Source organism: Crassostrea angulata, chromosome 8 (assembly GCF_025612915.1).
Source record: "Crassostrea angulata isolate pt1a10 chromosome 8, ASM2561291v2, whole genome shotgun sequence".
Classification (NCBI taxonomy): domain Eukaryota; kingdom Metazoa; phylum Mollusca; class Bivalvia; order Ostreida; family Ostreidae; genus Magallana; species Magallana angulata.
Window position 1 is genome coordinate 6,837,871 of NC_069118.1, and position 72,089 is coordinate 6,909,959.

The 72,089-nt window shown below is 32.3% G+C and overlaps 3 protein-coding genes, 1 long non-coding RNA gene and 1 pseudogene across 4 annotated transcripts; 1 reads left to right on the forward strand and 4 right to left on the reverse strand.

Moving 5' to 3' along the window:
* Positions 1 to 10,022: 10,022 nt before the first annotated feature.
* Positions 10,023 to 13,498, reverse strand: LOC128159226 (G-protein coupled receptor 87-like). The gene is made up of 2 exons (XM_052822294.1): positions 12,589 to 13,498; positions 10,023 to 10,033 (listed from the first exon to the last, which is right to left on the reverse strand). The coding sequence occupies exons 1-2, from the start codon at positions 13,475 to 13,477 to the stop codon at positions 10,023 to 10,025; spliced, it is 900 nt and encodes a 299-aa protein (XP_052678254.1). The 5' UTR covers positions 13,478 to 13,498.
* A 3,038-nt stretch (positions 13,499 to 16,536) lies between these two features.
* LOC128161497 (neuropeptide Y receptor type 6-like) lies at positions 16,537 to 18,389 on the reverse strand. Its single transcript, XM_052824785.1, has one exon. The coding sequence runs from the start codon at positions 18,373 to 18,375 to the stop codon at positions 17,152 to 17,154; it is 1,224 nt and encodes a 407-aa protein (XP_052680745.1). The 5' UTR covers positions 18,376 to 18,389; the 3' UTR covers positions 16,537 to 17,151.
* A 5,650-nt stretch (positions 18,390 to 24,039) lies between these two features.
* Positions 24,040 to 25,205, reverse strand: LOC128161498 (neurotensin receptor type 1-like; annotated as a pseudogene).
* Positions 25,206 to 52,027: 26,822 nt separating this feature from the next.
* Positions 52,028 to 54,126, forward strand: LOC128161499 (uncharacterized). The gene is made up of 2 exons (XR_008240379.1): positions 52,028 to 52,057; positions 53,502 to 54,126. It is a non-coding gene; the product is annotated as an uncharacterized LOC128161499 (long non-coding RNA).
* Positions 54,127 to 60,829: 6,703 nt separating this feature from the next.
* On the reverse strand, positions 60,830 to 62,477 carry LOC128161194 (uncharacterized). Its single transcript, XM_052824421.1, has one exon. It carries the CDS (start codon positions 62,390 to 62,392, stop codon positions 61,139 to 61,141), a length of 1,254 nt encoding a protein of 417 aa, XP_052680381.1. The 5' UTR covers positions 62,393 to 62,477; the 3' UTR covers positions 60,830 to 61,138.
* Positions 62,478 to 72,089: the final 9,612 nt, after the last annotated feature.

The window sequence follows — 72,089 nt, forward strand, 5'->3', positions numbered from 1 at the left end:
TAAATAATGTTTGTTACGATTACATAAACTGTGTGCAACAAATAGTTTCCCTAAAACATTTTCTTATTTTCTTTTTCAAAACACGTTTTATATGCAGGCTTTCAATCACAACACGTTTTTATAAAAAAAGCAGAACTAAAAGTTTAGTAATTATAATCGTTTGACACCATATCACATATATTTTCAACTCGCAGCAACAACGGAAGACCTACTCGTGGCTTTGCCACGAGCTCTGCTCTAGTTCTTATTTTTTTTTTTTTTTTTTTCTTCCTAGACGCGAACTTTGAGGCTTCATATCGTGCTCATTTCTGAACGGTTTTTGCTAAAATTTTCAGGGCTAATGGACTTTACAAAACACTATCTTCATCAGTTCATAAAAGTTAGAATTCCTTTTCCGTTAACGAGTTATTCCCCTTTTAAAAATTTTTGGGGCCTTTGGTTTCCAGACAAAGGCTCCGAGACTATGATAGCAGGGAATAAGAATCCAACGAATTTGAATAACAAAGACATTGAAGTTGTATACATCGGTTTTTGTTTTTTGATTACGTTCCTTATTTAGGAAAAGGTAGGGGGTTAAAAAACAGGATTCGGAAGAGTGCGAAAATTTAGTCATATTTTCCTTTGTATCTTTTAAACAAAAAATAATTTGTTAAAACATGTAGAATAAAAGTTGTGCAGAATATCAAGGGCTCTCATTTGACACCAATAAAAAAGGGCTGGCCCCTTAAATTAAGGACCAATGGCCCCTAAAAAAGTTTGCTTAATAACTCAAAAACGGTTAGGATTTTGATATGGCTGTCGCTGGAAAAGTTGTTTGTTGGGATCTCATAAAGGTCGTTACAATGTTATTTTGTAAGTGATTTGTGTAGTATGAGTGTAACAAGCTTTACATGTTAACATGTACCTGTTTTCATTTGACAAGTTAACGAAAGTCTTTGCGCGTACAACTGGCATAAAGTTACTGCAGAAAGTATGCTGGTTTATACAAACGGCATTAATTCATAAGAATTTTTTTTTTTTTAGAATACGTGCTTTTTTTTAGGAGTTTAAGTCATTGTTGTTAAGTTTTTATAATGCACAATCCTTAAAAACGGGATTTGGAAAACAAATCATTGTTAACTTTTTCTTTTCTAGTAAACCACAAAATATGGAATTAAAAACATCTATATATGCATTACATTTTAGTTATAAACTCCATGCATTTAAAATCTACCTTGAATCAGAGCTGTGTGTGTGTACCATTACGTCAGCTCTCCCTCGCCCGCGGCCGAGAAAATCGGTCACCATGGTCGCGGCTGGACTACCTAGCGGTCAGCGGTTATCTAATACACGAGAGTTGCGTCTCTCATATATGTGTTTATTTATCAGCAAACTCAAGAATTGTTTTCGTTTTGATTACACATATTTATGGATTAAACGATTGGGTGTCAATTAAGAAATCGTTCAGTTAATTAATAAAAGCAATGGCATTCTCAATCTAAAGCAATAATAGACATAGATCAATTGTGGGTTTTAAGTTTAAAATAAATAACTTCTATTTGATAGAGTAAGGTCATTATACTGCAATCTTTTCAAAGCTTCCTGGGTTATGAGCTGTGCGGGTCTGTGCGTTGTACCTTTACGTAATCTATCGTTCGCCCACGGCCGAGGATCTCAGCCACGGCTGCACTACATAGCGGTTATTTAATACACAAGATTCGCACACCGAGACGCACACTTTCATGCATATGAACGTGTTTGAGTAAATATAGCCGTAAACACAAGAACTGTTTTAATTTTATGTTATAAAAGTTTGTCCATTTTGTATTTAATTAAATTTGAGTGTAAATGAATATTAATGAACGATATTACTCCAAATCGGAAATATCGTCAGACATAAATTAATGGTTGGTTTGTTTATGTAAAATATCTTATAAACTGTTCAAATAATGTTTTAAATCAACAACAACAACAACAACCCCACCCCCCCCCAAATATTAAACATTTAAATGATGATCATCCATCGCACATGGCTGAGGAGATCCGGCGCGAGTGGACAAGTGATCCGCTGTCGGTTCGTGATCTTCTACATGTACCTTATCACGCGTTCATGTTTCATATTTTGCAAGGATTATTATGTTTTCAACTATTATATTGGTTTAAGATGAAAAGATAAATTTATTTTACTTGTACAGTTGATTAAGCATTGATGTATACGAGAGCGTACAAGGTGGTTTAAAAATCAAATCAAATTATAATCAAAGTTCCATGTTACATGTTTGCGGTATGTGCTAGCACGATAAAAGAATGTCCAGAGTTGAGGCATTCGATGAATATTTAAAAGAATATTCACATGAGTTTTAAACAACTTTGGATTAGATTCTATCGGTCACATATTAATCACTTCTGTAGTTTTTCTACATGTATACGTTTCATTGTGGAAGCGAACTCATTGCTGCCCCCCCCCCTCCTCCCGGCCCGCTGACAGGAGCTCGCGCTGGTATTTTTTTTTTTTTTTGATTGGCGATACGATATCAAGATCTGTCGAAAATCATTTTTAGTGGCTTCTTCTTATGTGTAACATTTTGTTTCACTTTCCCACCCGTTTGTTCATTCGGTCAGTCTGTGTTTAAAATTGAATCGCCACGTGCGACCGAGAATCTTGTGTCGCTACAGCTCAGAACATATATAGCCCCGGGTCATCAATTCTTATGTAATTGAGTAACAGTTGGAATGGTGCTTTTACTACATAAAATAATAAATAAAAAAAAATCATCCACAAAAAATGTTACCGTAACTCAATAGTCAATACCAAAAATAAAATCCGTATGATTACAAACTGAAATCGGTTTTTCAGTATTCGGCGGGATTTGATTTTTCTTCTAACATTAGTATTTTTATTGGTTTTAGAGGTAACGATGTAAAAATACAAACAGTAAATAAATCTGATATTATTAACATTCATAATGTTAAAAAATATTTAAAATTAAATTAGTCACATTCGTTAGGAAACAATGTTATACAAACATCCGATAATTTTTTTTCTATGTCGTATCATTCGCGTAAATAAATATGTCCTTTACATATTGTACCTCAGAAAAAATTCAAATGATTAAACAAAAAAAAAGTTGTAATTACTATTTCGGATTTTTTTTCAAAGTAATTTAACATTGTATTGAAAAGAACAAGAAATAAAAATGATTTAAATTTTTGACTCAATCTTCGTATATATTACCGGCGCTCCTTACATGTATAACGGCGTACAGTGTATAGATTATCATGATCTATTTGAATTAAGTACCATACGTAAAGATTCCCATAATAATTAATTGCATGACTGTGTACATTGTAGGCAAATCCCTGTGCGTTAATTACTTTTAAGACCTCTTGTTTTCCGTCAACAGTGGTTTAAATAATTAAAATGATTACTTGTAAAAATATCTATAATCGGGATTCCAAAGAACTTACTTCCCGCAATTCATAGAAATGATCAGTATGTTAATTCTATGTTTACATTTAATTTTGTTCAAATAATTAATAAATTTACTATCATTTAAATTGTGTGCTTCATCAAATGCTGATTCCGAATACCTTGAAGTCATAAATTTTCCATTGGCTATTGACAAAAAAAGAGACGCTTGACCATCCAATGAAAACAAATACACAGATTTTGATTGACAGGTTCAGCCAGGTGCAGGTCTCACCCGATGTCCGAGGTTATGTGTGCCGCTTGCGCAAAGCCGAATGGTCTCAGTAAGAGTTATCGATGTCAATAAATAAAAAAAAATACATGCTTATCAAACCATGCTCGTGTAAGTTAAAGTTGATTACGGCTTGTTCCAACAGAAATCATGTTTTGCTAACCGTATTTAATATTTTTTAATATAGCGAATTTTAATATTGTACAGTCATTTTACCGGTAACGAATCAGCATGCGGTTTCGTCGTGCATGCAACTATAATTATCGGAATTACAAATGTTTTTATTTAAATCGCGTTTCTTTGTCCTTCTAAATTGTAGTATAAAACTTCCGAAAATATAGAGGATGAATTACGGAGACAGTAATTTCAACACCCCCTCCATTTTCCTAGTTTCGAATTCGTTTCCCAGTATCGAATTAAGCGCCCTTTATCACTTCTGGCCGAATATTTTGAGGCGAATTAATTTCCAAAATATACTAGAGGTACATGTTAATGGACTTATAAATGAAGAAGGAAAACAATTGTGGGAATATGTCATTTAAACAAATAACATGATCGTTATTTTCATCATACCGTTTTCCCGTCAAATTGAAACTGGACTTGAACAGTTTTCATTTGCGTTACTTTATAATATTGAATTTTCATAAAAACACTTTATAATAGTAATTGATGATAAGTAGTTGCCATTTTCCTTTGTTTTTCCCGTATATCAATCAATATATGCAGCCAAATAATACTTCTGTCGCAAAGAACCGAAACTATATAGGAAAACTACACGTGGTTCTATTTGAAGTCGTAATTTCATTCAAAGATCCATTATAATTTGATATGATGCATTATCTTTTTAAATGAATTATATTTACTAATTATCCACTAAATAGGGATCAATAACAAACTTATTTTCATAGTAAGGCTTAATTGTTTTCACACTTTTGTTTTTTCTGCTTTGAACTTCCGGCAGCCCATATGTGGGTCACATTTTTAATTTGTAAACAATTCGGTAAATAATCGTACACATGGCAAACAACTTCACGCACTGATAGAATATTTATTTCTGTTTTATAATTACCTAGCTAGGATTTTTTAAAACCTCAACTTCGTCTTCAACCAATAATTTTTCTAAAAATTATTCGATATTGGCAAATATTCGTTACCGGTAAAACGACTGTACATGTACCAGTACTGAAACATCGTATAAAAACGTTATATATACATGTACTCTGTAACTAGTCGTCTTTTAATACATATACCTTTCTTTTGTTTGTTAAAAATAAATTAAATTTTGTAAAATGAAAAGTATATCATTTCTTCTAGATTTTTTTTCATGAAAATACCTACAAAAGAGTTTTGCCAATCACAAACAGTTTAAAGTACATGTAATGTAAAACACGGGCGCCATTTTGAAACAAATTGTCAGAGAGTTCCGAATAAAATCTGATGAACGTTTCACATGGTTCTCGCACGCTTTGCTCGAAACGATTTACACGCTTTGACCGAAACTCTGCACGCTTTGTCCGAAACGCTAAACGGTTTACACGAAACGCTTCACGATTCACACGAAACGCTAAACGGTTAACACGAAACGTTTCTCGCACGTAAGTCGCACGCTTTTTTGGTGTAGTAGTACGTTTCAGGGTCTGTAAATTTTGTCAGCACGCAACAATTCTAAATTGCACATTGTCTTCATAAATTTAGAAATATTTAAATATAGAAGTTATCTTAGAGTAAAGGTTACGTGTTTTGTAAACGGGCTCGGTTTAAAAAAAACCCCACAATTCCTGACATGACACATGAGTACATACTGTTTATAACAATGCTTGCTATTCTCTGAAAATGTAACTCGCCATTAAATATCTCATTTTTTAAATAATGTTTGTTACGATTACATAAACTGTGTGCGACAAATAGTTTTCCTAAAACATTTTCTTTTTCAAAACACGTTTTATATGCAGGCTTTCAATCACAACACGTTTTTATAACAAAAGCAGAACTGAAAGTTAAGTAATTATAATCGTTTGACACCATATCACATATATTTTCAACTCACAGCAACAACGGAAGACCTACTCGTGGCTTTGCCACGAGCTCTGCTCTAGTTTCTTCACGTTATTGCAAGAGCGACGCGGGAAAAAATAACGTCATCCAACGGCAAATGACGTAAAGCTGCTACAATGTCACAATCAGCGTAAGGGGGAAAAGTTAAAATAACTCGTTTTAAAATTAAGAAAAAAAAAATATTGCTTGACTTTATGCATCAATTGTTTATTCTTTATAGTTTATTATGTCAGATCCAAAATAGTGCGACTTTTTGAAAATTTATTTCAAGCTCCGTAATCTACCGAGCTCATCCCGGAAAATCCCGAGCTCTCTGGCTCAATTGTACATCGGATACCTTAATGTCAATTTTCACTACATATTATTTCCTTTTCCTTTTTGTTATAAGTAAAGTATTTCCGTATCATCTTTTGTTGTCATATGAGAATAAATTGACAGAATTTAATATGTTTGTAGTTTCAATAATTATTATCTTAAAAAAATATATAGCGTAGTTTTTGTACAAGTGAGTTTCGGAGAATTGCACAACTCATTTTATTGCTTTAAAGCTTTACTTACATTGCATTATTGCTTTTTTATTAGTAACTTAAAGCAAAAAAGTTTAAAAGTAAATATCTTAAAGAACTTGACATCTTTATTGAAAATATTAGGATTTTTTTAGTTTGTAATTACCCTGTACGTCATAACATGGAACTAACAAATAGCAAAATATATGACAATACATAGCCATCTAAACAAATGTAGTTTGACTCATTTTGATCATCTGTAAATCACGTCATGGTTACTAGGTATAGAAATACCTGAACTTTAATATAATGAATAAGATATCATTGACAATTCATATTATGCTTAGATTTTTGAATATATTTTTGTCAATCATGATTTATGCCTATATTTGAAAACAATAATTTCTTAAGTCTTTTATCATTAGAATAATAGCGAGCGCAGCTCGCCGGCGCGCAGCGCCGGCGCGAAGCGAGCTCTACCGGCAAGGCGTGTGTGAATAGAAAATTCGGACTAGTTGCACATTCATTCAACGGATTTTTTTGGCGTCAGTAAATCGGACCAGTAATGCCTTGTTTTAATCGTCCCAGTAATTCCCTGTAAATATGGTTTCCCATTTCACACTCTCACGAGAACAAGATAAAAGACTATGTACATCATGCATTGTAAATAAAATAATTCCATTACATAAGACTTACAGAGTTGTCGTTCCTTCGAGTGACGTCACAATGGATTTCTTGCACATTGATCCCACAGAATTTTTCGGAGTCAGTAAATTTCGACCCACAATGCAATTTATCAATGTCGGACGATCTCACTAAACTTGATTCCTTCTCGCGAGAATCAAAGTAAAACTTTTGAGAAACAGATAAATTGTGTAATTTCATGAATATCATGCTTTTTAAGTAAACAAAACAGTATATTTCACTTAGTTTTTTTTCCAGGGTTTTTCAAAGGACAGATGACACTTGACCGACGTCAACTTTGATGTCACAATAAGGGGAAATTACTCTAAGTAGTTATTGTAAATCTGCTGGAATATAAATACCAAAATCTTCTCAAAATCTTGCAAAGCTAAAGAATTGGGACATCTTTTTTTTTTTAATAGGAAACAGTTGTAACTTGCTCTCATTTGGATGAATGCTCACATTTATTTTATTCACTATATATTTACAGTAATTAATTTCCAGGAACGTTTCTTAAAAGGGGGCGCGGCAGCATCATTCAAAAAATATTTACAAGTAAAATGAAATTCTAATCCGGGTGAGGAATGGTGAGTGCGTAGTATGCATTTAGCTCTTTAACTGCTCAATGGTATCTTTATTTTCACATTTATTACATCCTCCCGGGGGGGAGGGGGGGGGGTCCAAAACCGATTTTTTTTATATGATCAGCAATTATTTTTTTTAATACGTAAATTATGTTTTTTTTAAAACGGGGGGGGGGGGCTTTATGATAAGTCAATTTTTTATATGTAAGTTTAAGAAAAATGTCTGCTGCAAGAAAAGAGGAAATAAACTGCAATAAACATTATGTTAAAATCGTTATTATTCAACAACATTGTAAAAACTGAGATAAATTCTATTTAAATAAATAAACAATCTTATAAATTATGAATTATGAAAATTTACAAGAAAAAATAGGCATGTTTATATCTTATTTTGCATTCAAATTCATTTACGTTACGTTGATACTTTTATTTTTATTGATGTATCATAATTCATTATTTGATCAAATGCTCCGCTCGCCCCAACGGTCGCACCGTAAAACATATTACAAGACATCAAAAGTTCGGAATTCTCATAACCTAGACATATAAACAATTTTTTTCTGTTTTGAATAAAACAGAATTTTAATAGACAAATATCGAACATTTAATATATAGAGCTTTGTTCAAGCAACAGATACTTTCTACTTTGGTTTACGTTATATGGTCGGTTTGTTTTCTCAAAGACAATTTGACAACGATTTTAGCTTATGACTCTTGAAACAAAACTTCTAATGACATTTCACCTGGTATAATTTTAGTAAAAGTTGAACAATTTTAAACACCCAAATATCAGGTTTTACTTGCTTAAAGAAATTACACCAGTTAACAGCTTGCGAACTACTTTATTTGCTTATAATAGAATAGGATTTAAAAATGTCAGCTGGCATGTTTGTTGAACTGAAAAAAAAACCTTTTTAAGAATTGAGGGACATTAAAATCTCGTGATTTTTGTTCAAGTTAACTCGTAATACTTCCAGAGGTTAATTGTCAAAGTGAAATACAAGACTGTAACGGGCCCTTTCTCTTGACGTCGATTATCGAGTTATATTTACATTTAGTGTATATTTCCCCGTATTTTTTCATTGGAAATCTGCGACTTTCAATTTCCTATGAATACACTTTGCTAATTCATGCGCCATTAGCACAGATACAAACGTCTTCACGTGTTTTGAGTATATTTATAAGATTAAATGAAACTTTAAATCTTCAATAAACAATTTGATATGAACTTTTGAGAAACAATCATTCATATACATCTACTCCTTAGTAAAAAAAAAAGATTTTTCTCCACAAAGTATCTGGCACTATATTGTTTGTCGCGGAAACTAACTAAACAAGGGCACCCCCTAGCGAAATGAAAATATTATGCGGGGAAGAAATGCATTATTAAAAAATAAACATGTATTTGAAGAAACTAAATATTTTTAAAAGATGTTAAAAACCATTTTGAATTAAAATATATCGTTTATTTCTATCCCCATGCATGTTGTGGGTGTATCCATGAAGAATAGTCACATTTAGTTGGTTGTACAATTCCTCCCATTACTAGCGAAAACACACCACAAACGTGTATTACGCATTTAGACAATTAGTGTAGGCAAGCTTCATATTGAAAATGAGATCTATAGATTTATAGTCTGCTCTATGAGAAAATTCGAGTTAAAATGTTGTAATTTCAACCGCGATATTTTAAAAAGAGTAACATATCTTCGGCAATTTACATGAAATGAATTCCCAGTTAATCATGTTGACGATATTCGCCAAAGTCTCTTTTGAATTAAGAACGTGTTCTGCTCTAAGTAATTCGTTAAATATAGCCCAAAATTTGGTTAGACGACTGCTTGTTTCGATTACATTAGGGTGAAATTAATCTCCTGCTTGCTCCAGTTTTTCACTTTGGACATCGTTTCAACTCATCCCCATTTCTCAAAAACGTTTGCTTCTTACCTTTAAAGGACTTACATCTAACAAAATATCAAGTTGTTGATTTGAAATGTTTACTTTCAAGAACCGGAGGTCGTACATAAAATTTCTTAGTGTTGTAATATTCTTATGACCCCCTAATAGTATGTTTGTATTAGGTTTACTTGGTCAGAGAGATTTGGTTTTGGATAAAAGAAGTGATATTACGGAAGTCAATTAAATCGGATTCTGAATCAAGCTTTCATAATGTTGAGACACTATCTCTACATTACAACTTCGTTGTATATATTAGATTATTTGAAATATGGATATATTCAAAACAGATTATAGAATTAGTGTTACTTATTCTTTAGTGGTGTATGGATTTGCATGCTTGTGCAGTAAAATAGCACATGCACAGAGGAGCATATCTTACTTTTTTAATGTTGACACTACCATGAATGAAAAATAAGGAAAATATATAAGACAAGACTTAACTTACGCATAGAGAAAATATTTACAGCAAAAAAATAATAAATAAGTACAAGTAATATTTGCGTGGAAATGATAAAATTGGTTATAACTACGACCGTTCAAAAAGGACACCATGTTTAAGCTGATCCTAAAATTGAACCAAAAGCAACACTCACTAAGTCATTTACTACCGTCTAAAATTGCTGATATTTTACACCGAAATATTTTCCGCTTTACTTTTGTAATCCTATTCAGTCACAACCGTTTGCTCACTATGCTGTTACACTGTATATCCATAGTTTTACAAAACTGAACTCATTCTGGTAGCATTAACAATTCTGTGTTTGATCATAAATAGTAAATGCTCTATCCAAACCGTTTGTTTTTTTGCCATTTTGATTCAATATCTCTCAATGATTTAAAGGCTAAAGATTTTAGCCAGAGTTTTGGAAAATATGAACAAAAGTTTTTTTTCTTTATTCACATTGATATTTTTATATTTAAAAAATTAAACGTCTTATAAACATTACAGGGCAGGATTTATTAGATATTAATATCATTTGTTTATTCACACCAAATTTTACACTCTACATTGTGTTACTTGCAACTAAAACATATTTTTCCACTTTCTCATAAAAGAAATACAAAACAAAAATCGTATTAAATAATCAAAAGCTTATGTCCTTCTTTAAACAACGGAATCATGGTCTAGAAATAGTTCTCTAACGATCCATAGGATAAAATTTTAGTGTATTGGAAGTGTAGCTTCGTATAAGCAGACATTTATTTTAGCTAAAACAATTGTATTTTGAATAGACCTGGCGTATGTTTAGCACATTGTCAATGCTCTTCCGCTTCTATCAAGTGTTTTTTGCACTTTGAGTTTTGAAATTTGGAAATAAATTCCTAGAACACCATCTTTGACTTTAAGTATAACAAATGAAACCACGCAACGTTTAACGTTTGGATTGTCAGGATCGTAAGGGTAAGAAACAATTGCATTAATATGGGCTTTACTGACGTCATCACCCATAGGAAAGTATTAAATTTTCTCGAATTCTTCCTTTTCTATAGCAAAAAGGTTATAACCAATTTAGGCTTGCTTTTATAAATGTTGCGCTATTTCAAATACTATTTGTTACCTCTTGATAAATTACTCATTGATCAAGATCTATTGAAATATAAAGCTTCCTGGTAACTGACCAACTTACAATCTAGGTCATACAGGTACACCCAGTTCATTAATAGGCATATTTCAGGTGCAAACCTCATTGAGTATGTCTATTGAATGTTAAAGAACCCCTTAATGACCAAATATTATCAACTATTTCTTTACGTGTCCATGCGATTTTTAAAAATTTTATTGACCCACATTACATATTGTAAGAAAAAAACCCTGAAATGTTAAATTTGATTATTTAATAACTTTGTCAATTCATTAAATCTATTTTATAAAGAAAAAATACTTGTTAATTTTAGATCTAGATTAAACATTTCGTCATATTTTATGTACGAATTCTTGTAAAAATACATATTTGTAAATAACTTCATAACCACTCAAATTGTTGTATAATACATTTTCACAAAATAAATTAAATCCCGTTTTTGTTTCTTTATGACATTATATTTTTATATAAAAAGAAGGGTAATGAGATGTACTTGTCCATTTTAAAATTTTATTACTCATGTTTGTCTTTAAATATTTTATTTGCAAACATCTGATTATTTACATTTTAGAATCAGCCCGTTTATTTCAGAGGTCAAGAGGTCGTTTATAACTTTACAATAATCACCGTGCGAGCATAAATATTAACTCTTGCATTGTTTTAAACATAAAGAACAAAGTTAAGTTCATAATTCCGAACGATTTGCTTTTCTCAAATGCATAAAGCAAGTTCATACCCCAGTGAATGTTTTGACTTTCTGTTTCTTTCTTACAAGAAGTAAGCAGAAACAATGACTACAAATATTTTGGGGTTTAATTAAACAATAAAATGCTTTCTTTGGTAATTCATTCGGGATATAAAGGTAGCGACATTGCAGAGAAAATGTACATAACCCGCTAACTTGTCAGTTTCAGCCGCTGTAGATTTCGACCATTCGATAAACGGGGCGTGTAGATTTCAGTCGGGCTGTTTCTATGCAGCTATGAATTAAATATAAGTTTCCGTAAGAAATAGAGGGAACAATACTTGGTAGATGTAAATATTAAGATATGATAAGCAAGCAGTTTTATTTATACAAAAATAGGAAAATCATATGCTTTTGGACATATTGTACATAATTATATGTGTACTTAATAAAAAAATTTATGTTACCTTCCTAACCTTTAGAGTACAAATCATTTCCTTCTTAGAAAAAAATTACGCAGCTGCTTTTTGAACTTGGTATCAAAATAGCCGTAAATAAAAGGATTGACAATGTGATTCAGAAAGACAAGTCGTGTCAGATAGAACCAAATTGCCATTTCTGTCCTATCTCTGGTTTCAAACGCAAAGCCGTCTTGCGTGTATATTAGAACAAGACTGATTAGTGAGGGTATATAAGACAGCACATACGCCAAAATTAGGTAGAAAAACATAACCGAAACCCGTTTTTGTGCGGACTTCATTCTTGAATTTCTTCTTCTGTCCGTTTTGGCAGATCTTTGTGGATTTGAAGCATTATCAGGAGAAGTACCAACAGTATCACATGAAGTTATACGTTCATCATTATCATGGTCTTCTGCAGCTTCTGTATATTCGTTAGAATTTTCGAATCTAACTTTCTTTGGTGAGTTTGGTATTTCAACTTTTACTTCCGCTGCCTGTAGATCAATAGAATTACTTGGCTTATCAATATCATCAGTTTCTATATCAGATGTCCGGGTGGCTTGCGAGGTTTCGGTCGTTGAAGCTGCATGGCTATCTCTGTGAATCTCGTATTTGACCGTTCTGGACCGGAATGAAATTCTAACCTGCTTTAAAACAGGAACATAGAGTCCAGCAGTAACTACAATATTTGCCACCATTACCAGGAACAAGAGAGTAGTATAAATGGTCATTAAGAGTGACTGTTCGCTGGAAAATTTACACACTTCTGTTGTAACATTGTGACTCATGTAAGAAATATTGCTCCTAACGACTCCAGCAGTGAAAAGTAGTGGTATTGCATAAACAAATGAGACCAAACACACGACTATGAATAAAACCCTTTTCCAGAAATGCGTCATTTTTGGTCCAAACGGTTTGCAGACTAGAAGATACCTTTGAATTGATATGAGGAGGAGTGTATGTGCTGATATTCCAGGAACACAAATCTGTAGAGATGATAGAGCTCGACAAGCAGCTGTACTGGGGTAGTTATACATGTACTCATTTTCCATTATGTAATAAGGTGGACTGGTAAGGCATCCTAGTAGATCTACCACACCAAGCAGAGGAATGAAGTATCGCTCGCCTCTCTCATTAATCCAGAAGAAGTAGAAAAATATGATGGCTGTGTTTCCTATGACTCCAATCACGGCACCGATAATGATGAGAATGGTGCTGCTGAGAGCAATGTCTGAAAATCTGTTCACATATTGTAACTGATAGTTTGTATCGTTGTCCATCTTCTTAAAATTTTTCTGATAAGAGGAATATGTGAAGAGGTTTTCTTTTTAAGTCGAAGAAAGGTGTTGATCAGATATTATTTCCTGTTTGTTTGTTTGAAATATATCTTCCTTTCTTATTCATATCCTTGATGTAAATAAACATTTCACGTGTCATTGATGTATATTTGTTTAGATCTTCCGACCATCCTTTTTCTTTGAATTTATTGTAAACAAGTAAAAAACTTATTTACGTCCTTTCAAGTAACGGTATATTGCTTTTTCATAGAGGGTATTCGAAACACGGTTTAACTTATTTACTTGTAGATAATTTACACACTTTCGGAGAGAGAGAGAGAGAGAGAGAGAGAGAGAGAGAGAGAGAGAGAGAGAGAGAGAGAGAGAAAGAGAGAGAGTATCGCATTTATAGCAATACTTAAGCGTACGCCTGCTGTACACGAAACTGTTCTTTGTATGAACTAAGCGTATGATATTGGAACGAAAATAGCTCAGATAATGAGATTGACCGTTGGTTAGTTCGATGGTCATCTTATAATGTAGAATAAATTATAACACTCTATTCTTTTTACTACATACACTTATTTTTGTCTTTTTTGCAATTAGAAATAAAACCACACTACTTAAACATTTATGTATGATTAAAAATGTTTTCAATTGAAATCTCCCATCTATTCATTTAATTTATAACAAATTCATATTGTATGGTATTATTTTTTATTGTATTATCACTGAATGTATGTTACAGATTTAGAAAAAGATTACTTTCAAATATTTTATTAATTCTTATAAAATAGTATTTTATGTTCATAAGGATTAGCTTTGTTAAGAATGTCAATCGATTTCAAAACCCGACAGCAAGAATACCTGTAAAAGTTGAGCTTAACACTCAGACGAAATTACCTAGCGGTAAAACAACTTTCAGTGGCAAAGGGCATTTGACTGTCGTCTATTTACTTTATAGAACGTAAGTGTTTACTATATTTTTAGTAGGATATTGGTTCCTTATCCTTTTTACTTGCTATGATTTACCTCTTTGTTCCAGTTTTTATCGTTCAGTAATTTCTCCAACTTTTAAATGTACTATTTTAAATCAATTGGAAAAAATAGTTTTAACAAGATGAACGAGATCAAATAACAAAAGAAAAAACATGTTGTAATACAATACCTTTTTGAGAGAATCAGCTTATGATAATTTTAAAAAATCTTGATTTGCAAAAGAACATGGTTTTGTTAATATTATTACTCAAGTGATAATGATAAGTGAGTTTTGTTTGCGAGTTCATTGATTCATTTTCAAATACTTTAAGCTTTGCAGGTTATCGGTGTATAATGTTACAGGTTGTTAACACAGTATAATACAGAATGGGTTGTTGTCAAGGACACTAGTACATACAAGTATATTAAAAACAATATGACACGTGAGAAAAAAAACATCAAATATTAATAACACATACAACATTTTTATTTCATATTTTGTATATTTGCCGATGTTACACATACCACTGAAGTTCACAATAATTAACAATAGCAGCAGTTTATACATTCACGCCTTTTCAAACATACTTTATTTTCTGTCTACTACGGTACAATATATATTAGTTCTTATAACTTTGCAAATAAGCTAGAGTTGGTGTAAATGACATATGCGTTGTAGATAAAGAGTTTTGCTATTGCAGTTTTTCCACAAAAAAACCCAAATCGGCCCCCTTAAATACAATTAAACCTGTTACTTTTAATATGGTCTCCTTTTTGGTGTAAAACTTATCTCCAATTTATATTGTATGGCTTGTTTGTAATACAATTCAGGTATTTTAAGATCAATCGGATGAAGTTAAATTACAATAATTGAAAGCAATATTTACATAATGTTCACCATCAAATACAAACGTGCACTTTGTTAATACGTCGAAAACTTAGATCAATTTGCATGCAATGAATTGAATATATTTAATATATAGATTTTAAATGATATGTTCAAAACATTCCCCATTAATAAGCACCCTTGAAATTGCAATTGACGGTTCGATCATTGACAACATTAAATATTTTTGAAAGTGTCACAAAAAACAGACGTAAAAATGAAGTCGGCGATTAGACATCTTTTCACTGTTTTAAGGAGTGCTTCGTGGGGTTTTAAAGCGACAGAAGCGACAGGTTGTTTATACGTGACTATGAAAGCGAAGCCGAGGGAAATAGTTGCTGTCGAGTTGGACAATAAACTCGTCCGAATAGTCAGTGAATAGGTATTTTATTATACCGAAGAAAACTTTATTTGTCTGCGATGCAGAATTTCTTGATGATAAACAAATAAGAGTAATCTGACTTTGAATTTATTGTAGCGATCGGATTAAGTCAGAGGTGTTCCAAGTTTAAAAAGGAGGGAAATTGAATGCCACCGGTGAATTCTTTCGACGACTATTCATTTTTGGCAGATAGCACGGACACTATTTCTCGGTAAGATTGAATAGCGTGTTTATTCGTCGTATTTTTACATGGAATATATTCACAGAGATTATATATATATATATATATATATATATATATATATATATATATATATATATATATATATATATATATATATATATATATATATATATATATATATATATATATATATGAATAAGTCCAATGCTCAAACAACCAAGATAACGACGTCATTGGGACGTCATAAAAACGTTAGCAAAGTCTCTGGTGTTGACGTCACTATTTTGGCGTATTTTTTTAACATTTCACATATCAAGTAAATAAAAACAATGAATTTAACACAAACATCAAAATGGTGCATGGGTGTTACAATAAACTGTTCAATTTAGGTTTATATGTTCAAATAAAATGTTTTCTTTTTCTGATCTTTCAGCGGTATTAGTATTAATTATTTGTGGTAAATTTCATTGTTTTTATTTATTTGATATATATAATATATTTTATCCGACAACTGTCGCTTTTTTCTGGATTTACCTATTTATGGTTCCCCTTATTTTTTTATGCAAACGCAATGTACTACAATATGTAGTTTTATTATTTATTTTATTGGATTAGCAAGTAAACAAGTGTCAAGCAATAGGACATACAATTTAGCAAAATAAGTTTACGTACATATCAACTCTGCCAACTCAAGTCCGTGCAATCTGAATGCTTATATAACTATTAACAGCCAGCATCAAAGAAATGGTCTTTCACCTATCAGTCTCTTAGAAATCAAAATAAGGTAGAATATAAATAACATGGAATACTGAGTGTTAAATGATCGCACATATTTTTATAACATAAGCGATGCCACAACATTTTAACTGCATCGTCAAATCAGAATCATATATGTAAACATTTTTTATAATGTGTGTAAATATTCTTGGTTTTAGTTAAAAAATATATTTGAACGTACATTAAAGGAAACATCCATAAATCTAACAGTTATAACGACTATTATCAATAAAGAAAGAAAAAGCAACTAAATGTTTTTTTAAAGAAATTGCAGAAAGAAAATTAATTAAAAATTGATTTTCAAAAGTTTAAGAATAACAAAACACTTACGGTTAAACAGATAGAAAATACATGAGCATGGAATTAAAAAAATATATCAAATATCTGGTACTTTTTTCAATGATTTCATGAAATAGATAAGAAATAACTGTTGTACAACTTAAAAAGGACTATTTTGGTGGAATTTTCTATTAGGATTGCAATTTATACTTTTTTCTTTGACACAATTTGCGGAGCTGCTCCTTGAACTTTGTGTCAAAAAATCCATAAATGAAAGGATTGATGACGTGATTCAGAAGAATTAGTTTACTTAAATAGAATAGAACAGTCCTCTCAGTTTTTGTTAATGATGAATAAATGTCATCAACTGTAAAAGAAAGAATCCAAATGATAAGCGGTGGTGTGTACGACAACACATAAGCCACAATGAGATAAAAAAACATTATCGTAACTCGTCCCTGTCCTGATGCAACTTGAGACTTTGGCTTCTTATTGTTTTTTGCTGCTTTTTGGTTAGCTGTCACAGTATCAGCAACATTGTTTCTTATACTGTCTTCAACGTCATTTTGGACTTCTATGGTGTGTGCTTGGTCGTCAGATACATCAGATGTTTCAAACATTCCCTTTTTATGAACGTTTGGTATTCTAATTGTTATTGCCGCCCCCTTCTGTTTATTTGAGTTGCATGGTATCTCGGTGTCATCGATTTCCATATTCAATTTACATGATACATTTGACATTTCTCTCTCAGATGTTACATTACTGCTCTTGTCTGTTCTGGAACTGAATAGGATTTTAATCTTCTTCAAGACGGGAACATACATACAAATTGTAATGATAAGATTAACTGCAATTATCAGAAACAAAAGGTAAGGATACATAATCTTTGAAATTGACTGTTTGTCAGAAAAGTTGCACACTTCTATTGTCAAACTGTGGTTCATATACGTAACATTTACTGTAAAGAGTCCGGCAGTAGCCAACAGTGGGGCGGAATACACTAAAGAAATCAAGCAAACAACTCCAAATAAAACGCGCTTCCAAAAACGTGTCATTTTCGGTCCAAATGGCTTACAGACTAAGTAATACCTTTGAACCGAAATAACAAGGATTGTATGTGCGGATATTCCTGGAATACAAATCTGTAGAAACGAAGAGACTTTACAAAAAACATTACTTCGGTGAATGCTTTCATCATTAAAGATGAAATAAAAAAAGAAGGTTAAGCACCCTAAAAGATCCACTATACCAAGCAGGGGTATAAAGTATCGCTCGCCTCTCTCCTTAATCCGAAAGAAGTAGAAAAATATGATGGCAGAGTTTCCAATGACTCCAATCACAGTCCCAAAAATGTTTAGAATTGTACTACTAAGGAAAATATCAGAATAACTATTCCTGTCAGTTTTGTTTTCCATGATGCTGAAGCTTTTCTAACAACAGACAAATGCGCAAACACGAATATTGAATCTGCTTAAATAATGTCAAATTTCACTACATATTATTTCCTTTTCCTTTTTGTTATAAGTCAAGTATTTCCGTATCATCTTTTGTTGTCATTTGAGAGTAAATTGACGTAATTTAATATGTTTGTAGTTTCAATAATTATTATCTTAAAAAAATATATAGCGTAGTTTTTGTACAAGTGAGTTTCGGAGAATTGCACAACTCATTTTTTTGCTTTAAAGCTTTACTTACCTTACATTATTGCTTTTTTTATTAGTAACTTAAAACAAAAAAGTTTAAAAGTAAATATCTTAAAGAACTTGACATCTTTATTGAAAATATTAGGATTTTTTTAGTTTGTAATTATACTGTACGCCATAACGTGGAACTAACAAATAGCAAAATATATGACAATACATAGCCATCTTAACAAATGTAGTTTGACTCAATTTGATCATCTGTATATCACGTCATGGTTACTCGGTATAGAAATACCTGAACTTTAATATAATGAATAAGATATCATTGACAATTCATATCATGCTTAGATTTTTGAATATATTTTTGTCAATCATGATTTATGCCTATATTTGAAAACAATAATTTCTTAAGTCTTTTATCATTAAAATAATACAAGACATCAAAAGTTCTGAATTCTCATAACCTAGACATATAAACAATTTTTCTCTGTTTTTAATAAAACAGAATTTTAATAGACAAATATCGAACATTTAATATATAGAGCTTTGTTCAAGCAACAGATACTTTCTTCTTTGGTTTACGTTATATGGTCGGTTTGTTTTCTCAAAGACAACTTGACAACGATTTTAGCTTATGACTTTTGAAAAAAACTTCTAATGACATTTCACCTGGTATAATTTTAGTAAAAGTTGAACAATTTTAAACACCCAAATATCAGGTTTTACTTGCTTAAAGAAATTACACCAGTTAACAGCTTGCGGACTACTTTATTTGCTTATCATAGAATAGGATTTAAAAATATCAGCTGGCATGATTGTTGAACTGGAAAAAAACCTTTTTAAGAATTGAGGGACATTAAAATCTCGTGATTTTCGTTCAAGTTAACTCGTATTACTTCCAGAGGTTAATTGTCAAGGTGAAATACAAGACTGTAACGGGCCCTTTCTCTTGACATCGAGTATCGAGTTATATTTACATTCAGTGTATATTTCCCCGTATTTTTTCATTGGAAATCTGCGACGTTCAATTTCCTATGAATACACTTTGCTAATTCATGCGCCATTAGCAAAAATACAAACGTCTTCACGTGTTTTGAGTATATTGATAAGATTAAATTAAACTTTAAATCTTCAATAAACAATTTGATATGAACTTTTGAGAAACAATCATTCATATACATCTACTACTTAATAAAAAAAAAATTTTTCTCCACAAAGTATCTGGCACTATATTGTTTGTCGCGGAAACTAACTAAACAAGGGCACCACAAAGCGGAGCATCCCCTCGCGAAATGAAAATATTATGCATTATTCAAAAATAAACATGTATTTGAAGAAACTAAATATTTAAGATGTTAAAAACCATTTTGAATTAAAATTTATCGTTTATTCCTATCCCCATGCACGTTCTGGGTGTATCGATGGAGAATGGTCACATTTACATGGTTGTACAATTCCTCCCATTACTAGCGAAAACACACCACAAACATGTATTACGCATTTAGACAATTAGTTAGGCAAGCTTCATATTGAAAATGAGATCTATAGATTTATAGTCTGCTCTATGAGAAAATTCGAGTTAACATGTCGTAATTTCAACCCCGATATTTTAAAAAGAGTAACATATCTTCGGCAATTTACATGAAATGAATTCCCAGTTAATCATGTTGACGATATTCGCCAAAGTCTCTTTTGAATTAAGAACTTGTTCTGTCTTCTGAATTAAGAACTTGTTCTGCTCTAAGTAATTCGTTAAATATAGCCAAAAATTTGGTTAGACGACTGCTTGTTTCGATTAAATTAGGGTGAAATTAATCTCCTGCTTGCTCCAGTGTTTCACTTTGGACATCGTTTCAACTCATCCCTATTTATCAAAAACGTTTGTTTCTTACCTTTACAGGACTTACATTTAACAAAATATCAAGTTGTTGATTTGAAATGTTTACTTTCACGAACCGGAAGTCGTACATAAAATTTCTTAGTGTTGTAATTTTCTTATGACCCCATAATAGTATGTTTGTATTAGGGTTTACTTGGTCAGTGAGATTTGGTTTTGGATAAAAGAAGTGTTATTACGGCAGTCAATTAAATCGGATTCTGAATCAAGCTTTCATAATGTTGAGACACTATCTCTACATTACAACTTCATTGTATATATTAGATTATTTGAAATATGGATATATTCAAAATCGATTATAGAATTAGTGTTACATATTCTTTAGTGGTGTATGGATTTGCATACTTGTGCAGTAAAATAGCACATGCACAGAGGAGCATATCTTACTTTTTTAATGTTGACACTACCATGAATGAAAAATATGGATGTATATAAGACAAGACTTAACTTACGCATAGAGAAAATATTTACAGCATAAAAATAATAAATAAGTGCAAGTAATATTTGCGTGGAAATGATAAAATTGGTTATAACTACGACAGTTCAAAAAGGACACCATGTGTAAGCTGATCCTAAAATTGAACCAAAAGCAACACTCACTAAGTCATTTACTACCGTCTAAAATTGCTGATATTTTACACCGAAATATTTTCCGCTTTACTTTTGTAATCCCATTCAGTCACAACCGTTTGCTCACTATGCTGTTACACTGTATATCCATAGTTTTACAAAACTGTGAACTCATTCTGGTAGCATTAACAATTCTGTGTTTGATCATAAATAGTAAATGCTCTATCCAAACCGTTTGTTTTTTTTGCCATTTTGATTCAATCTCTTTTTTAAAGATGATTGTCTTATATTCCTTCTCTATAACACACATCTCTTAAAAGATTTTAGCTAGAGTTTTGGAAAATATGAACAAAAGTTTTTTTCTTTATTCACATTGATAATTTTATATTTAAAATTAAACGTCTTATAGACATTACAGGGCAGGATTTATTAGATAATAATATCATTTGTTTATTCACACCAAATTTTAAACTCTACATTGTGTTACTTGCAACTAAAACATATTTTCCCACTTTCTCATAAAAGAAATACAAAAAAAAATCGTATAAAATACTCAAAAGCTTATGTCCTTCTTTAAACAACGGAATCATGGTCTAGAAATAGTTCTCTAACGATCCATAGGATAAAATTTTAGTGTATTGGAAGTGTAGCTTCTTATAAGCAGACATTTTTTTTTAGCTAAAACAATTGTATTTTGAACAGACCTGGCGTATGTTTAGCACATAATCAATGCTCTTCCGCTTCTATCAAGTGTTTTTTGCACTTTGAGTTTTGAAATTTGGAAATAAATTCCTAGAAAACCATCTTTGACTTTAAGTATAACAAATGAAACCACGCAACGTTTAACGTTTGGATTGTCAGGATCGTAAGGATAAGAAACAATTGCATTAATATGAGCTTTACTGACGCATCACCCATAGGAAAGTATTAAATTTTCTCGAATTCTTTCTTGTCTGTAGCAAAAAGGTTATAACCAATTTAGGCTTGCTTTTATAAATGTTGCGCTATTTCAAATAATATTTGTTACCTCTTGATAAATTACTCATTGAAAGCTTCCTGGTAACTGACCAACTTACAATCTAGGTCATACAGGTACACCCAGTTTATTAGGCATATTTCAGGTGCAAACCTCATTGAGTATGTCTATTGAATGTTAAAGAACCCCTTAATGACCAAATATTATCAACTATTTCTTTACGTGTCCATGCGATTTTTAAAAATTTTATTGACCCACATTACATATTGTAAGAAAAAAACCCTGAAATGTTAAATTTGATTATTTAATAACTTTGTCAATTCATTAAATCTATTTCATGAAGAAAAGATATTTGTTTCTTTAATTTTAGATCTAGATTAAACATTTCGTCATATTTTATGTACGAATTCTTGTAAAAATACATATTTGTAAATAACTTCATAACCACTCAAATTGTTGTATAATACATTTTCACAAAATAAATTAAATCCCGTTTTTGTTTCTTTATGACATTATATTTTTATATAAAAAGAAGGGTAATGAGATGTACTTGTCCATTTTAAAATTTCATTACTCATGTTTGTCTTTAAATATTTTATTTGCAAACATCTGATTATTTACATTTTAGAATCAGCCCGTTTATTTCAGAGGTCAAGAGGTCGTTTATAACTTTACAATAATCACCGTGCGAGCATAAATATTAACTCTTGCATTGTTTTAAACATAAAGAACAAAGTTAAGTTCATAATTCCGAACGATTTGCTTTTCTCAAATGCATAAAGCAAGTTCATACCCCAGTGAATGTTTTGACTTTCTGTTTCTTTCTTACAAGAAGTAAGCATGAAAAATGACAACAAATATTTTGGGGTTTAATTAAACAATAAAATGCTTTCTTTGGTAATTCATTCGGGATATGAAGGTAGCGACATTGCAGGAAAAATTTACATAACCCGCTAACTTGTTAGTTTCAGCCGCTGTAGATTTCGACAATTCGATTAACGGGGCGTGTAGATTTCAGTCTGGCTGTTTCTATGCAGCTATGAATTAAATATAAGTTTCCGTAAGAAATAGAGGGAACAATACTTGGTAGATGTAAATATTAAGATATGATAAGCAAGCAGTTTTATTTATACAAAAATAGGAAAATCATATGCTTTTGGACATATTGTACATAATTATATGTGTACTTAATAAAAAAAATGATGTTACCTTCCTAACCTTTAGAGTACAAGTCATTTCCTTCTTAGAAAAAAAATTACGCAGCTGCTTTTTGAACTTGGTATCAAAATAGCCGTAAATAAAAGGATTGACAATGTGATTCAGAAAGACAAGTCGTGTCAGATAGAACCAAATTGCCATCTCTGTCCTATCTCTGGTTTCAAACGCAAAGCCGTCTTGCGTGTATATTAGAATAAGAATGATTAGTGGGGGTATATAAGACAGCACATACGCCAAAATTAGGTAGAAAAACATAACCGAAACCCGTTTTTGTGCGGACTTAATTCTTGTATTTCCTCTTCTGTCCGTTTTGGCAGATCTTTGTGGATTTGAAGCATTATCAGGAGAAGTACCAACAGTATCACATGAAGTTATACGTTCATCATTATCATGTATTTGTATCATGTATTTCTGTATTTTCGTTAGATTTATCAGGATTTTCGATTCTAACTTTCTTTGGCGAGTTTGGTATTTCAACTTTTGCTTCTGCAGCCTGTAGCTCAATAGAATTACTTGGCTTAGCAATGTCATCAGTTTCTATATCAGATGTCCGGGTGGCTTGCGAGGTTTCGGTCGTTGAAGCTGCATTGCGATCTCTGTGAATCTCGTATTTGACAGTTCTGGAGCGGTATGACATTCCAACCTGCTTTAAAACAGGAACATAGAGTCCAGCAGTAATTACAATATTTGCAGCGCTTCGATGCTAGATTGCATATTACATTATACATAAGAAGGGAATTAAAAAAGGAATTCAAATATCTGGTACGTTTTTAATGATTTCAAGATATTAATAAAATAACCTTTTTGTACATGTTAAAAAGGATGTGATTCAAAAGAGCTAGTTTACCAAGAATGAATAAAACACTTTTCATAAACGATGAATAAATGTCATCAACTGTAAAATAAAGAATTTAAATGATAAGCGGTGGTGTGTACGACACACATAAGCCACAATGAGATAAAAAAAAAACATTATCGTAACTCGTTTCTGTCCTGGAGCAACTTTAGATTTTGGCTTTTTATTGTTTTTTTGCAGCTTTTTGGTTACCTGTCACAGTATCAGCAACATTGTTTCTCATACGGTCTTTAACGTCATTTTCGACTGTTAAAGTGTTTGCTTTATTGTCAGTTACAGATACATCAGACGTTTCAAACATTACGTTTTTTTGAGCGTTTGGTATTCTAATTGTTCTTGCTGCCCCCTTCTGTTTATATGAGTTGCATTGTATCTCGGTGTCATCAATTTCCATATTCAATTTACATTATAATGTGACGTTTCTGTTCCATATGTTACTTTACTACTCTTGTCCGTTCTGTAACTGAATAGAATTTCAAGACAGGAAGATGCATACAAATTGTAATGATTAGATTAACTGCAATTATCAGAAACAAAAGGTAAGAATACATAATCTTTGAAATTGACTGTTTGTCAGAAAAGTTGCACACTTCCATTGTCAAACTGTGGTTCATATACGTAACATTTTCTGTAAAGAGTCCGGCAGTAGCCAACAGTGGGACGGAATACACTATCAAACAAACAACCCAAAAAAAACGCTTTTCCAAAAACGTGTCATTTTTGGTCCAAATGGCTTACAGACTAAGTAATACCTTTGAATCGAAATAACAAGGATTTTATGTGCTGATATTCCTGAAATACATGTCTGTAGAAACAGAAAAACTTTACAAAAACAGTACTTCGGTGAATGTTTCCATCATTAAAGATAAAGTAAGAAGGTTAAGCACCCTAAAAGATCCGCTATACCAAGCAGGGGTATAAAGTATCGCTCGCCTTTCTTCTTAATCCAAAAGAAGTAGAAAAATATGATGACGAGGTTTCCAATGACTCCAATCACAGCCCCAATTATGAGGAGAATGACATTACTAAACACAATCAGAATAACTGTTCCAATGTTGCAACAGGTAGTCAGTATTGTTTTCCATGATGCTGAAGCTTTTACAACAACAGAAAAATGAGTAAACACGAATATCCAATCTGCTTAAAAAATGTAGTAAATTTTTACTACAAATAATTTCCTTTTTATTTGTTACAAGTCAAGTATTTCCGTATCAATTTTTTGTTGTCATATGAGAGTAAATTAACAGATTTTTTAATGTTTGTAGTTTCAATTATTATTACCTTAAAAAAAGTATATATAACGTATTTTTTTTTACAAGTGAGTTTCAAAGAATTCCACAACTCAATTTATTGCTTTCAAACTTTACTTACATTGCGTTACTTTTTTTTTATCAATTTTAAAAGTAAATGCTTTAAAATAATTTGAAATCTTTATAATACATAAAAATTTCTTTATATAACAAAGGTAGGTTTTTAAACATTTCAAAGTTAGCCAACTTAACAGTTTAATTTCAACATATATTCAAAATCTATGTTGTTACTTTTTAATACATGTAGATGATCCAGGTGTTCACCCAAAATACTTCTACCTTTATTTCTCAAAAATCTTGGAATCCAAGCTGCTTTTAATGCTTGGAATTTTAAAAGTACATCAACAATACCTGTCCCTCCTTCTTCTATTTTTCCAATTATTGTTTTTCGTTTAATTCTATCTTTATTATTCCATATAAAGTTAAAAATATGGCTATACAATTTTTTAATTACATCTTCATTTGGTAATGGTAAGTTTGATGCTACGTATATAAATTTACTTATACCTAGTGTGTTGATAATTTCAGTTTTACCAAAAATTGTGAGTTTTCTCCTTTTCCAAGATTCATATAGCTTTTTCATGTTTTCACATTTGTCTATCCAATTTTTCTTATAGCAATCATCTTTATTATGTCCAATATATATACCTAAACATTTAATGGATGACGTGTTTATTTTTATTCCAAAAATATCATTTTTACAACTTTTTAAACGACCTGTCAATATACATTCTGTTTTGTCAATGTTTAGTTTAGACCCTGCATGTTTAGAAATTTTTTTTATAGTCTTTATGGCCTCTTTTAGAGATTCCCTATTTCTTAAAAACAATGTCAGATCATCTGCATGTTGTATATGTTTAAGCCCTTCACTACAATTACTTGGTTTTATTCCTAGAATTTGATCATTGTTTTTCACTTTTAAAGCTAGAATATCGGCTACAAATAAGTATAATATTGCCGAAATTGGACATCCTTGTCGTATTCCTCTGGACATATAGCATGTTTTAGAAATCCATCCATTATTTTTTATTCGAAACATCGGGCTATTGTACAGAATCTTCACTCAATCAACACTCTTTGCTGAGAGTGTTTATGACGATTTCTGGGGAACAGGTCTAAACAAAGCCGGAACAGAACATACTGATCACAGAAAATGGCCTGGACAGAATGTGTTGGGGCAGATCTTTCGTAAGATCGTCAGTACGCGAAGGCCGGCGCCACCACGGAGATCTGAGTCTGTTCCTAGGAATCTACAGGCAGCCTCACAGCGTGATATCTCAGACATGTTGACATGTTGAGTTCGATTCGGATATCCGACAAAAGAGCTGATAAGCAGCCGTATACTATGCAAGACCACTCTCGGTCTCCGCGTAATTCTGTGCGGACAAACAGGCACAAAAATGCGGGCTACAAAAACTCTCTCGGAGAAAAACCACTGGGTACGGACTATGATAGTGGTTAGTGCGCGCTCTTAAACACTGTAGTCTGATGATCGACCCGGTTATGATTTTAAGGACTGCGTATTGTAGACTGTATATTGTTAAACATACTTCAATCTGTACTGTTTTTTTTTTCATTTACAACAACAGAAAAATGAGCGATAGCTTATTTCATACATAAAATTTTTAAATGGATAAGTTTGAAATTTTAACAGTTAATTCCCGAGGCCTGAACTCGGACGAAAAAAGAACTGAATTATATGCATGGTCACATGATATTCAAACAGATATAATTTTTGTGCAAGAAACCCACTATATAGAAAAAGATGTATTAAAATATGATGCTAGATGGTTAGGAAAATCGTATCATTGTTTTAGCAATTCAAAATTTAGTAGTTGACTAAACATTTGTGAGCAGAAATTTCATTTATGATTTTGAAAAAATTACATTACGGAAAATTCCCGGAACAATTAATGGGAAGAGAATGTCTGATCATAGACTTCTGAAAACTTCTTTTAAAACAAATATTAACAAAAGGGGAAACGGTTATTGGAAGCTTAACAATTCATACTTATCTGACGAAAATTATCAAAAAGGTATTCAAACTTTGATTAACGAAATAAAATATGCAGAAAACACTAATCCAATGGTAAAGTGGGAATCTTTTAAAGCAAGAGCTCGTGAATTTTCTATTAACTTTGCAAAAAACTCAAAAGAAAGTATTAAACAAAGAATATTATCATTGGAAAAAGAAATAGACGACATTGAAAAATTAGAATTTCATCATATTGATATGACTAAAAAACGCAATCTTGAGGCTGTAATTGAGGAGCATTCGAAGGTCAAGGTCTAAATGGATGTTAGAGGAAGAAAAATCTTCAAAATATTTTTTAACTTAGAAAAAAGTAGACAAAAACAAAGTATAATTAAAGAACTAAAAACTGACAACTGTACATTTAATAAAACAAATGACATTATGGGCGTAATGTGCAATTTCTATGAAAAATTATACTCCTCTAACAAAGTTTCCGATAATTGCATTGATGAATATTTATCATCTGTAGAAATTGATAATGAACTTAGCGAGTATGATGCTTTTTTTGCGAGCAATTCCCGTCTTGTGAAGAATGTACTGAGGCTGTCATGAATTTAAAACTTAACAAATCTCCGGGTTTAGATGGTCTAACTAATGAATTTTATCAATGCTTGTGGAAAGATTTAAAGCAACTATTTCAAGATACACTAAAATGCATTGTTGAAAATGATCAAATGAGTTATTCACAGAGACTGGCAGTTATTTCCCTTATTTTTAAAAAAGGCGATCAAACCAACATTAAAAATTACAGACCAATTAGTTTGACTAATACAGATTATAAAATTATAGCTTTTGTATTTGCAGAAAGACTTCAAAAAGTGATTGATAACTTAATAAACGAAAATCAATCGGCGTACATTAAAGGGAGGTATATTGGAGAAAACGCAAGAATAATTTTAGATTTATTCGATTATTGCGAGGAAACAAATAATGAGGGAATTTTCCTTTTCCTAGATTTTGAAAAGGCTCTTGATTCGATAGAATGGAACTTCTTATTAAAAACACTAGAGAAATACAAATTCAAAAATAATTTTATAAAGTGTCGTCTGACCTTAATGATGAGTTTGGCATATGTTAAAGATCCGATATATCAAAATAGATTCTTTACTTCTATCCATAGACAATATTTAGATTTTGTACAAATTGTAATCGAGTTTGGTATCCATCCCTGGAAAATTTTCATTTTAAAACATTAAGCCCTGTTCCTTTTTTATGTCGTATTTTTTTATGTTAAAATCATCTATAATTTATAAATAATGTATGGCTTGTTTGTAATGCAATTCAGGTACTCTAAAATCAATTGGACGAAGTTAAATTACAATAATTGAAAGCGATATTGACTTGAGTTTTCACAATTAAATACAGCAAATGTGTACTCTGTCAGCACGTCGTAGTCGTTGAACATTATGGATGTTATGAATAGATTGAATATACTCAATATGTAGATTTAAAATGATTTGTCCAAAAAATTTCTCTTTCAATAAGCACCTTTAAAAAAAACTAATGATGATTCGTTCACTGACATTAAAACGTTTTTGAAAATGTTGCAAAGGAGGAACGAGAGTCGAGACTTGAAAGAAGCGACAAGGCGCTTCGAAGCGACCAATATATACTGGTACTGTACCAGTTGTTGGCTATGACCAGATATCGGCTAAACTGAGAGTTCTAGATTTATATCACACGACTATTCGAGATTTTTAATTTAGTTGTCTGTTTCGAATAAAGAAAAGTAAGTTTGCTTGAAAAATTTCTTGAATATGATTTAACCATGAGCTTGAACGATCATTGTTTACCGCTGGTTTACATCCTTGCACTTTCAGCAGTGGGGGAAGTAAGTTAAAACTAGAATATGACATCTTTGTGATAATGTATTATATACCTTCTTTGATTTGACATAATATCAATACATATTACATGAAGAAAATAAAGGAATTCATTAAACTTTGAGACATTTATAGCGCAGTTGAACGCTTGATTGCACAGTATTATGTATTGAAAAGTCTTCGATTTTGTGTATTACCGTGTGATAACAAACGAACAATTTTATGAGTTTTATTTATGTATCATGACTTCTACTACCTTTAGTCTGACCCCAAAAGGGGCATAACTCAAATTACATTATTCAGAGTATGAAATCAACATGTACAGGGATTTTAATATGTCATTATCGCAAAGCCGATAACTGGTACATGAAATCGTATGACATGGCAAATTCGGGGCTTGCTAAAAACACAAAAACAAGATGTTTTGAGATCTTATTAATGATATACAATATAACAGATGGATAAACAAGGAAATCACCATTTAAAGTATGTCAAAGTTTATCTAAATATATCAAGAAACAAGGAAATACCCCAAAAAAACCACGTTAAAGTTTAGCCGATAACTGGTACAGTGTCAGTACTAAGTCTGCTAAGACCAATTTAAGTGCATCTATAATTATGTGTGTTTTGAATCAATTATTGTTAGGAAACCCGTGATTTTTAATACCTCGTCTCCCATGTTGGAATCGCCCAGCACTATCTCTGCAATATGATGCGTATACATTGGATTTTTTTTAAAGAATAAACCAAAACTTATGATATATTGATTGCAGTTCTCCTTATTTTTTTACAAACATGTTTCATATACTACAATGTATAGTTCTACCATTTGTTTTATTGAAAAAGCAAGTAGACAAGTCGCAAGCAATAGACATGTAATTTAGCAAAACAATTCCATGTACATGTCAAAACTATCATATAAATGTCCATGCAACCTGAATGCTAGGAATAAGTAGTACCCTAACTATATAAAGCGAGAAACCTTTTCATTACTGGCTTTAAAAACCCCTGTCAGTATGAAAATCCCCTGTTTTCCCTTGTCACCCCCTGTGTTTTCACTGCCATCCCCTGTACATCCCCTGTGTGCCACTGTAACCCCCTGTCAACCCCTGTACGCCACTGTCATCCCCTGTAAGCCACTGTATACCCCTGTGCATGCCCATGATATCCTCTGCACAGTTTTTGACTGTTTTGTTTTAATATTATTTTCTTAATTCATCTATTGAAATCATATTTGTTAGATTTTGAGCTATAATTCAATATTTGCACTCAACAGCGCCAAATCACAAGACACACCGTTATTGTAATTTTAGAAATCACATGTTTTAGTTGATAATTTATTGATACTTAAAAAATCATTGTAACAACGAAAGATTTTAGATTCACTGGGTGGTAAACTTGAATTGAGGGCGGGGATTATTTTTTATATTAGGTGTGAAAGCCCTATGGGCATGTAGTTCTTTTGAGCTCGGGAACCATGCTACTCCCTTTTGTTTGAAAAACAAACATAAAAAATACAACATAGAGTGACTTATTTCTGTTTTAAAATTGTCTACAGATATATGTACACTTTACTTATGAATATCTTTAACCAATGATTCATATGATTCTTGGTAATAAACAATACAAACTAACGCGGCACATGGTTTTTAATTTTGTATATATCTGAACATATATGTTCGCACTAAATCCAATAAATAAGTCAGAATATATAATTTATAATCAGCCATGTAACGATAGAGAACACTTTTTTTCTTTTTTTAATCAAGTTCTTTGTTATACCTTTTATAATTTCCCGTGAATAGCAAAATAAATCTTCTATAGCTTATATAAGTTTGCTTAGGAAGTCATAGTTGTATGTTTGTTTAATATGTTTCTGACCGGCCTATTGGACTCTTAAATTGAATTTAAACTGATGAATTATTCTCATAATCAATTTCATTAATTTCTAAAATCTATTTTTTCAGATATCGTTTTACTGCAAAGTGGAACATATCATTTAATTCATTGCCAGTGAACAGAATTCTGCTGCCAAGGTCAGAACATGTAAATGTGTTTTCTATACATGTAGGAGGTTATATAGATACTGAGAAATTTTTAAAAACCCGATTAATCATGAGAGAGAGAGAGAGAGAGAGAGAGAGAGAGAGAGAGAGAGAGAGAGAGAGAGAGAGAGGATAGTTTGCATTGATTTTGAATTAAATTTGTTAATTATATAGTTTACCCGGAAATTAATTTCCTAACAAGTAAACATGCAATCCTATTCTTAATCATTCTGCGGCCCTGGTCAGAACATACACAACATACATGTAAATGTAGAACTAGTGTTTACATATATATATATATATATATATATAGATAAATAGATAGATAGATAGAGAGAGAGAGAGAGAGAGAGAGAGCAAGAGAGAGTTTGCACTGATTTTGAATTAAAAGTTACTAATAATTTACCCGGGAATTAATTTCCTAAAGAGTTAATATGCAATCCTAATTAATTTTCATCACCAATTCTCTACACATGTATTTATTTAGATTTGCTGTCAAATTGATTTTATTTCATCAATGTTTTCTTCTACACCAAATCACTTGATCAAAAAACTTGAAGACAAATGATTAACAACTGTAGCTGATTGAGGCTACAGTTTTCAAAGGAGAAGATGTTGACATATTTTTCACTCGGTCAGTGATTATATAATAGGTACTGTACATAGCCCTTCTTGACAATTTGCAGTTCAAAGTAGCGAGATAGGGAAAAAGAGATGATAGACAAACGTGTACATCTATACTAGCAAAAAAAACCATGTGCATTATAAAATTTAGTATAATTTTTCTATATCTATGGTTTGTATATATAAAATTTCAACAATCGATAATGGTAATGTTTTTGACAATATCGGATGGTAACGGTCCATGTGAACTGACTTTTTTTTTTGGTTAGTGAGCACCTGGGGCCCGTTTCTCAAAAAGGCCTACGTCCAGGCGTAAGCTTAGTCCGGACTAAATCAGGGACTAAACCTCAAAACCAGACTAAGTTGCGTTTCACAAAAAGGCGGAAACTTAGTCGGGACTAAATTTGGGTTTAAATCTACGCCTGCTAATGGGTAGGCGTAAGTTCTTAGTCTGTGCACAAAAATGGCGAGTGTTTTGTTTCTAAGGCAAAATATACAGATAATTTTATTTTTTGTTGGTTTGTTTTATGTGTTATTAAAGAAAACATTCACATTTATTTAAATATTTGTACATGTACGTTTAACTTGAAAAAATACCTATTGTTCGATAACTGTTTCTATTTCTAAATAAATTAAGATAAAATCAATTTGATAAATAATGGGCTCACCTTATTAAACGTAAGTAATATACTTACTACTCGAAATGAAATTTACCTAAAGTGTGAAGAATGGGTGTACCCTGATAAATGATATAAACACAATAATTAAAAAGATTCTTTATTTCTTAACTAAACATGTATTGCCCAACAAGATAGATGTGTATAAGTACGAATAGATTGTTGATTTTTTTAAAATCAATACTCAGTAAGCATGAACTAGAATTTAATGTTTCTAATCAGATTTGAACCTGTGAAACGAAACTGATTTCAAAATTATGAATAGGAGCAGCTCAAAACGTTTACATTTGTAATTTGTCCTTGTGTGTGGTTGTTTGTTCTTTACCTATACATGTATTACTGAAAACTTTACAACACGTATGAATTCTCATTTTCATTTTTTTTTTACTCCTAGTATCTTTACAAAACCGTATGAAAGCTACATGTATTTTGGAATGTTTATGAACTCGCATTTAGATACAATCAATATTTGTTTGTTAAAATATTACTTAAAATATGTTTTAGAAGCGTGCGGCGTGTATTTTGGAATGTTTATGAACTCGCATTTAGATACCATCAATTTTTGTTTGTTAAAATATTACTTAAAATATGTTTTAGAAGCGTGCAGCGTGTGTATCAATTTTAGATCTGTTGACAAGCGTTTCTCAAGGTTATCGAATATTATAAAATTTCACATGCACACCTTGAATTTTTGGAAATCAAATTCACTAATCTTATTAATTCTAGGATTAAGTGATCAATTGCGTTCATATTTAACATCGATCGTAATTCTTTTAAAATATGTATGGTTTACAGGTACTATCAATGATCTTCGTGCATATTCATATGCATTGTTTATTTGTACTCATTTGATTGAATTGATCTTTAATTACTTGAATTTATGATAGTTTTGTTTGATCATATTTAATATGTACGTATATCAAGGGATTTTTTATTTATTTCGAAGTTGTCGACTTGCAATACAAAAACGTTGTTTTAGCAGTTTTACAACAGTGTGCATTATTTACAAATTTAACTAACTTGCATTTGTCATACTTAGTATATAAACAATTGTATACACCCCCACCCCAATAACCCAAAGTAGATAGGGAAAAAAGTATACATGTAACTCACATGCACTTGTTAAAACCGCACAGGTGCAAAATGTCTTATCCGGAAGTGGATACGGGATTTTTTTAGATGCCTTTTCCATTAAACTTGGAAAAACCTTTTATTTATAAAACTTTTTTTAAATAGGAAGGGTGTTCTTAGATAACTGCTTTTCTATCTTTATTTTAATCAAGATACTGTATACAGGGTTATTTTGGTCACGTGTAATTTCCGTCCTTCTACACTTGCAAACAGTTTCACTCTGTCGTGACTTCGCCCAGTCACAGCTGTTATTTAAGTTACTTAATATTAGATATTGAAAATCAACATAAATTCGCCCGCTGACAACGAGGGTGAAATGATTGAAAATTAAACAGGGCGAATTATTCCCTGTTTATGGTGTATATGACTTTCAACCCCCTCCCCGAAAAAAACCAAAACAAAACAATCGATCGATTAAACCAAAAACAGGAAAGGGAGTTGGGGAGACTCCGGCCTCAAATGTTGATAAAATCTGTCTTGTTAATTGTTGACAATTAATATCTTTCAAAACTATTATCATATGAATCGCAGAAAATCAAGAATCGTTTCCATGTCATTGTCTACATTCTTTCAATATTGAACAGAGGATGGACAAGGTTCATGTAATATTATTTAAACAGTAGACATTTTCGATTTCAGTTGGTTACTGTTATACTCATGGTCATATTTTTTTTCTATAAATAATATAGTGAATTGATAAAAAAGACTCAAGCCTTATCCCAGCATCTGAAAATGTCTAAAGATCAACAGTGTATATGAAGCATACTTCTCATTCTGCAGACGTATTGGGGCATATCCACTGTACCTCGTCCCTGTATTCTATAAATATTTGAAGTTTACACGAACATTTAAGTTAATTTCTATGTATTGTTTCGTTCAATTAATATGTAAGATTGTGCCTCAATATCATCTACAATGCACTTACTTGTCACATATTTGGTTTCTGAAACCTCTTATATATGCCGCTTTCATATCAACTGTTTTTCTCTAAAATTTCATTATGTTAAGAAGTGTATAGGCATTTGTTCAACTTTTATTATATAAAATGTCATGAACAGCTTGAACTATGCACATTCAGTGGTAAAGTATAACATGCGTACTTTCGGGTACTACATGTACTATGCATTGGAAAATTGATCCACCACATATAATCATAGCCTCAAAGCAAAACAAAATACGATATGCGCATGCTTAGTACTCAGCGAAGATGCCTAAGTTTTTCGACATTTAAACCCTAATTTATGCCTCTTTCAGATTCGCAACTTAGACCCGACTAAATATTGGCGTAACTTTGTTAGTCGGGCCCCTGTTGTTTATTGAAGAATTTGTACGCACGAGTTTTACGGGCCAATACTGTTTGGAAAAAGAACTGTAAAGGATTTGTTTAAACTTTTTTTCGTTAAGGAAATCACTTTAGTTTTAACAATATTTACCCCTATGTCATGGCACGACTCAACGAAAACCAACGTAATCGTGCTGTTGGGATGCTGCAAGCTGGAATGGCACAAAATACTGTAGCAAGACATCTGGGGCCCGTTTCTCAAAAAGGCCTACGTCCAGGCGTAAGCTTAGTCCGGACTAAATCAGGGACTAAACCTCAAAACCAGACTAAGTTGCGTTTCACAAAAAGGCGGAAACTTAGTCGGGACTAAATTTGGGTTTAAATCTACGCCTGCTATTGGGTAGGCGTAAGTCCTTAGTCTGTGCACAAAAATGGCGAGTGTTTTTTCTCTGAGGCAAAATATACAGATAATTTTAATTTTTGGTCTGTTTTACGTGTTATTAAGGAAAACATTCACATTTATTGAAATATTTGTACATGTACGTTTAACTCTGAAATATCTATTGTTCAATAACTGTTCCTATTTTAAATAAATTTAGATTAAATCCATTTGATAAATAATGGGCTTAAATGTACCTTATTAAAGGTAAGTACTATACATTACAACTCGTTAATGCATTTTTTCATATAGTATGAAGAATTAAAGATGGGTATACCCCGCGATAAATGATAAAAACACAATACTAGTAATAAAAAAGATGCTATAATTCTAAATTAAACAGGTATTCCCAGCATTCTGATATTCAGAATTCGTTTGTCAAGGTTCTTGAAGATTTTAAAATTTCACATGCACTCCTCGTTGAATTTTTGGAAATCAAATACATTAATCTTATCAATTCTAAGATTAAGTGATAAATTGCGTTCATATTTAACATCGATTGTAATTCTTTTTAAATAGTATGGTTTACATGTACTATCAATGATCTTCGTGCATGTGCATGCATGTGTTGATTATTTGTACTCATTTAACTGAATTGATCTTTAATTACTTGAATTCATGATAGTTTTTTTCATCATATTTAAGATGTATGTATATTAAGAGATTTTTATTTTATTTCGAAGTTGTCGACCTGCCATACAAAAGACGTTGTTTAAGCAGTTTCACAACAGTGTGAATTACTAGTATTTACAAATTTAACTACATGTAACTTGCATTTGTCATACTAAATATATAAAATATTGTATACACCCCAACCCAAAAACCCAAAGCAGATAGGGGGAAAAAGTAAGACTCAAATGTACTTGTTAAATCTGCATAGATGCAAAATGTCTTATCCGGAGGGGAATAGGTTTTTTTTTAGATGCCTTTTCCATTTAACAATTAGAACCCTTTTATTTATAAAACTTTCTTCAAATAAGTAGAGTCATCTTAGATCTATATTTTAATCAAGATACTGTATACAGGGTTATTTTCGTCCCGTGTAATTTCCGCCCTTCTACACTTACAAAAGTTTCGCTCTGTCGTGAATTCGCCCAGTCACAATTGTTACTTAAGTTACTTAATATTATATAAATAGTGCCTGTTTGGGAGGGTAGCAGTTGAAATTGACACCCCGAGGAAACCATTGTCAACCGACGCGAAGCGGAGGTTGACAATGGTTTTCGAGGGGTGTCAATTTCAACTGCTACCCTCCCAAACAGGCGCTATTTATTTTATTATACTAAATGTCTTAATTTTAGAGATTTTTTTTACTGCTTTTATACAAAAATGACGTGAATTCCACGGCGAACCGTACGAGCATAATTTACGCGCATGTAACATTTCTTGTGTTACCCGTTGTTAAGTGTGTTGCTAACGCTGAGGGTAATATAACAGATTATCAACAGCGTCTAAACCAATCAGATTTCAGTATTTAACATGACAGCATAATGATATATAGACATTGAAAATCAACAAGTCTTAAATTCGCCCGCTGACAACGAGTGTGAAACGGTTGAAAATTAAACGGGGGCGAATGATTCACTGTATATAATATATACTACTTTCAACCCCCCCCCCCCCGGAAAAAAACCTAAACAAAACAATCAATTGATTAAACCAAAATTAGGAAAGGGAGTTTGGGAGACCCCAGCCTCAAATATAGTTAATTCCTGTCTTGTTAATTTTTGACAATATCTTCCCAAACTTTTATTATTTGTATCGCAGAAAATCAAGATCGTTTCCATGTCATTGTCTACATTCTTTCAACATTTTACCAGAGGATGGAACTTTTCTTCCTTCCGTAGACATGGGCAAGGTCCAAGTACATGTTATTTACACAATAGATATTTTCGATTTCAGTTGGTTGCTGCTTATTTCATGGTCATATTATTTTCTATAAATAATTAAGTGAATTGATAAAAAAGAATAAAGCCTAATTCCAGCATCCGAGTGTGTCCATGTATCTATATGAAGCATAATAATCATTCCTGCAGACTTTACAGTACGCTGCCCCTGCAATCTATAAATATTTGAATTTAACACGAATATTGGAGTTAATTTCTATACTTAGTTTCGTTCAATTAATATGTACAAGTGTGTCTCAATATCATCTACAATGCATTAATTGCTATATATTTGGTCTAGCAAACTCTTAAGTCTGCCTCTTTCATATCAACTGTATTTCTCTAAAATATCATTATTATGTGAAAAAGTGTATAGACATTTGTTCTACTGTCATTAATATATATATATATATATATATATATATATATATATATATATATATATATATATATATATATATATATATATATATATATATATATATATATATACTGTTATGAACAACTTGAACTATGCACATTCAGTGGTACAGTATAACATGTGTACTTTCGAGTACTACATGTACTATGAATTGGAAAATTGATCCACCACATATAATTATAGCCTCAAAGCAAAACAAAATAAGATATGCGCATGCTTAGTACTCTGCGGAGATGTCCAAGTTCTTCGACATTTAAACCCTAACTTAAGCCTCTTTCAGAAACGTAACTTAGACCCGACTAAATATTGGCGTAACTTTGTTAGTCGGACTAACTTAGACCCAAATTTAGGCCTTTTTGAGAAACGGGCCCTTGGAGTTCATCGGAACACCATCCATTCATTATGGAGACGTTTTCAACAATCAGGCAACACTCAGGATCGACCCCGCTCTGGGCGACCTCGTGTGACGTCACGTCAACAGGACAACCACATTAGACTTGTGCATCCGATAAATTGTTTCCGGACAGCAAATTTGACTGCCCATAGCAGTCCAGGGGTTCGACCAATTAGTCCAAGAACTGTGCGTAATCGTCTGCGCGAGCAAAACATCAGACCAAGACGTCCAGCGGTGCGCCCAGTATTGCTTCAACGTCATCGTATCGCCAGACTAGCGTGGTGCACACGACATCTGCGATTCAGAATACAGGACTGGGCCAATATTCTGTTCATTTTATTTGGATAGCAGTGACGGCCGATGTAGGGTGTATCGTCGCGTTGGGGAGCGTTATAATGACGTGCAACGTTTTGGTGGGGGTAGCGTTATGGTGTGGGGTGGAATATCAGCACGTGGAAGGACCCCTCTACAAATTGTCAATGGAAATCTCACCGGCGTACGCTATCGAGATGAAATTGTTCGGAGTCAGGTGATACCCTTCATACAGAGACATCAAAATCACATCACTCTGCAGCAAGACAACGCAGGGCCACACGTTGCACGTGTAGTCAGGGACTTGTTTGTTCAACAGAATGTCGATGTCTTGCTTTGGCCAGCTGTTTCCCCCGATTTGTCGCCGAGCGAGCACGTCTGGGATGAAATGGAAAGACGATTACGCCGTTTACCAAATCAGCCAGTGACATTGGCTGATTTAGGCCAGGCTTTAACCAACATCTGGAACAACATCCCTCAAGCATTTCTGAACACTTTAGTGGCATCAATGAGGCGTCTCTGTCAAGCATGCGTGAACGCAAATGGTGGTCACACGCGTTATTAATTTTGTTAATTCAATTTCAAATAACAGTGACTTTAGAGTGTGCTGATATTGACGTTATTCGACGTTGACATTAATGTGTTATGAGATGTTGTTACGAATACATGTGTTAACAGTATTACAAAAAATAAAATTTGTTCATTGTAATTTTTAAATGTTTTTTTCATATATAAAATAATGCACAGTTATATATATATATATATATATATATATATATATATATATATATATATATATATATATATATATATATATATATATACACTTCCTAAGATCTGGGGCCCGTTTCACAAAAAAGCGTGCGCCCGGCGTAACCTAACGCCTGGCGTAAGTCCGGACTTAAGTCAAATATTTGAACTAAGGTCCGTTTCACTAAAAGGCGTAACTTTGCGCCCGCCTTAAGCTAAGCCAAAAATCTACGCCTAGCCAATGGTAGTCGTAACTTTTGGCGTAAACATGAAATAATTGCTAAATCTGTTGCTGAGAATATCAGTGCTGACCGTAATGTTAAATTGTACAATTTGTAAAGTAAATTTTATTAATTTCATATGAATTTAAAAAAATAGAGAGTTTTGATAGGTGGTACCAATTCTTGAATAGAAATTTTCTTACCATGTTTTATGCACATTCTTTATATTTGCACTTGCCGTTTACATGTTAAAACGTCTTATTTAGACAATCCATATATAGTTTTCATTCGATAATTTTCATTCAAAAATTTGATTTACATTTTATATATTTTAGTAGATTTGGCAATAAATAATGCAGAAAATATACACACACGTTGCACATGTAGTGCAAAAGTGTATTTGTATAAGAAATGTGTAGCATTTCAAGCATTTCATTCCCCCCCCCCCCAACTTCCACGCAAAATATGTGTGAGCGCGATATTTTAAAACTAAAAACTCTATAAGTGAATTATTGACTTTTATTTTTTCCGCTTTTTTTATTTTATTTTTGGTGAGTAAAAGGTGTCATGCTTAGGTAGTTAAACTAAGGTTAATCACAAAAGTATTTTCAGTATTGTTAAAATGTAAATACTAAAATATGATGAAAGCTCCAACTGTGTTTTAGAGTCGTCAAAAATCCTTCATTTTTTAAAATATTAGATTATGTATTATCATACAACCGCTGCAAAACACTGACTCCAGATTAAATAGATTTTATTTCGTAGGTTACATACTACTCTATATTAACTTAAAATTTATATGAAGCCTCACTCATTATACTAAATACACATGAAAGTGTACTTGGGTTGTTTATGTTGCGTTCACCATATATCGGACACGTACATCTTTACCTTGGATCGGATAACTTTGAATAAACATTTACAAATTAAATAAACGTGCATGCACTTATGGTTTGTTTAATTTATTCCTGAATTAGAACTGATGAACTTTAATTATCAAGAATCACAATGTCAAAGAAATAGCAAAAAGGCATCGTAAAATACGCCATCATTAAAAATTGGTTACACACATTTTACACAAAGGTAATTTGAATGTTCGGCATTTGAAAGGACCAACTTCTGAAACAAAATGTGTAACAGAAAAATTAGCCTTGGAATTCATCAATAATTTCCTAGGTCATTTTTGCTTCACATTTTACATTGACACAAATCTAAATATGAAAGTAATAAATATATTTATCCAAACCTCTTTCATTATTTTTAATATCTACTGTATGGTGGTCCTATGCTTGCTTAATATTGTCCGATCCATGGTTTAATAGCTCATTACAGCATGCATTAATTTGATATTATTTTCTATGTTTAAAAAAATCGCTGATTTTCTTTCAATGGTTAAGCAAGAGAAAACCAGAAAATTTGATAAAAAATATTTATACTCGGGCCATAATTGACGCATGGTCAAAATAGAAATTCCAAGGGTGTTCGAAGCATGGTTAAATCACCGTAGATATCGATAACAAAATAGTTCTGTTAAGTTAATAATTTCAATTGAACATATCCTATATGCTTCATCAAATATATCCTTCAAATAAAACATTTCAGCAAGTTTTGCTGTGTGATTTTGTCACTTAACAGGATCAATTTTTAACAACAATGTACTGAATTGATGGTAAAAAATATGCCTTAATACTTTGCGGTTCTCTCTCTCTCTCTCTCTCTCTCTCTCTCTCTCTCTCTCTCTCTCTCTCTCTCTCTCTCTCAATTTTTCTCTCACGCAAATACAATTGACAAGTTTCTATCGTTCTATCTATATAAACAGTATCTATCTATCTCTCTATCTCTATCTCTCTCTTTCTCTATCTATCTATCTATCTATCTATCTATCTATCTATCTATCTATCTATCTATCTATCTATCTATCTATCTATCTATCTATCTATCTATCTATTTATCTATCTATCTATCTATCTATCTATCTATCTATCTACTGTTTATCATCTGTACGCGCATGTGCATACGCTCGTTGCCAAGGACGTAAGTCTGGCCTTAACTTAGTCCGATACTAGTATTTACGGCCAGGCGTACGCCTCTTAGTGAAACGCAATTTACTCCGGATTAAATTTTGGCATACGCCCTAAGGCCTAACTTAAGTTTCGTCGTATCTTTCGCCTTTTAGCAAAACGGGCCCCTGAATTGTCGGTCAGGGATTATATAATAGCTATATACTGTATACAGCCCTTATTGACAATTTGCAATGCACGGTAGCGAGATTGGGAACAATGAGGTGACAGACACACGTGTACTTGTATATACACCCACGTCCTCAGGTTTGGATGCTCTGTAATGCCACACAATAATGCAATATGTTGTTTAAACACCCATTATGACTTTTCGATTTTTCAGTTCTGAGAATTCAGAACATTCTTTGGCACAGTGATATGAATTAAAACTGTATATTGCTCTTTTATATTTTTCATTTTTCAAATCAAATCAAATATAAATAAATGTATGATATTTTTCTAATCCAAAACCCGGAACATTGTTTTAAGATAATGCATGTGTGTATATATGTTACCCCGTTACCGGCATTTGTATACAGTCATGCATTAAATCATTCATTAACCGTATCATTTCTCTATAAACATGAGGACAATTCTATACAATAATGCATATAAATAAATAAACTGGTAAATGCACACTGATAGAAGTTAAAAGTGTCAATGGACCGTCCTAATCCAACCTTCCGAAAAAAATCGACTCTCTCTCTCTCTCTTTCTCTCTTTCCCTATCTCCCTCTTTCTTTCTCTCTCTCTCATGATTTATCAACAACCACAAAATGCTGACAGCAAATATCAGCGATTTACATGAACTTCATAAAGACTATAAGTATGTAATTCTATGCATAATTACAATGGGCAAAGCAGTCAAAATATAGGTGATCATTTTATCATTTCGATGTTTGGTTATCTGCACATGCTGACCATGTTCTGTTATTATGTGCTTTAGCTCAGGCAGGTAACATAGAATAGGACATTACAGATTTCACGCACTCCTCCATTTATTTTCCTTTCTATTCTTTTTTTTTTACATATTACACAACACGGTCATTTGTTTAAATGCATGTAATATAATAAGCGGTTTATCGGTGTACAAGTATATCTTGATTTGTGTCAATGTTGTGTCCAATTGTTTACATTTGTGAAATATTGCCCTCTATGGAATGCAAAGAAAAACAAGCACCGTCTAAAACATGAATGCTAAATAGATTGTTTTAAAAATCCAAATTAATTAAATGCTATTTTTTTGCTTAGCGAGCGGTTAAAGATCGTACAGTGGATGTCAGGGGCATGCACAGGGGTATACAATGGCTTACAGGGGATGACAGTGGCGTAAAGGGGGTGGCAGGGGCTTACAGTGGCACACAGGGGATGTGTACAGGGGCGCACAGGGGATGACAGGATATACAGGGGCTCAGTACAGTGGCACACAGGGGATGTACAGGGGATGACAGTAAAAATACAGAGGGGGTGACAGGGGAAGACAGGGAATTTTCATGCGGACAGGGGTTTTTAGAGCCAGTAGTGTTACGGCAGCGCTCCGATGCTAGAGTGCTTATCACAATATACATAAGACGGGAATTAAAATCTGCTACTTTTTCAAAGATCGAGATATTACTAAAATAACTTTACTGTACATGTTAAAAAGGACTATTTATGTGGAATTTTCTATTAGAATTGCTATTTATACTTTTGTCTTTGACACAATTAGCGGAGCTCTTCCTTGAACTTTGTGTGTCTAAAATCCATAAATGAAAGGAATGACGACGTGATTCTGAAGAACTAGTTTACCCAGAAAGAATAAAACGTGTCATTTTCGGTCCAAAAGGCTTACAGACTAAGTTATACCTTTGAATCGAAATAACAAGGATTGTTTGTGCTGATATTCCTGGAATACATGTCTGTAGAAACGAAGAGACTTTACAAAAAAAGTAATTCGGTGAATGTTTTCATCATTAAAGATGAAATAAAGTGTAATAAAGTTAATTTAGTTTTGTATATACTGGTGTTTATATTTGTGTTCCTCTTTAATTTTGTTATGAATGGGTTACCCCATGTGAGTGACGAGTGTCGGGTGAGTGTGCTATTTTTAGATCGAGTATTTAAAGTGACCGGTTTGGGTGTAGTGGTCACTAGAGGGTCCGGTAACGACATCAGCTACGTTTTGCAGCTCCTGTTTTAAGATATAGTGAATATCTCCAGTAAGCTTAATACTGAGAAGAAACGGGTAGCCATTGAATTCTGGATTTGTTAGGCGGGCACATGTTTTCCTAGCCGGTAAGGTTGTTTTGTTGTTATTTTGTACATTTCGCTGGTAATTTAGGTCTTAGTGTAATTGGTCGTTTGTTTGTATGTTTATCGGGACTTTATTAGTCACAGTGTGTTATTTTCAGTGCGTAAGGGTGTTTGGTACAATTTCCTGAAATACAGACTGGCGTGCTAGACGGGAGTTCTTCTATGGAAGGTCATGGGGATAACTGACGAAGGTCGGGGACGCATTCTATGTTGAGTGGGGCGTGGTTTTCTGTCCGGGCAGTGGTCGTAGACTTGAAGCGAGAGACCTGCGAGTCCGGGGGCTTCCAGTTAGGATAGCAACTAGAGGGACAGGAAATTTGACGAGGGCAGGAGCGTCTCGAGTGCATAGTGACCTTGAGTTCATTTTCAGAGAGAGGTTTTAAGTGTTTAAAAGCGACTGTTATTACAGGCTAATTTTCATATACACTATTTTGAGCTGAAATTTGAAGTAATTGTAAATTCACGGTATTTTGAATTATTGAACTTTAACAATTTTTTGAGTAAATCTTTCAACAAGAGTTTTATTGGTTGAAATAGCTTCTTAACAACATTTTGTAGTTTAGTTCCATTTTATATCTGATACAGTGTGATTTAATCTTGAATTCAGTTGATAGTATCAGATATTTGTTCATTTGTTTAATTGAATTATTATTCGTTTTTTTTGTTATGTTCGAATGCGAGTGGCGTGAAAGGGGGAGTGAGAATAATGATTTGTTTTGTTTATTGATTTTTTTTTCAAATTAAACTCGTTTATTTTCTTTACAAAATTCTTATTATTCATTCAGCCGACAAAATCCAAAAGAACTCATTACATATGGTGGCAGCGGTGGGATTTTGTCATTTAGGCTGAGTGATTTTTGTTTTTGTTTTTTGTATTGAATTATTCATGTTTGTTTGAATTAAGAAATTCATATCCGTTGTGAGTGAAACATATTTTTATTTTTGAAGAAAAGTTCAATAATTGTTTAATTTCTTATTAAAGTTTATTGCAGCTCAGTCCCACTTGAAAGAGAACTCGGTCTTTGATAGTTTGTTGGTTTTGTGGTCTAGAGTTGTACGATGTCGTTACCTGGTTGGGTTAAGAAGGCTGTGGAGGAGGGTCAAGATTTGTCTACTTGTATGGAGATGTGGAAACATGCGTGTGCAGTGGAGCGGGAAGAACGACAGGCAAGACGAGAGAAAGAGAAAGATGAGCTAGAAATGCAGAGAATAAAAATGGAGAATGATGAAAAAGAGAGAAAACGTCTGAATGATTAAGATCTTGAAAAGAAAAGGTTAGAGGTGAGAATGAAAGAGTTAGAACTACAAGAAAGAGAGATGAGATGAATCTGGTAGATGTTCTGATGCGTGAACAGCTTACAAATAGTTCTTCTAGAGATCTTCAGATATGGTTGAAAGAGAGACAACCTAAGTCAGTAGAGGAGATGATAGAATTGGCAGAGGCTTACCAGAACGCACATAAAGGTAACCAGGTAATGAACAAAGGACCTGTACCGCAGAGAGAGGTAAGAAACCAAGGTAATGGTGTTAAAAGCAATAACAATCCTATGGTCGGTCAAAACAGGGAAGAGAAAAAATGTTTTCAGTGTCGTAGAGTAGGTCACTTTATGAACAATTGTCCTTTACGGAAACATGTACCCAAGAATTCTAGTCCTGGCTTTAATGATAAAGGTCAACCAACTCAGGGATATACTGGTAAGGATAAAGCAGGTTTGATTCATTCTCCTATTATATCGAGAAAGGGAGTGGCAGTGGAGCTTCCGGTTATAGTAGATGAGAAGAAGTCTGTCATTAAGTCAGTTATTTGTCAGAGTGGACTTAGAATCGAAACGGGTACAGTGAACGGTAAGGGTGCATCAGTACTCAGAGATACCGGGTGCACTGCGATTTTAGTATCTGACAGATTTGTTAGTGATGATGACAAGACAGGGGTGACAAGTGATGTTACCCTGGCAAACGGAAGTTCACAAAGATGTCCAGAGGTCTGGATACAGGTAGACACGCCTTACGTGAAAGGTAAGGTTGTTGCTTTGATGATGAACTCTCCATTTGCTGATTTGATTGTTGGTAACTTTACTAGGGTTGATATTCCAGTGGAGAGATCTACAAGCCCTGTTAAGCCGGATGATGAAATGTGTCAGGCAGTGGAAACTAGAGCTTCAGCAAATAAGGTATCACAATATAAAGATGAAGGTATTGGGGATAGAGCTGTGGTACACGACATAGTCTCCAGAAATGAGTGGATAGAGGAACAAGGTAAGGATCCTAGTTTGGAACAGTGTAGAAACAAAGAAGTGTCTGAAGGAACGGAGAATGGTAGAAGTTATATCATAAAGGAAAACGGATTGATGTATAGAGTATTTACGACAGTTACTGACGTGGTTCTAAAGCAAGTAATTGTACCAAGTAAGTTCAGAAAGCAAATATTGTCGTTGTGTCATGATTACCTTTAGCAGGTCACATGGGGATTAAGAAGACGGGGGAAAGAATTCTAAGGAATTTCTTTTGGCCAGGTATTTTTGAGGATACAAAAAATACTGTCAATCTTGCCCAAAATGTCAGAAAGGAACGTCAAAGTCGAGGGTAAGTAAGGTACCTCTTGTTAAAATTCCCTCAGTTGATTATCCATTCCAGCGTGTGGCGATCGACATGGTTGGACCTTTGCCAAGAACGAAACGAGGTAATCAGTACATTTTAGTGATGTGTGATTACGATTACAAGTATCCTGAAGCAATACCCCTCAGAAGTCAAGATGCAGAAGTTGTAGCGGAAGCTATGATGGAAGTTTTTACGAGACTTGGTATTCCCAAAGAGATACTATCTGACCAAGGTACCAACTTTATGTCCTCATTAATTACAGAGCTTAGTAAATTGTTAAGCATCCGCAAACTTAACACAACCCCGTACCATCCACAAGCCAACGGTCTCGTTGAAAAGTTCAATGGAACGCTCAAGAGAATGCTTCAGATTTATGCCCAAGACGAACCAGGTAAGTGGGACAAATTGTTACCTTATTTGTTGTTCGCATACAGAGAGGTTCCCCAAGAGACAACTGGACTTCTCCTTTTGAACTACTTTACGGAAGGTATGTGAGAGGTCCTCTAGCAATACTTAGAGAGAGTTTAGAGGAAGATGAGGCGGATAGTCAATTACAGCCATCAGTACTGAGTTATATTCTTGAAACCAGGGAAAAGCTGGCAAAGATGACGGACATTGTGTCAGAAAGTGAAGAAGTAAGTAAAATTGAACAGAAAAGATACTACGATCGGAAAGCAAGGCATCGATCTTTTGAAGTTGGTGACAAGGTACTGGTTTTATTACCTACAAGTACAAAGAAGTTACTAGCTCAGTGGAAGGGACCAGTGTCTGTTACAGAGAAAGTAAGTCCAGTCGATTATAGGGTTCAGTATGATAATGGTGTCAGAAAGGTGTACCACATCAACATGTTGAAACGGTGGATAGAGAGGGATGATGACAACGTTGTAAGTGATGAGAAAGTAATGACTGCGGTGTGTCACGCAGACTCTTCAGATGATGATGATGAGTGGATCGGAATCCGCTTATGCATGTTAGAGATACGGTTAACGATGTAACAATTTCTCAAAGGCTGACGCAGAAACAAAAAGGTGAGTTACAAGATTGCTTGATCAATTTAGTTCTGTTTTGTCCAATGTTCCAGGTCGAACTAGTCTGTTGAAACATCGTGTGGTAACTACAAGTGAAATACCAGTTTTTCAGAAACCTTATCAGATACCACATGCATTGAGGGATGAGGTCAAAAGAGAGTTATCAGTAATGTTGGAGGCAGGTATAGTAGAACAGTCGGTAAGTCCATATGCCTCACCTTTGGTAATCATTCCCAAGAGAGACCAATCTATTAGGTTTTGTGTAGACTACCGTAGACTAAACGCTGTAACTAAATTTGATCCAGAGCCTAATGCGCAGATAGAGGAAATCATTGACAGATTGGGAGTAGCTAAGTATCTTAGTAAGTTAGATCTCACTAAAGGATACCGGCAAATTTTACTGGACGATGACGCAAAGGAAAAGAGTGCGTTCATCACACCATTTGGCCATTATCAGTTTACTGTGATGCCATTTGGTATGATGAATTCAACAGCTACTTTCAACAGATTGGTAAGAAAGATCTTAATGGGTCATGAAGAGTATTCAGATGCTTTTATTGATGACATTATCATTTTCAGTAAAGACTGGAACAGTCATGTGGGTCATGTAAAAGCAGTTCTTACATCTATTCAGAACGCAGGTCTTACAGCAAATCCAAAGAAATGCGAGTTTGCGGCTAGAGAATTGGAATTTCTAGGTCATTTAGTCGGAAATGGTCAGGTAAAACCAACATCAGACAAAGTACAGGCTACTTTGAATATCCCTGTTCCCACGAAGAAAAAGGAGGTAAGATCATTTCTGGGCTCTATAAATTTCTACAGAAAGTTCATAGAAAATTTTTCTGAAAAGTCAGCTAGTTTGTCAGATCTCACTAGAAAGTCTAGCCCGAACAAGATTGTGTGGACAGATGAATATGATAGATTATTCAGACAATTGAAGTCAGACTTAGATAGTGCCCCGGTTTTGTGGAATCCGGATTTTGCATTAACATTTACGTTACATACAGACGCAAGTGACAGAGGTCTGGGTGCGTTATTAATGCAGGAAACAGTGGTGAGTATCATCCGTTAGTCTATCTCTATAAAAAAACTCCTACATAGAAAGTAGGAGTTTTTTATAGGTTGAGAAAGAGTGCTACGCAATTGTGTGGGCGATGCAGCGTCTGCAAAAGTATCTGTATGGGAGAGAATTTATCATAGAGACAGACCACCGTGCATTACAGTGGCTTAAGACAATGAAATCACAGAATCCAAGACTCTTACGATGGAGTTTAGTATTGCAGGAATATAGGTTTACTGTTAAGCACATCCCTGGGGCAAACAACAAGATGGCAGATCTATTGTCGCGGTCGACATAAGTCTTGTCAACTTTATCTGTTATTTATTTACAATGGACATTGGTAAATAAATGGGGGCGTATGTAATAAAGTTGATTCAGTTTTGTATATACTGGTGTTTATATTTGTGTTCCTCTTTAATTTTGTTATGAATGGGCTACCGTATGTGAGTGACGAGTGTCGGGTGAGTGTGCTATTTTTAGATCGAGTATTTAAAGTGACCGGTTTGGGTGTAGTGGTCACTAGAGGGTCCGGTAACGACATCCACCGGGTGCCACGTTTTGCAGCTCCTGTTTTAAGATATAGTGAATATCTCCAGTTAGCTTAATACTGAGGAGAAACGGGTAGCCATTGAATTCTGGATTTGTTAGGCGGGCACATGTTTTCCTAGCCGGTAAGGTTGTTTTGTTGTTATTTTGTACATTTCGCTGGTAATTTAGGTCTTAGTGTAATTGGTCGTATGTTTGTATGTTTATCGGGACTTTATTAGTCACAGTGTGTTATTTTCAGTGCGTAAGGGTGTTTGGTACAATTTCCTGAAATACAGACTGGTGTGCTAGACGGGAATTCTTCTTTGGAAGGTCATGGGGACAACTGACGAAGGTCGGGGACGCATTCTATGTTGAGTGGGACGTGGTTTTCTGTCCGGGCAGTGGTCGTAGACTTGAAGCGAGAGACCTGCGAGTCCGGGGGCTTCCAGTTAGGATAGCGACTAGAGGGACAGGAAATTTGACGAGGGCAGGAGCGTCTCGAGTGCATAGTGACCTTGAGTTCATTTTCAGAGAGAGGTTTTAAGTGTTTAAAAGCGACTGTTATTACAGACTAATTTTCATATACACTATTTTGAGCTGAAATTTGAAGTAATTGTAAATTCACGGTATTTTGAATTATTGAACTTTAACAATTTTTTGAGTAAATCTTTCAACAAGAGTTTTATTGGTTGAAATAGCTTCTTAACAACATTTTGTAGTTTAGTTCCATTTTATATCTGATACAGTGTGATTTAATCTTGAATTCAGTTGATAGTATCAGATATTTGTTCATTTGTTTAATTGAATTATTATTCTTTTTTTTTGTTATGTTCGAATGCGAGTGGCGTGAAAGGGGGAGTGAGAATAATGATTTGTTTTGTTTATTGATTTTTTTTTTCAAATTAAACTTGTTTATTTTCTTTACAAAATTCTTATTATTCATTCAGCCGACAAAATCCAAAACAACTCATCACATAAAGTAAGAAGGTTAAACACCCTAAAAGATCAACTATACCAAGCAGGGGTATAAAGTATCGCCCGCCTCTCCCCTTTATCCTTTATTTTCTATTACAATATTGTTCAGATATTTACATTGACCGTTGGTTGGTTGAGTCATCTTTAAATGCAGAATAAATTAAAACCTTCCATTATTTTTACTACTTACTCTTGTCTTTTTTGCAATTAGAAAAACATTAATTACATAAACTTTGAAGTAGGATTGATGACTAAAAAATGCTTTTAATAAAAAGCTTCCATCTCTTCTTTCTATTAACAACAAATTCATATTGTACGATATTTTTTCATTTTATTATCATTTAATGCATTTTAGAGTTTTAGGAAATTAGGTTAATTTAATCATTTTGTTATTTCCCATATATTAAACTATTAAATATTCATAAAGATTAGCATTGTTAAGCATATGTCAATCGAAATCAAAACCCGACAGCGAGAAGACCTGTAAAAGTTTAGTTTAACACTCAAACGAAATATACCTGGTGGTACAACAACTTTCGGTGGCAAAAGGCATTTGACTGCCATCCTAAGTTAACTTTATAAAACGTTTTACTATATTTTTACAACGTTTTTAGTTCCTTTTCTTATTTACTTGTTATGATCTATATCTTTGACCAGCGTTTATCGTAATGTAATTTTTCCAACAGTTTAAATGTACTGTACAGAATATTTTCTAATCCCCTACTTAAATCAATTGAAAGAAACCAGTTTTTACAAGCTGAACGAGATCAATCATCATGGAAAAACATGTTGTAATACAATACATTTCTGGGAGAATTAGTTTATACATGTAATGGTTTAAGAAAAAAACATTTCTGTAAAAATTGCGCTATTCAGAAGCACTTTGAACAACGAGATTGGTTTTGTAAATATTATTATTCTAAGAAACAAAGAGAAATAAGTGATTTTTTTATGCGAGTTCCTTCATTCATTTTCATACTTTAAGGTACCTCACCACTCCCAGACTTATACTTTTAAAGACCCTACGTCACAAGATGGGGATTGAAATGTTTTGTTAAACTGTTTATATCGTTCGATTGGGTTGTATATCGTCGTAGCTCAGTGTCTAAAGTATTGGGCCTCTGAACAGCAGATCATGAGTTCGAATCCGCCTGGAGCTTTTGTTCCTGTTAACTGATTAACTTCTTATCCATTATGATATCTCTCATAATCAGGTAATTTTCAGCTGATTTGAGAAAATATTTCAAGGTGTAGTAAACCACCTTAAGATTTGCAGGTTATCATTGTATGTTAATAAAGTTTCAAACACATAATATTACAGAATGGATTTGTTTACAGGGACACTAGTACAAACATTAAAGAAAAAATATTACACGTGAGTTAAAAAAGCCCATAACATCATATATTGTTTACACAAACTACCTATTTATCTCATAATATACTAGGTATATTTGCCTATGTTACACATACCTCTGAAGTTCTAAATAATTAAGAGTAAAAGTTAACAAGCATCAAGCATTTTGTGAAAAATATAGAAAGTGACATAAAAACAATAATGATAAAAACACATATAAATATAATTAGAATGAAGATTGTATTAAAAATATTTGGGTAATTTCTTATTCGTGTTGTTACTACGGAAACCACGTGTTTTTAGACTGACTGATTTGTATATACAAATACAATATTATGTTAAATCATCTTAAAACTCTATCAATAATTTTTTATACTACAAAACACTTAGCTGTAATTTAAACATCATTAAGAATTTACATTTACTTCATCCTTTGATATTTATACCCGTTTTATCGTGTTAATTTTGCATGCAAACACCAGTCAATTCAGTGCACTTTTATAAAATTCTACAACCATGTCAAGGTTAACTAACACCACATTTTTATATTATGACATTTGTTCTAGAAGAATCAATTAAAAAATCTTTAGGCAAGTCACCCGTTTATAAATAAATACCGATTTTATACACCTGGAAAAATGCAAGTTTTACTCTAATTACCTCCCTTTGATATGACTCTCTTACAAAAGGAGGTAAAACCGGTATTTTGATTACATTGTTTACACCCAATATTTCTACGGAACTGAAGTAAGACGACTACTGGTACTGTACCAGTTATCGGCTAAGACCAGTTATCGGCTAAACTGAGGGTTCGGTTCTATAACACGCGAATATCCGAGATTTTTTAATTCAGTCATCTGTTTCTAATAAAGAAAAGTAAGTTTGTTTGAAAACTTTCTTCAATATGTTTTTAACATGAGCTTTAACGATCATTGTTTACCGCTGATTTACATCTTTGCACTTTCAGCTGTGGGGGAAGTGACGTAATAAGTTAAAAATAGAATATGACCTCTTTGTGATACGTAATTATATCCCTTCTTTGATTTGACATATAATATCAATACATATAACATTTTTAAAGAAAAGGAACTAACTAAATTCCGAGAGATTCATGGCGCAGTTGAACGCCTGATTGTATAAATATGCATTGATTAGCGTACGATTGTGTGTATTACCGTATTGATGATAAAAGAATAATTTCATGAGTTTAATTTATGTATAATAACCCCTACGACCTATAGGCTGACCCCGCAAGGGACATTATTCAATCAACACTTTGCAGAATATAAAATCAACATGTACAAGGATTTTACTATGTTATTATCACGAAGCCGAGAACTGGTACAGTAAATCATAAAACCTAGGCAAATTCGGGGCTTGCTAAAAAGCACAGAAACAATATGTTTTGGATTCTAAATGATGATATAATCTAACCGATGGATAAATAAGGAGTTCACAATTTAAAGTATGAAAAGTTTCATTCCAATATATCAAGAAATAAGGAAACACGAAAAGAAAACGTAAAATTATAGCCGATAACTGGTACAGTGCCAGTATGGATTTTAGTTTCTTGATTATAGAAGTGTCAATTTAGTTCATTATCATGGTAAGTGACAACTTTTACTGGTTTCTTATTTTCTACTAGCAAACAATTCTTTAACGGGAAAAATAGTGGATGCTGGAGATCTTCGTGAAAATTCAGATTAACATGTCAATGCACACAACATTATAAATAATAGTTTAAACATGACAAAGAAAATTTATACGCAATTCCTTAGTATACATAGTGTGTGTGCATCAAGGACAATAACAAACTTTTAATGAAAAATATATCAACATACATGTATAGACTATGGTAGCTACATGTATTTTGGTACATGTAGTATACAAGTACATGTTTGAATGTATCTTGTGTGAATAATTGATCAGTCTTCTTATTATTCTATATGTTAATAATTAATGTTGTATTCACATAACATCAACTATTCGTACCATATTGCTTGAAAAACGCAAGATTTTTCATATATATTTAATGAATTATAACAGTAAAACACTTGTACGAGTTTTCAAGACAGTTTAATTAAATAAGGGATGTAAAGGTGTATTAGTTGTAACAAATTCTTTGTTTTATTACAGATAACTTAGTGGGTTGTAAACAGAAAATGTGTCACATGCGAGCCAAATGAATCAACTTAAACGAGGATGGACACTAAATCTACCATGCCTACACAAAAATTGAAATATTCACACCAGACAGTTCAAAGACAATGCTTGAAATATTTAAATTTTGCAAAAGAACAGGGCGAAAGTGCAATTGTGAAAAAACAGACCAACAAATGCAACAAATTGAAACTAAAGTTGACAAGGGATGATTTTCTTTAGCAGAAGTTCTTTCATCCTTGAAGATAAACAGCTATGTTAGCCACTTTGTTCCACAGAAAAGAAGAGCTGGCTTTCAAATAAAACTGAAAATCTTATCAAATAGAATTCAAAATTATATATAATTATATATAGGGATATTTGGGTTAAATACAAAGGTACAAACAAGTATTTTCTGAACTATTTCAAAGCAAATGTATGCCTGACTTATACTCTGTCTACTTTTGAAAATAAATGTGTTCATATGTCAATGCTGATGCATAATGATTTATTACCACTTGATCATTTGAATTGTTGAATTATTTTCAGTGAAAATTATTACATCTTGAATAAATGTACAAGAAAATTATTTGATGGTAAAAATTAAAGTTGATATTCATAAGATTTTTTTTTATTTATGTTCACTTTATATTGTTAAAAAAAGAAGGAAATCCAGATAAGATAGAGCATTCAGCAAGTTCTGCAGTGAAAGCAGTAATACAGGTTTATGTCAAGCTATTTGAACTGCCCTGATCACATTGACAAAACCAGGACTAAATAGGAAATAAATTCATGCATATGAATATCAACCAACAATTCACATATTGATATTAAGGCTAGTGTAATATCTATATCAGCTGACTGTCAAAATATTTCTCTGAATTACCTTGATTTTAATTACAAATCAAATCATTTAAATTTTTGCAGACCAATACAATTTATGTAAAATAATTGATTATTAGATTTTGAAGAAAAATATTTCCCCATCTTCAGGACAAAAAGTTTAATTACTGATCGAGAAGGGAGTTGGAGAGAACACTTTTTAAATGTGGCTTAGTACATCAATTCTTAAAGAAAGCATAAACATATATTGTTGATTGAATTTTTCTTTTGAGACAATTTTTCTTATGTGAAATTCCTGCATTCGTGGGTGTTGGGAGGGGGCAGATATGACCAATTTAACTGAAATAATTATTGTCATTTATTGTTATAGTTACATCCAAATACGATTTGGGCTGATATCACTGAAAGAAGGAAACTATTGGTGACTGTGTTCAATTATAAAATCTTTATGATAATCGATGAACATCTAAATTGGATATTTTGCCTTCTGAGGAATAAGTTACCTCCTTGATTTCTTTTTCTGACCTTCACTTTTTGAATAACATCTCTGCAAATACGTTTTCATGCAGCAATGTTTTTTCTTAAATATACATATTGAAAAATGAATTATGGTGGACTTCTACCCCCCTCTCCCCAAATAATCTTATTGGTGTTTGATTTTATCAGAACAACTTGAAATCTCTTAGACATGTTAGAGTAGACTGGAGATTCAATATTACATAATATAATATTATGATATATAGAGAGAGATGAAGAGCATATCTTTCTTCTAAACTGAGGTCATTTTAAATAATTACGCGCCCTTCAGAGAGCTTAAATGGTGATAGACTTTTAGTGTTAACTGCTTCAAAAACAAAGAGAAAACCTGGAATATTTAAAGCCATATTTGTAAGAATTTTACATTTAAAGCCCTCTTTCTAAACATTGATATATGATATCTTATTTATTATTGAAAAAAAAAATATCTAGAAAACTGCATTGAAATCATAAGAAATTAAACATTAAGAAAGTTTTTATTTCAAATCACACTTATCATTAAAAGTTGGCTAATTTTAAGTACAAAAAGGTCAGGAAAGATGCGACTTAAACAAAATATATATTATATATATATTTATTTATATATTCATTCTGACCATAATTGTAGTACTTGTATAATGAAAAACAATATTGGTATATGATGTTATTGTTTACATTTTTTGTCAAGAATATCTAAGTCATATTTCACTATGTTGAGAATTGCACTTTAAGTACAAAAATGTCAAATAAAATGAACTCAGAGGGTAAAACCTGACCTCCTTTCCTTGTTTTTCTTGGTACATAAAAATTTTAATTGATTGTTTTGTATACAGATTTTCACTAAATTTATGATTCAACCACACTGAGGAGCAAAATACCTCATTTATAAATGAAATTAGTATTTTACCTTATATTTCCCCTTACGTCCGTGTGTGTATGTTTTCTAATTTTAGATAAAATGAATGAACTTTACAATGCCATTAAAAAAAAACACTTTATAAAATAGAAAATTTGACATATTGTGGATCTTTAACCAGGGAATATTTTAAAAATAAGGTACAATATGATGTATTCAATTTAATAATACTTGGTTTTTATGTTTTTACCCCTGTGTAAAAGCTTAAAATGCAAATTTGATATACTTTTAAACCTTGTACAACCTTTCCCCCTCAACGTTGCCTATGGATTTTATTTTGCATATATATAGTAAAGATGATCACTAACAGAAATACATAATTCATTTTTCCAGCAGTGGTTGTAGATTTTGCAAATTGATAAGCGTCTAAATGCATGTTCTCTTCCTGTTGTCATGGCAACAATTACAAAGAAAAATTTAAAAAATTTATTTTTTCCTAAAAATGGAAAAACTCAATCTTATAATAAATACAAAAACCAAAATACTATATAATATCATGTAAAGGAATAATTTGCGTAGATGTTTAGCTAAAATTATTGTTTTATTTTCAAAGATTTGTGCACCCGTAACTAAGGAAATAAATTTCCTTGGATACCAGTCCCTTAGTATGACAAACATCATTGTTTATCAGGGTTTTTGTGTTAAGAAGATTAAAATAAATAATACACGTCAAGAAGCTTTTAAAAAAATTATTTTTCCACTTTCCATGGAATGCTTGATGCTTGTTGATTTTTACTCTTAACAATTTAAGCAGTATATATATTGATGGCTTTTCAAAAATATCTATCTTCTGAAATATATTCTGTATAAACTTGATAAACTAAAATAATACAAACTTCGTTTTTAACAAAATATTTGCATGAAACAGATCTTTGGTTACTCAGAGAGTTTTATTGTACCTAAAGACTAAATGAGACGAGTGTACATTTTAATAAACATATTTGAAATGTCACAAAAAATAATTTTCTTATGTGGCAATTAATACAATACGAGGGTCAATCAAAAAATACGAAGACTTTTGTCATAGCTATGTTACTTAACGTCATATCATTACTAAATTTGGTAGACATAATTTAGCAATAGTTTCAAACAATTTGCAAGAAAAAAAGTTAAAAAAATCCTTTATTTCTAAGAATTATTTAGAATCTAATCCTGCAAAAATGAGGTCACGGCGCACGGTCAAAATTTGTGTTATGTCAACAATAAACCATACAGTGTTGAAAGTAATATCTCTATAAATTGGGCTTAAAACCAAATATTATTGAAACCTCAAATTAAGTTTTGTCTTGTTATTCTATGTTCCAAATAATGACGGGATATATTGTTTTGTCGAGCAGATATTAGTACCTAAAGACAGATAGTCCTCTTTAGAATTGACTAAAAACATCGACGTCACCGGACGTCACGGCGCAATGAGAGGTACAAACAAAATGGATTTAACTTAGGAAAAAGCCGACACAAGCTGTGAAAATGCTCAATGGTGCAAAAAAAGTCAACAATTATTTGCAAGTTTGTGTTTAACTGTAATAAATTTTGTGGGGGTGGTGGTAATTGTATTTTGAATATAAAACAGTCCGAAAGAGAGTAGAATATATATCTGTAAATATTTGGTCAAAAAATAAGTAACGGCAACCGACGTTCAGGGTTATCCTTACTGTAAACCAAGAGATACACGGTTAGAAAATGAAAACTTTGAAGAATTAACTTATGATTCTCGAACAAATGTGTGCAAATAAGATGTTAAGTGGTTCAGTGCAAATTTAAATTGTAAGGAGAAAGGCACAAGAGACTAAGCGTGATATAAAGATGGGGTATATCTATAAACTGTGCGTGTTTAATATTGACGTCATGTTTTGAACGTTACCGTGCGCCGTGGTGACAAAGCATGTTGTTTTTAAAAAGGGATAACAAAAATACCGTTTCATCAAATGGACTAAAACTTCGCATATCAATAACATAAGTGTTGGTGCAAAGATTAATCTGTTAAGTATGACTTTTATGAAAAATATCTGATAGACAGCCACAATGTCTTCGTATTTTTTGATTGACCCTCGTACATTCATCGAATGATATCTAACGCGAGTGCTCTTTATAACAATAAATCAACGCAAACAATGCACAACAAAACATTGCAGGCTAACGCCGTTTTTCCACCTCAATCTTTATTTTATTAAGTGAACATGCAGAAGACACGATTTTAGTTTAGAGGCAAAACTTTAGGAATGTATTCTAAGAAGTCACTTGATGCTGTGTTGTGCACTTAGACAAAGCATTTTGTCTACATTGTCTCAGTCCATTCACTCGAAATTGGGTACCGGCTTACGTTGGGGGGTTAAGCTGCAATGGACTGGTGTCCCATCCAGGTGAATCCGGAGTCAATGACTCTCTTCCGCTTAGCACCACGGAAACCGGAGATAAGCACTGGCCCTTCGTGCCGTCATGGTACGGAGAATGATTTATCTTAACAAAATTTAAGAATGACAAGACCGACTTTCTTGTGTGACGCCTAAGTTATAATTGTTACCTCATACGCCATGTTTCAACACACGTTAAATGATTATGATATCACTGAGAATTTAAACCAAACCTTTTCAATTTCATAACTGAGTTTTGTAACTTTGGGCCGCGTCAGTTGATAATAATTTTTCACCAATCATAATATTTTCCTAGTTTTAACAAGAATTTAAAATAAAAAGACAAGGATATTGTAGGTTTGATATAATGATGCTCCGCTCGATACTGTATATTCCTTATTTTACGCGAGTACTTAATCCCGCGATTCCACAGTTTTGTCTCAAATCGCAAGAACATTAAATCGCGATCACCAACTTTTTTTGTCATTATTTCCTATAGTTTAAAAATTTCTGAAAAATTATAGCGAGATTTAAAAATCCGAAGATTGCTTCTCGCGATTTTACGCGGAACCTAATTCCTCGCGTTGAATTAGGAATCTACAGTATACTGTTTTGTAACGTTCAAGTTTTGTACTTTTTACCAGTTGTGTTTTCTCTTACATATCATTTCAAATGAGTGTACCCAATATTTTAAGTTTGGAAAGAGACGGGTTCTGCTTTTGTAAAGTATAATTAATTTTTTGGAGATTTGATTTGTTTTAAAACTATATTGAATTCATAAACGGTAAAAAAATTGGACTTACAGTTTCAACCAAAGTATGAATATTGTTAGACATACTAATGATTTCAAATGACTTATGCACCTTAACATTTAGGTAATTATATAATGTGTACAAACTGTCTGATAATAACGCATGAGAGCGCAAGTAAGACAGTATTATTTACTTAATTTACAGTTTGAGTACTGTATATCAGATTTATCTGTTCTACGTTGGTCAAATAATTTAAGAAAATAAAGAACAGTGACCCTTTTTATATGCTTATATATAATTTAGAGTCCATATTATTTATCAGGATGGACATTAAAAACGGTTACTGACAAGTTGATTCTATTATTTGCAATGGATTATTCTAACAATAAACATCTACTTGCTATAGAAAATGCAAAAAAGATATCTAACGATGATGAGTTTGTCATATGTTAAAGATCCAATATATCAAAATAGATTCTTTATTTCTATCCATAGACAATATTTAGATTTTGTACAAATTGTAATTGAATTTGGTACCCATGCCTGAAAATTTTTCATTTTAAAACAATTAAACATGTTTTATGTTGCATTTTTTTAACGTTAAAATTATCTCCAATTTATAAATATTGTATGGCTTGTTTGTAATGCAATTCATGTATTCTAAAATCGATTGGACGAAGTTAAATTACAATAATTGAAAGCGATATTTACTTGAATTTTCACCAATAAGTACAGCAAACGTGTACTCTGTCAGTATGTCGTAGTCTTTGAACATTATGCATGTTATGAATAGATTGAATATGTAAATTTAAAATGATTTGTCCAAAACATATCCCTTTCAATAAGCACCTTTAAAAATGCTAATGATTATTCGATCATTGACAACATTAAAACGTTTTTGAAAATGTTGCAAAGGAGGGACGAGAGTCGAGACTTGAAAGAAGCGACAGGGCGGTTCGAGGCGACCAATGTATACTGTTACTGTACCAGTAAACTGAGAGTTCTGGGTTTATATCACGCGACTTTTCGAGATTTTTTATATTCAGTTTTCTGTTTCGAATAAAGAAAAGAAAGTTTGCTTGAAAACTTTCTTGAATATGATTTAACCATGAGCTTGAACGATCATTGTTTTCCGCCTGTTTACATCTTTGCATTTCAGCAGTGGGGGAAGTGACGTAATAAGTTAAAACTTGAATATGACATCTTTGAGATATGTTATTATATACCGTCTTTGATTTGATATAATATCAATATATATAACATTTAGAAACAAAAGGAATTCATTAAACTATGAGACATTTATAGCGTTGAACACCTGATTGCACAATATTGTCTATTGAAAAGTCTACGATATTGTGTATTACCGTATGATAACAAACGAACAATTTATGAGATTTGTTGATGTATCCTAACCCCAACTACCTTTAGTCTGACCCAAAAAGGGGCATATCTCAAATAACATTATTCAGAGTATGAAATTAACATGTACAGGGATTTTACTATGTTATTATTGCAAAGCCAATAACTGGTACAGGAAATCGTAAAACATGGAAAATTTGGGGCGTGCTAAAAACACAAAAACAAGATGTTTTGAGTTCTTAATAATGATTTACAATATCAAAGATGGATAAACAAGGATATCACCATTTAAAGTATGTCAAGTTTTATCCAAATATATCAAAAAACAAGGAAATCCGAAAAAACACGTTAAAGTTTAGCCGATAACTGGTACAGTGCCAGTAACAATCTGCTAAGGCCCATCTATGTGCATCTATAATTATATGTGTTTTGAATCACCAATTATCGTTAGGAAACCCGTGACTTTTAATACCTCGTCTCCCATGTTGGAATCGCATAGCACTATCTCTGCAATGCAATGCGTATACATTGGAATTTCCAAAAAAGGAATAAACCAACACTTATGATATATTTATTACAGTTCTCCTTATTTTTTTACGAACATATTTCATATACTACAATGTTAAGTTCTACCATTTGTTTCATTGAAATAGCAAGTAAACAAGTAGCAAGCAATAGACATACAATTTAGCAAAACAATTCCATGTACATGTCAAAACTATCATATAAAAGTCCGTCCAAACTTATTGCTAGGAATAAATAGTAATCTAATTATATGCTTCGATGCTAGATTGCATATCACACAATACATAAGAAGGGATTTAAAAAAAGAAATCAAATATCTGGTACTTTTCCAATCATTTCAAATATTAATAAAATAACTTTTTGTACATGTTAAAAAGGACTCTTTATGTGAAATTTTCTAGGGATTGCTATTTGTTCTTTTGTCTTTGACACAAATTTGCGGAGCTCTTCCTTGAATTCTGTGTCAAAATATCCATAAATGAGAGGATTGACGACGTGATTCAGAGGAATTAGTTGACCCAGTAAGAATAAACCAGCTATCTCCGTTTTTGTAAACGATGAATAAATGTCACCAACTGTAAAATATATAATCCAAATGATAAGCGGGGGTGTGTACGACAACACATAAGCCACGATGAGATAAAAAAACATTTTCGTAACTCGTTTCTGCCCTGGAGTAACTTTAGACCTTGGCTTTTTATTGTTTTTTGCAGCTTTTTGGTTACCTGTCACAGTATCAGCAACATTGTTTCTCATGCGGTCTTCAACATCTTTTTGGACTTCTATAGTGTCTGCTTGATCGTCAGATACATCAGACGCTTCAAACATTACGTTTTTGTGAGCGTTTGGTATTCTAACTGTTATTGCCGCCCCCTGTTCTTTATTTGAGTTGCTTGGTATCCCGGTTTCATCAATTTCCATATTCAGTTTACACGATACGTGTGACGTTTCTGTCTCATATGTTGGTTTACTATTCGTGACTGTTCTGGAACTGAAAAGGTTTTCAACCTGCTTCAAGACGGGAACATACATACCAATTGTAATGATAAGATTTAGTGCAATTATCAGAGACAAAAGGTAAGGATACAAACGACTCGAAATTGACCGTTTGTCAGAAAATTCGCACACTTTCGTTGTCAAACTGTGGTTCGTATAGGTATTATTTACTGGAAAGGGTCCGGCAGTAGCCAACAGTGGGGCGGAATACACTATAGAAATGAAGCAAACAACTCCAAATAAAACGCGTTTCCAAAAACGTGTCATTTTCGGTTCAAATGGCTTACAGACTACATAATACCTTTGAATCGAAATAACAAGGATTGTATGTGCTGATATTCCTCCAATACATACCCGTATAAACGAAAAAAATTTACAATAAACAGTATTTTGGTCGATGTTTACATAATCAAAGATAAAGTAACGTATGGAGGTTAAGCACCCTAAAAGATCCACTATACCAAGCAGGGGTATAAAGTATCGCTCGCCTCTCTCCTTAATCCGAAAGAAGTAGAAAAATATGATGGCAGAGTTTCCAATGACTCCAATCACAGTCTCAATCATGATGAGAATTGTTCTACTAAGGACAATATCAGAATAACTATTCCTGTCAGTATTGTTTTCCATGATGCTGAAGCTTTTCTAACAACAGACAAATGCGCAAACACGAAAATTGAATCTGCTTAAATAATGTCAGTTTTCACTACAAATTATTTCCTTTTCCTTTTTAGACGGTGGCTATAAATAGCCACGGTCTATTGCTACGGTCCTGACCGGAAGAGTATTTCTCACGGGGACCCTAGTGGATAACGAACGATAACTCTGTTAGGTACATATATGCAGTGTTATACAGACAATGTTTTATCTACGTGTCGATTTCAGTATGAGAACTAATTTTAATCTTATCAGATAGTTTAAGCATTATAGCTGCTAATTATTTTGTACATACATTTAAATTTTATAATGTATGAAATTGTGTTTTATTTTAAATGAGCCGTTACCCTGATTAATAATTTAAGCACCAACTTCCAGTTTTGACGTTTAACTGTATCAGGACTGCATAAACTATATCACTGCGATAATTGGTCACAATAATTGCTTCTTGTCTTTTTTATGATATAAATAATTGTCAGAAACACACTATTGAAACTGGTTTGCTATTTCATATTTCAGCACAATGCCGTGACAATACACAAAAAAACTTTAAATTTACGATACAAATGTGTTTAATTTTCGACTGACCTGTGATTTACAATATACCTTATTTTGTACCTCACTCAGTCTGTAGAAACATTATTTTTAATCACAGACACCTCGATATTAATCAGACAATATTTACTGCAGATGTTGACGCTTTACTTGCTGCTGACTTTCTCTCAAACACGCTAATCGACGTCGGATTGTAAAATTAACGTGCAATCGGGTCGCATGTATATAATGTATATAAACTACATTTTACGATGTTTCAAAGATATTTAGTTCAGAATTTTTTTTACATATGCGTCTTATGGATTTCACGGCGTATCAGCTCGTGTATCTCTAATTTGTAGCAAACGCTAGCTCTTTTGTAAGAAAAAACATGCGATATTCCATATACATTTATGGTACATTGTGAACGGTAATGTAAGATATAATCATTTTGTTAACTAAACAGTTTCTGTCGAATTTTTTCACAATGAACTGAATTTCGATGAGCGAAGTACAAATAGTGACTTTAATTCATATGTGCCCGTCCCTGCTAAATGTATTAGAGACTCTTTTCTTTGGTTTGGGGGCATTTTTTTACTAACAGATAACATTATTTACATCGCCCCGTTTGTTAACTCGCGAGTACAACTCTATTATGAACTTTCTTCGACATTTGTTTCCAAGTGTTAGCATCATTTTGTCAACATGCATTTACAAATAGGCGGGCCTATATAAATGCGCCAGTTTGTTGCGACTCGCAATTGAAATACCACCGGTTAGAAAAGTGTCATCACTTAACGCAATGATCGACCGTAGCGTATACATCCATGCTATATTAGCGATAGATAATGAAACATGAAGGCAAAAAATGTGCTTTATAGATGACTGTAGCATTCTGCTGAGCTACAGAACTATAGCTTTCCGAAAATATTGCCGGGATTTGCGAACCCTAGATCTATTGTCTAGTACATGCAAAGAATAAAATCAAAGAAGATGGATGAATAAGGCGTGTAAAATGCCCATATGAGGAATGATTAGATACGGAAAAATTAAAATATCATTAAATCTGATACTTTTTAAAAAAATAATTAAAAACAATGTATATTTAACGTAACATCGGGTTGTAATCTTTAAATATTTTAAATACTTGCAATGTATTGTTTTAAACTGGCACATGAGTGTCAAAACCTCCTAATAGTGTAATTTTTATAACTTCAATGCATTTTCTTTCATAGAGTGGGTCTGAGCTCAATATTTTTTTTACAGTCTAAATGTGGTTTGATGGATTTTAAACCGATTTTACTCAACAAAAATGTGGAGAGATGACCCACTACAGTTCAAATATGTCATTTTGTAGCTCAACAATTAAACGTTTTAGAAATATAATACAAGTCCGTAAATTCGTGGTCATAGTCTCATATAACATTTAAACAACGCACTTTGTTGTGAATGAAACGGCTCAGTGGTTAGAGCACCAGCCATAAGGAAACTTTATAGAACTTGGTTTTTTAGGTTGTGGGTTCGATACCACCAAAACTTAAAGATTTATTATTTTTTTCTTATCTTTTTGAAATATTTCAAACTGAATATAGTTAGAAATTACCATTTTGTAAACTTATATAATAATATATGAAATATATTTAATTTAAAAAGAATGCTTAATTTGAAATTACGTTGAGAGCGATAAGTTTTTTATCTTTCCAAAATTTTCTAAAACGTATTTTTTAAGGAGGACTTCCGGTTTACTGTCAGCCGAGAGTGCACGGATAGTTTTCGTGGAGACGATAGTTAGTTGGTTTGTGTACTTATGTAATTAGTAAAGCTTCTAAAAAGGAGCCAAGTTGAGTAACTGTATATATAATATTGTACATAAGTGAATTGTTGAACTGTATTTGCAAGTAGTGTTGACTTTGTGTCAACAAAGGGCAGGATGCCTGCCACGTCGAGTGGCGGCCATGAGGGCGGATCACAAAACAACCCAAACAAGGTAAATAGAAACTACCGCCGTGAAAACACAGTAACTGTTGATGTATTAGATAATGGGCAGATTAAACCTGATAATATCATCAAGTTTGTACATGAAAATTGTGGAGTTGGATCTATGTTCGCGTGTGTCCCAAGATCAGGAAATCTATATGAAATCACCTGAGACGGTAGGGCCCCTCTTCAGTATCTTTTAGAAGGAATAAAAATAGGAGACAAAACATATGAATGTAGAGAAATTGTTCAAAACTCAATAATGGTCAGTTTTCTACATCTCCCAGCATACATTGAAGATCATGAAATTGAAGATACACTTGGTAAAATTACCACCAAATATGCAGTCATTACCGTACACAATCAAATTCAGAAAAGAATACTACAGGGTTATCCACAATGGGCAAATTAAAGTGTGTTCGTTATGTTATTCGCAAGATCATCTGTTTAGGGCTTGCCCTAAATTCGTCTGCTTTAGATGTAAACAACAAGGACACTACGCTAGAACATGTACGGTGAAAAAGTGTTACGATTGTCTTGAATGGGGAGACGAGTGTTCGTGCGGGTCTAGTGAACACGATTCAGGAGATGACAGCCCTGTTGAAGAGGTGAATAAGGAGAACGGCGCACAGCTTGACGAGGCACAAGAGAGGGAATCAGAACCAGAAATGGAAGTAAACGAAACACCGGAAAATCCAACCGAAGATGATATCGGGAAAACGCACGATGAACAAAAGAAAGTTGAACCCGAAATTGATTCACATGTGAAAGAAAATAGTGGAAAAATCAGTGAACCCGTTGATAGTGCCGATAGCCATCGGGATCAAAATAACGCGGAAGGAAACGAGATCGTACGAGAACATTCAGAAAGTTCCGAGTCCTCAGAACAGGACGACGAAATCATTATCAAAGGAAAAACAAAGAGAAAGAAGAAAGTGAAGAAAGGAAAGGCCAAAAAGAATAGATAAAATGAATAAAATTATTGTAACTTTATTACTCATATCTGTAATGTTAGTTACTTCATGGAACTGTAATGGGTTATGTAATGTTGACAAAATGAAAAAGATATTTAGTTTATTTGTTGAAAAGAAATATGATATAATTGGTTTACAAGAGACACATTGGAAAGATGAATTTATTGATATGTATAAACATTTATGGAATGGTGAAATTATTTACAATAATTATGAAAGTTCGGCAAGAGGTGTAGCTTTTTTGATAAGAAATGATTTAAAAGAAAATGTTGAATTTGTCAATGGTTTTGATGGTAGATTTTTACACATAAAATATAAAGATAATGAGGAAACATTTGATATCATAAATGTATATGCACCAAACAAAGTTGCGGATAGATCATCATTTTTTAAGAATATTTCAGAAATAATCCCAATGTCTAACAGTCTTATGATATTAGGAGATTTTAATAACACGCTTAGTGAAATAGATCGTTGTGGAAAAACAGTCCATACGTATGCCAAAGGTTATAATGCATTGTTTGAATTTATGAATAAACATAGTGTTGATGATATATGGAGAAATAGAAATAAAAAAGAAAAAGTTTTTTCTAGAAAAATGGTGATTGAAAATAGACTAGTTCAAAGTAGAATAAACTATATTTTGACATCTATGGATTTGAATAAGTATGTTAGAAATATTTATTATGTAGAAACTACTTTGAGCGACCATTCAATGGTTGTGCTTTATTTCAATAATGATGATGTTGAAAGAGGTCCTGGAATATGGATTCTAAATAATTTACTACTTTATGATGATATATACAAAGGAAAAATTGTAGAACTGATAGAAAGAGAAAAAGCTTGCATATTATACAATACATCACTACTAGTTTGGTGGGATAATTTGAAATACAAAATTAAGAAGTATTCTCAGAGTTATAGTAAAAGAAGGGCGAAAGAACGTAACAAAGAATATTTTACTCTACAAAACAAAATAAAAAGGTTATCTGAGAATATTGCAAATGGAGAAAAAATTGATATTAAAAAATATGAGGCGTTGAAATGTGAACTGTCAGCGTTTGAATTAGAAAAATGTAGAGGTGCAATGTTAAGGTCAAAGGCTCAATGGGCCAATGAGTCAGATAAATGTACCAAATATTTTTTGAATTTGGAAAAAGTTAGACAAAAATCAAATGCAATTAAAGAATTAGTTGATGATGGTGTAATTAAAAATGATACAGAAGCGTTACTAGATATTCAATATAAGTTTTTCTCAAAATTATACTCATCTGTCAGTATTAAAGAAGAAAGTAAGGAGCATTTTTTATCATTTGTTGATAAAAGATTAGATGAGAATGATTTTGAGTTATGTAAAAACTGTATTAACAATGAAGAAATTATAATAGCAGTTAAAGAAATGTCCAATAACAGAAGTCCAGGCTCAGATGGATTAACAGTTGAATTTTACAAAATGTTTTTGCCATATTTAAGTGATATTTTGTTTAAATTGTATAAAGAAATAGAAACAAAAGAATCGTTATCACATAGCATGAAAATGGGTGTTATTACTTTATTGTACAAGAAAAAGGGAGACAAAAGATGTTGGAAAAATTATAGACCTATTAGCTTACTTAATGTTGATTATAAGATCATTGCTAGAGTTATGGCAAATCGATTAAAATTTGTTTTACCAAATATTATATCAGATGCTCAAACATGTTGTATACTAGGAAAAGATATAGCAGATACTATTGTTAGTGTTAGAGACATTATTGATTTAGTAGAAATGGATAATTTGGAGGGCTACATTGTTAAAATAGACCAAGAAAAAGCCTTTGATAGAGTAAGTCATGATTATTTATTTGATGTTTTAGATACATTTGGTTTTGGACCTTATTTTAAAAGGTGGATAAAGATATTTTATCATGACATTTTTAGTAGTGTCAAATGTAATGGTTTTTAACCAATTATTTTCCAGTTAAAAATTCGGTCAGACAGGGTTGTCCAATATCTGCCTTATTATATGTTTTATCAGCAGAACCTTTGTATCATGCAATGAGAAGTAACATAAATATAAAAGGAATACCTATACCAATGTCTGACAAGGTGGCTTTAATGTTTCAACACGCTGATGATACAACTATGACATTATCAGATACAGGTTCTATAACAGAAGTTTTTTAAGTTGTTGAGTTATATGGAAAGGCATCAGGTGCAAAAATTAATACTCAAAAATCTGAAATTATGTGTATAGGTTCAGGTTGTTTAAAAGATAAAGGTGAAAAAACTTTTGATATTTCTGAAACAAGTATTATGAAAATACTTGGTATATTTTTTGGTAGAAACAAGAAAGAATGTGAAGTTTTAAATTGGAATGACAAAGCGAAAAAAATTAAACAAATACTTAATTTGAGGAGACAAAGAGATTTAACAATTCAAGGAAGGGCAGTTGTTATAAATACTATGTTGATGTCAAAGTTGTGGTATTCGTTATCTGTTTTATCAATGCCTAAATGGGCAAGAGATTCAATACAAAAAGAATGTATTCAATTTTTTGTGGAATTATGGTGCACATTTGGTGTCTTACAAAACTATTGTTGGTGATAAACATAATGGAGGTTTAATGTTGAATGACATTTATCTCAAAATGTTATCATTTAGACTTAAATTTCTAGCTAAATATTTTTGTACATCGAAAGATTTTTTGTGGAAACACATTTTGAAATATCACCTGTCAAATATATGTTCTTTAGGCGCAAATTCAGAAATATTTTTACTGAGATTGTTTAATCAAGACTTGCCTACATTACCTCAGTTTTACAAAGAAATGTTTAGCGCATGGTATGCAATAGAAGATTATGTGATATTTAACCAAAAAGAAAGTGACGTGTATAATTTTTGTCTTTTTTGTAATCCAAAAGTAACAAACAAAGGTAAAATGGTTAAGTGGAATGTTTTTATTAAGGCAGGCGTTACACATGTAAAACATATAGCATATGAAGTTATACCAGGTTTTTTACCAAGTTCTTATATTGTTGATATTATTCAAGAGTATGACCCTGATGTAAATGTATTGGCTATCAAGGAAAATTACAGAACTCTTTTAGAAAGCATTCCGAGGGAATGGACAGAATATGTAAAAGAAAGGGAGTTTCACAACATGGCTTTTCTTGCAGACTTTTGTGTAAAATATGAAAATCAATCTATAGTTTTTAGTACATGTACTGTTAAAATATTTTACAAATTACTGCTACACAAATTGTTTCAACATCCTGTATCAAATAGTTTTTGGAAAGAAAAATTTAATATTGATGATTCTGATGTATTTTTCAAAAGATGTGGTACATTATTGGAGTCTTATAAACCACCTGAAATTATTGAATTAGATTTTAAGATGTTTCACAATGCAATATTTACATATGAAAAATTATTTAAAATCGGCAAAACAGAATCAAATTGTTGTCCAATTTGCTCATTACAAAATGAAGATATTATTCATTTATTTATTGGCTGTAATGAACTACATGAATTTATAAACAAATTTGTTGTGTATCATTTAGAAACATTATTCAAAGATGTAGATGTAAATATTTTCAATACTTTAAGATTTGATGATATGTTTTTCTCATCATTGTCAACGGGTATAAAAAATGTAAATACATTTTTTGTTAATTTCTTTTTATCAATATGTAGATTAAGTATATACAAACGACGACAACTGTTTATCAAAAGTCAACAGAAGATGGATGTTACTAAATTTTGTAAATACATGTTAAGACAATTTATTTCATATAATCATTACCAATTGTGTATCAAGGAAAACAGAAGAAATATTTTCTCCAAATTATTTTTGAACAGAAATCCTCTAGTTAAAGAAACGGAGGGTGTTTTGATATTTATTTTTTAATACTTGTCCTTTTGTATAAATTCATTTGTTTATTAGACATTGCTGTTTTTAAGAATTGATATGTACAGTATGTATTATGTTGAATATCAATAAAAGATAAAAAAAAAAAAAAAAAAGAGCACCAGCCATAAGGAAACTTTATAGAACTTGGTTTTTTAGGTTGTGGGTTCGATACCACCAAAACTTAAAGATTTATTATTTTTTTCTTATCTTTTTGAAATATTTCAAACTGAATATAGTTAGAAATTACCATTTTGTAAACTTATATAATAATATATGAAATATATTTAATTTAAAAAGAATGCTAAATTTGAAATTGTATTTTACGACTAAACCAAATGGGCAGTTGTGCCATCTTATTACCCCATCTTCTTTATATACACAGCTGTACGGTCAGAAAAACGTGCGTTCAACTTGAATTTTGTTTGTTTGGTGTTTTTAAAAACTTATTTTGTATAATTAATCAATATTTGTTGTAAGTTTACTAGAAAAGTTTAATGTAGCAAGTAATTTATGCGTGTTAAAGTGTACTGAGAAGCGATAGAATATAGATGTGACTTTCCCGAATTCATTCAAATGATTTGAATAAATCTATAGCTAAATACAATAGAACAAATGTTTAAAACGTTGATTAATGAAACTGCCGCGACTGAATGTTGTATGATATTTTTTAAAATTTTCTTTCACTTTCGTTGTGAGCAAATGGAAATAATCCACTAAAGTCGAAGATAAAATATTGATTTACTCTTCTGTTTCATGATGACGTGCATTCCAAAAACAATACCAGTTTTATCAAACAGGTTCTTGTAAACCCATTCCGTTTTCTTTACACCTAAATGTATTAACTGACTATGAGGAAAAAAGCAAATGTGATGGTCCACAAGACTGCAACTTTTTCCCCGTGAAGAAATTGAGGGAAAATGCTGCCGAGAGGGACAATTAACATACTATATGTATGCCCAAATAGTTATTAAAAATAAGTATTTTATCATGCCAAAGCTTTATTTGTTCTCGTTACTTTCAGAAATCTACAATATAAGCATAATAGTCCAATCCACACTTTTCAAAAGTTGTTCCCCTTTGCGGGGTCAACCCAAAGGTCAAAAGGGAAAAAACCAAAATTCCCCTTCTTCAAACAATCAAATATATGGGCGAACTGTAATGAAATTTCTTTGGATTTGATTTATTCATTCAATACGTGGTGGCAACCCACATATTTAATGAGTCATTCAAACGGGGTTTTAATGTCAACTGATATAGATACAAACATATTGATACAAAATATATATACAAACTTCTATACGACAAAGACTACTGTGAGAAATCTTTGGGTTTTCCCCAAAAGATGACGACCAAGAGACACAGCATTTGTAAAGTGTAGATTGAGATCACAACTACGATTTCCACTGAATTATCCATGTAGGAAACTCACGACCAGTTGTGCGAGTAAGCGTTAAGTATTAGTGCTTGTATGCGATACTGGCCGCGGTTTTCGACAAAAATAATTATCATACATCACTCATTGTTACATATAATATGCCACTTTCAAACGACGCCACCGTTTAACAGTACTTTCAGTACTTTGATTGTTATAAGTCAAGTATTTCCGTATCATCTTTTGTTGTCGTATGAGAGTAAATTGACAGATTTTAATATGTGTGTAGTTTCAATAATTATTATCTTACAAAAAGAATATAACGAATTTAATACGTTTGTAGTTTCAATAATTTTTATCTTAAAAAAGAATATAACGTAGTTTTTTTTTTACAAGCGAGTTTTGAAGAATTGCACAACTCAATTAATTGCTTTCAAACTTTACTTACATTGCGTTACTTTTTTTTATCAATAACTCAGAAAAGCGAAACATTTTAAAAGTAAATGATTTCAAATAACTTGAGGTCTTTATTAAAATTCTTTGGATTTCATTTTAGTTTATCTTTCATACTGTACGCCAGTTGCAATAACAAGAATTTAAAGAAATAAATTTTGGTATTTTCTTGGAACTAATACATACGAAATATTATGAGGGCAATATGAAAATAGATGTTCATCTGGAAAAAATGCAGTTTGACTTGTTTTGATCATCTGTTTTGGTATATCGCATCATGGTTACCAGGTATAGAAATACCTGAACTTTAATACATGTATAATAAATAAGATTTTACTGACAGTTCATATCTTGCTAGGATTCATATAATATTTTTCTCAATCATGATTTATGCCTATACTTGAAAACAATAATTTGTTAGTCTATTATCATTAAAATAATACAAAGCATTACAAGTTCGGAATTCTC

Excerpts from the sequence above, each read along its gene's own strand:
- LOC128159226 (XM_052822294.1), bottom strand. The coding sequence starts at position 13,477 with ATGGACAACGATACAAACTATCAGTTACAATATGTGAACAGATTTTCA.
- LOC128161497 (XM_052824785.1), bottom strand. The coding sequence starts at position 18,375 with ATGGAAAACAAAACTGACAGGAATAGTTATTCTGATATTTTCCTTAGT.
- LOC128161194 (XM_052824421.1), bottom strand. The coding sequence starts at position 62,392 with ATGGAAAACAATACTGACAGGAATAGTTATTCTGATATTGTCCTTAGT.